At 39.1% G+C, this 65,988-nt stretch overlaps 3 protein-coding genes across 4 annotated transcripts in view; all 3 read right to left on the bottom strand.

Moving 5' to 3' along the window:
• arsh (arylsulfatase H) overlaps positions 1–8,161 on the bottom strand; it is a 10,793-nt gene extending 2,632 nt beyond the window's left edge. Inside the window, exons 1-10 of one of the 2 annotated variants that reach the window (XM_061723696.1) lie at positions 8,118–8,161; positions 7,359–7,526; positions 7,023–7,144; positions 6,804–6,926; positions 4,458–4,660; positions 3,537–3,757; positions 1,994–2,130; positions 1,658–1,795; positions 1,427–1,586; positions 490–611 (exon numbers count right to left, since the gene is read on the bottom strand). In XM_061723696.1, the coding sequence (XP_061579680.1) occupies positions 490–611; positions 1,427–1,586; positions 1,658–1,795; positions 1,994–2,130; positions 3,537–3,757; positions 4,458–4,660; positions 6,804–6,926; positions 7,023–7,144; positions 7,359–7,526; positions 8,118–8,122 (1,399 nt within the window). In that variant the 5' untranslated portion in view covers positions 8,123–8,161. Of the gene's footprint in view, positions 1–489; positions 612–1,426; positions 1,587–1,657; positions 1,796–1,993; positions 2,131–3,536; positions 3,758–4,457; positions 4,661–6,803; positions 6,927–7,022; positions 7,145–7,358; positions 7,527–7,998; positions 8,020–8,117 lie in introns of those variants that run through there. The other variant, XM_061723697.1, reaches the window with a different exon arrangement.
• Positions 8,162–13,684: 5,523 nt separating this feature from the next.
• si:ch211-39i22.1 (serine-aspartate repeat-containing protein I) lies at positions 13,685–38,030 on the bottom strand. Its single transcript, XM_061723698.1, has 12 exons — positions 37,767–38,030; positions 31,201–31,280; positions 29,212–29,728; positions 28,499–28,587; positions 28,262–28,355; positions 25,030–25,065; positions 22,951–23,040; positions 21,374–21,397; positions 20,866–20,883; positions 19,394–19,510; positions 16,748–16,807; positions 13,685–16,473 (listed from the first exon to the last, which is right to left on the bottom strand). The coding sequence occupies exons 1-12, from the start codon at positions 37,828–37,830 to the stop codon at positions 16,445–16,447; spliced, it is 1,218 nt and encodes a 405-aa protein (XP_061579682.1). The 5' UTR covers positions 37,831–38,030; the 3' UTR covers positions 13,685–16,444.
• Positions 38,031–39,548: 1,518 nt separating this feature from the next.
• snx4 (sorting nexin 4) lies at positions 39,549–54,765 on the bottom strand. Its single transcript, XM_061723699.1, has 14 exons — positions 54,636–54,765; positions 53,111–53,235; positions 50,285–50,426; positions 50,008–50,157; positions 48,677–48,724; positions 48,407–48,462; positions 48,104–48,176; positions 47,617–47,678; positions 45,383–45,448; positions 45,208–45,297; positions 42,574–42,673; positions 41,638–41,783; positions 41,132–41,246; positions 39,549–41,022 (listed from the first exon to the last, which is right to left on the bottom strand). Exons 1-14 carry the CDS (start codon positions 54,759–54,761, stop codon positions 40,975–40,977), a joined length of 1,347 nt encoding a protein of 448 aa, XP_061579683.1. The 5' UTR covers positions 54,762–54,765; the 3' UTR covers positions 39,549–40,974.
• Between the last annotated feature and the right edge of the window lie 11,223 nt (positions 54,766–65,988).

Raw genomic sequence — 65,988 nt, forward strand, 5'->3', positions numbered from 1 at the left:
GTTACTGTTTAGAGACTCTTAACGCAAAGACAGTGGTTCAAAGGTTTCAGCGTCAAAATTTGAGCATCTTTGTTGCTTCTGGACCTTCACTGCTTGGATCTTTTTTTTTGGTAAAAGTCTTAAGAGTTCAACAGATTTCTTGCTTACAGTTAAACATTAGGCAGAGGTTTGTCATTTTAAAGATTATAGGGAGCAAGTACAGAAAACAAAAGACCTCCCTAAGATTAAAACTATGGATATTCATCGTAAACCATAACACACATATACTGTTCAAAATCTGGCTCCTTTATACTGGACATTTAGTGCATTTCAGCTCTGTTTTGTTTACATTTCTTTTAATAAATGCTTAAATTTGTAGTTTGTTTTGAAATCTGTCCCATATGAATGCATATTACTTTATCTCCTGGAATTAGCTAATACTTCAAAAAAACTTGGAAAAAAAATCTCTATCTGCTTGGCAGTTAAATGCATCTATGTGTGTGAACTTACTGCCAGGTGGATGCCAGCGCACAGCATTGAGGTACATCCCACAGTAGTGGAACATGAATTCATGCTCAGATCGCCCAGTTTTGCCCTCCAACAGTGGCATGAGATTATGGCCGTCTAGTTGTCTGAGAAGCATAATGAGGTAAGAAAGGAAAAGGTCAGAGAGTCGCAAGAAGATGAGATCCGATCCACATATTATGAATACAAAGTTTCAGCAACAGAGACAAAGGATGATTATTAGATTATGAAATATGCAATGTAAGCTACTGTGACTGCGTTTACATGCAGTTAATACCCCTTTTAAAACCCGAATATTGGCAATAACCCGAATTTGCACGGCCATGTAAACACCAATAACCCCTTTGAATAACCCGAATTTGCTCATATTCGGGTTTTTCAAAAACCCGAATATGACCCCTGGGTTACTCCTTTTAAAACCTGATTATTCGGTCATGTAAACGCCTAACGAGATATCCCCATCAAAGGAGGAGACTAATCACTTCATAAATGTAATGAAGGATATGAACATTTTGGCATTTGTAGACGGTAGAAAGTACCGGGATAGACAGATTTACAAGAAGGTGAGCGAAAAGTTGCGTGAAGCAGCATTTGTTTTGGATTTGGATACAGGAAGAAGAAGCAGAAATGACGGGAATTGCGTCGTGATGTTCTCCGCGCGTCGCTGGTTTGATCGAGATATCCTGAATGATTAATTACCATGTATACAGGGATAACCCTGTTTGCTCACGCATGTAAACGGAATATTCCGAATGTTTCAGTAACCGGAATATTAGCAATAACCCGAATTTTGACTGCATGTAAACGTAGTGTGTTTAAAATTGAACAGCGAAAGCTTTTTTTTCTTTCTATGCTTCACAGCTAAGTACTGTAATCAATAATGAAAAACGTTGATCTTAGAAAGATTCAACAAAGAGTGTACCGGTCTGGCTCTGTGTCCTCGGCTAAATATTTCAAGGTGGGGTACAGATCCATGAGGCTGGTGGGTTCTTCCAGCACCCTTCCTGCTGCCAGTCTCCCAGGCCAGCGGAAAATTCCAGGTACCCTGATCCCGCCTTCCCAGCCTCCCATAGCCTTCCCACCTGGGTATGAGATGATGAATCACACAAACATCTGTAGTAAAGGAGTATAAGAACCGCATCAGATGACTTACCTTTATATATACCATTCCAGCCTCCTTTCTGGCCAATCCGAGGGTCGGCATCCTCCAGGTGTCCCCCATGGTCTGATGTGAAATACATCATGGTGTTGTCAGCGAGGCCGAGGGAATCCACGGTCTCTGTAACTTTACCTAGAAAAGGATGTGGGCTGATTAGCAACTGTGATCTGGAACTTAATTCTGTAAAGAATGGAGTATCATTCTGACATTTGTGGTTGCCACTGCTTATTACTCTCTATTTATTTATTAAACAACTGAACTTAAAGACTGGCCAAGTACAACTGAGGGCCGCCAACATCTAAATGTATTCATGTATCAAGCCCTACTGACCTATAATCCAGTCAACTTCCTCTAAGTTGTCACCATAGCGACCGTGGCGACTCTTGCCAGCGAAGGCTGGAGTCGTGAAGAGTGGCGTGTGGATGTGTGCCAAAGAGAAGAACAGGAGGAATGGATGATCAGCATTTCTAAAGAAGAGGAAATAAGTCACATTTTCTCACGAGGCCTAACTGTCTTTGTGAATACTTTCATCACACCATACATAATTGGTGAAATTTGCTCCCTCATTCAACCATAACCGGCAATAACAGGTAACGCCTGTTTGGTTTCATGTGGCTTTACCTGCTCAGCCATTCACAGGCCTAACAGGTGCTGCAGCACCGTATGACATAGTAAAACCTCTGTCTTTTTTATCCCCAGGTGCAGACAAGACAATCAAAACAATGTACTGCACAGAAGCTGTTGCAAAGTCATGTGATACCTACATGACATAAAAAGGTGATTATACCCTCTTATCACACATTAAAGCACCAATAATTTGCAAAATCAGTAAATGAAGCCGATGCATCTAATGAAGTAATGCAAATCTAGAAAATTCACAAAATCTAATAAAAACAGCCAATGCAAAGATGGCCAAAGTTGTGGAAGCTGTGAGGGTAGAAGGGTAGAGAGCCAGGGGGAACGAGCATTTAGGCTTTTCTTTTAGTCTCGCAACTTCTGCTTTTCTGTCTTTTAGCACCAGGTACCAAAACCCAGCCATCAACATCCGGGGACATGCAGGAGACATTCTTTTCATTTTGCAGAGTGAGGCTCCCCCTCATTCTGCTGTCATTGGTTACCTTCCTAAACCAATCAGAAACACTGCTACAGTCATGTGTCATGACAGAGGACCGGAGGATATTCAGGTGAGACGGGGCTGACACCATGTGACCGTCTAGATGCATGAACTGGTTGGATCTGGCCTTGGATATGAGAGGCTCAATTTGCATGATAATTCTGCTGACACAAAGTTGATCCTGGTATGCCTGCACTCATCGTTCATCTTTTTATTTACTCCTCAATCAGTCGCGTACCTCCAAAAATGACAACCAGACAGCTTAAAAACTTGATATATTATGGTTTAAGTCACTTTTCAACCTCTGAAAGTCTGTTAAAGCATACTATGGGGCTTTAAATGTTAATGGTATTCCCTTGCTAAGACGTATCATTAGTGTATCTGTTCACACCTGGCATTAACATGTGTCTCCATATGCATCTTGAATAATAACTTGTAATCAGATTTCACTTCCCCAACATATACAGAAGGCAAATAAACAAGAACTTGGAAATGAAAGAAAGAACACCTGTCCTGTATGGCTGAAGTTAAAAGAACAACATGGGGCAAATCACAACAATATCGCTCATTATGTATTGTTATGAGGTTCCTCCCTGAGGGGAATGAAATGAAGAAGTGATCATGATATCATCACGGTCCTACGTGAGGATACCAGGTCTAAACAGAGCTAAACACTGTTGGCATGTGAATAAATTCTACCCTGAAGAGACTGTAGGCTTGTTTTTTGGAGTTTTGTTTGTCAAAATGTTAAATTCATACCTCTTTATGAAATTTTGTGCTTCTCCCAGCAGTCTGTGGGGCAGCGTCTCCACTGTCATGGGCTGCTCGATCACTTCTTGGTTCCTCATGATGATGCAGTTCCAGGTTGGCAGAAGCATAAAGGGGAAATACCACACAGCAGCTGCTAGTATGCTGAGGAGGAAAAGAGGAACCAGGAGCCAGAGGCTGACTTCAAGAAGACCCATTACACGGACACACACCTGACAACACACAGCACAAACACACACATGCTTTTAGTCACAGGCAGCTCTTAATACATATAACATCTAACTTACGATCGGCACTTAGGTGCTGTTTAGACTTTACTGTGACCCTGAGTTACGCTCACATGATATTCTCTAATAACGCCACTGGATGGCATCATAAACTGATAAAAAATACATTTGATCTGGAAGTACTGGGATTTGGAAGTATGACTGGAAAACAGTCAAACCGGTTGTAGGTTTTTTATATTGTGCTCGTATATTTTTCCTCATTAGAATAAATGTTAGTTTCCTTTTTATTTTGTATGTTTGTTCTACCTGTGGCACAGCTGTTTTTTATTTAACCCACAAGAACATTTGCTCAACAAAGCTTCACTGAATTTCAGTTTCAGTATTGCGCTTCCCCTCAGGACAAAATGCTGAAAGGCGTGACTGATCTCCTTTCAAACTTGATTTGAAAACTTCTTGGTACATATCTAGGTGATTACCCATCAGTTGTTTTGCTTTAGGGTGAACGTCACAATAACTGTTGTTTTTCCTCCTAGCACTCTGGTCCCAAAAGCAAATCCCTCTGGTTTGTTTCATTTAAATGAACTTTTCTGTGACCGTACGCTTCAAACGGACATGTATTTTCTAAATGTATCTTCTTGTAATTATTTCTGCGAGGAAAATATAGATATGTGGTGGTAACACCTACTATTGTGAAAATCCCAATTAGAAGCAGCAGGGTGAGATTCCTTAGAGCTTCCTGAAGATCTTTCAGCACATCGGATCCTTCTCCTGAGACGCAGTCATTAAACAGCGTGAACGGAAGCCCATAAAAGTAGCTGAAACCATGCTGGTTGGGATGATGACAGTGATCTCCTCTGCTCTCACAGCTCACACCCAGGTGCCATTTACCTGCAGGCACACAAACAACAAAAAGATACACATATATATTTAGCGATATACAAGCAAAAACAAAGGCGTGAGTGCCACAAATGCTAAAGTTAAAATAGAAGTGAAACCATGGAATCAATTAGCTTTCTCCATTAATTTCGCCATAAAATGTGATCTGATTTTGATTTAAATCAAAACATGAAATAAAGCCCATAAGGCTCATTTATTATATGTAGCAGAATGTATTTGTGCTCGAACTGCAGACTATGTGTTCTGGCATTCATGGAAGTTGAATCTCCTCTTGCCTCCGATCGCACGTAGAGCTTCTGAGAATTATGGTTTTAAACATGAGAATAAATTGAAAAAATATAAAGCACTGATGGGCATTTCACATATTTAATGTTCAGATTGTGTGTGTGTGTGTTTTTTTCTTTAAAGGACTGATTGAATTCATCTGATATGCTCACCGATACCTGCAAGGGTTTACAAAGATGACTCAGGGTGTTTAAGTGTGTGATGACTCATACAATGTTATAACTTCTGGTGTCTTCATGTAACATCCATTAAACACTCACTGGTGGACTAAAGTAAGTAGATGTTTGAAGTTAAGGCGTTGGTCGAACCTCCTTTGGAAGCAAGGACTTTCAGGGGCTCTGGATGAGACCTCTGCAACTTTAAAGATTTTATGTAGCTCACTTCTTTTAACAGAACTGCTTCAGCTCAAGCACATTTGCAGGATTTCCAGTGTTAACGGCTGCTTTAAAGTCGGTCCAGATGATCCCCATGGGGTTTAGGTGTGGTCCCCTAACTGTGCCACTCCAGTCCACCACTCTTCACCTTTGGGGTGAAGCTTTGATGAAGGAAATTTGGAGCCTCTTTTGTGCCATTTGAGCTGAGTATTCTTCTCAAACAATTTAACTTTTGTTTCATTGGTCTAGAAAACATTTTCCTAATAAGGTTGCAGATTGCCAAGGTACTCTCCAGTGTCAGGCATGCAGCCATATTTTTTTTCTTTTAATGGAGATCTGCACCCTCCTAACTGATACTTGCCAGTTCCAGCTGGAAATGCGTTGTTATGATTGAGATCCAATCTGATTGGATCTGAAATCCTGAATGCCAAAAGTGATTCAGATATCAGAGGGAGGCTGTTCATGTCATTGCTGCTTTCAGATTGAATATTTGCAATAAAAGTGCAAAAACCTTAGAAAAAAGTAAACATCTACTGTACATTATCCAATATGAGGGAGAGAATTTGAATATTAGATATGATGTGGTTAATATTCATACTCGTCACTTGTAGGTCTTCATGACCTAATAGAGAGTTGGGTATTATCAGTTTGATGAGTAGATGAGATGTGTTTTACATCTGCAAGGCCATGGTAGGCGGCAGTCATATATTGCTGCATCTTTGGTATCTTTTCCAGAAACTCCAAACGCTTACGGCATAGAAAGCACATATCAGTTTCTCACAAGGTCGTTTTCCTGTGATTCTTCTCTTGCAATGCGTCAGACTGAGATCCTGATTAAATGCGATCCTGAGTCAAGTAATTATTTTCAGTCTTGCCTAGTTAGTCTAGACTGTAGAGGACATGTTTCTCACAACATCACAGCATCCAAGCCTTTACATAAGTTAAAGATGTAATTGTTTTGTCTGAACAGGATAAATCAAGCAGGATTACTGCAAAAGCAAAAATCTAAAGGTTTGAAATTGAATTATTGACTTTTTTTGAAAATGTGCTGTCATTCTGTTATCAGATCAGTGACATATGTCAGTGTCAGCCTTCAAAACCAATAGTGAGTTGGATCAGTTCCATATTTAGCTCTAGTAATGTCTTAAAGTCTGTAGCTGTTACTTTTGGGTTCTTTTTTACCTCACTGAGGACCTTTGCTTTTAAAATCATCTCAGCTGGGCTCCCACTTCTAGGAAGAGAAGCCCCAGAACTAAACTGCACTAGAATCCTGAGTTTTAAGGTTCTGCCAGTCTGGAAAGTGTTAAAATGCAACTGTACCTGCTGATGAACTCTCTGATCTTCTCTATATACGTTATTATAATCCACCAAGGAAAGTAAAGTACAAAAAAGACCTGCTTTTGATATTTTACGTATATGCAAAAGACTGTGAGTAAAGACTTAGGTGGCGCTCTGCAAAGCTGGTCATATCTCACCTATGAGACCAGTGGTGTATCCTTGCTGCTGCAGCCTCTTGGCAAAGGTCGTCTCACTGGGTGGAAGCCCCCCTGAACCTCCAAGGAACAGCAACACCTGGACACGACCTGTACTGCCCATTCCTAAGCAACACACATTAAAAAAAATAATCAAACCATGCTTCTCAAACAGCTGTGACTCTTCGGTACTGACCCAATAAGTATAAGAACATCTGTTACCTGAGCGAATAGCATAACGGCCCGTCATAAAAGCGGCTCGGCTCGGGGTGCAGAGAGGAGCAGCTGCAACGTGCTGGGTCAGCTTCACCCCCTCTGAAGCAAGCCTGTCGATGTTAGGAGTCCTGCAGAGGTGGAATAGCTGTATTATTTATGTACAACCATAGAAACGATGCACGAAAAGAAATAAAAACTAAATATTGTGATGGATTTGGAAAACCAATAAATAAAAATGACAATAACAAAGTTGGATAAGTAAGCTTACATTTATGATGTTTAAAATGCAATATAAAGCAAGAAATCACACACCAAAACAGGAGCACATACTGCAGGGCATACCTGATGGTATCATTACCATAGCAGCCGATATCACCTATACCCAGGTCATCCACCATCATCAGGACAAAGTTGGGCTTCTTCTCCACCTTTTTCTCCACCTTTTCCCCTGTGACATCCCTTCCTGCTGCCAGGACCAGGGAGAGAAGCAGAGGTGCCAGCAGGGAGGACCTGAACAGAAAGTCCAAAGTGATTTGTGCTCTTTTAGTTGTCTTAAATAATCAAGTTTTACAGTTAGAACCAACATATTCTTACCTCACAATCTCTCGTGTCCAGTTTTAAATTGTGAGTATATGCATATTTAAAATTGGGGTTCAAATTGTTAAGTGGAACGCATCCTTTTACTATAACCTTTGTTAAGCTTGTATGTGCAGTTTTAATGACATATGTGACTTTTCTGATTCATGAAAACCACTGATAACGATAATAGTTATCTTTACACTTCTATTACAGACCCATCATAACATTTCATATCCAAATCAACTTTTAAGTGGTTTAAAGACAGAGTTTAAAATGTTAATATATCGTGCTTATAAATGTAATGAATAAGTAACCGTGTTGATCCTATTGCTGCTGCCTTTCGTAACGTTTATGTTTGTTTCAGGAGAGCAAAAGCGCGGATATGAAATGGGCATATCTTTACCTCTTAATATGAGGGAATTGATTTTATTCATTGATTTTCACCACAATTGCTGTAGCAGAAAATCACTTTAAGGTCGTTTTTCTTTTCTCAAACAGACACATCTTGGAATTTGAACTCACCTCATGCTTGTGAGTGCCACTCTGTCCTGCACAAGCCCCGCCTCCTCCTGGCTCTACCGGAATTACTGCACAATGTGCGCGCAGCGTCATTTACCTTAAAGTATGTTGTAAAAGCGCCACCAAAGGTTTCATACTGAAAGTACAACAACTAAACTCACAGGTTTCATCCATTAAGTGGGCATATTCTTTTGGTATCCCAGCTCACATGAAGATAAAGATGAAAAATAAATCTGCAACCGCTTCAGCACTGTTTACCACGGAGAGCAATAAAGTGACATCAAAACTTAAAAGGGACCTATTATGGCATCTAATACCTATTTTAAACAGGCCTTGAATGTCTTAAAAACAAGCTTTTGATTGTTTTTGCTAAATAAATTAGAAATTCAGCCTCTGAGCCATGTCTTTATCTTCCCATTCTCTAACCTCATTATCTATGCGGGATTCTGAGTGGGCGGGGAGGCTATGATAGTGACTAAGTTTACATGCAGTCAAAATTCGGGTTATTGCTAATATTCCGGTTACTAAAACATTCAGAATATTCCGTTTACATGGTGATTAATCATTGGGGATATCTGGATCAAACCAGCGACGCGCGGAGAACATCATGACGCAATTCCCGTCATTCCGCTTCTTCTTCCTGTATCCAAATTCAAAACAAATGCTGCTTCGCGCAACTTTTCGCTCACCTTCTTGTAAATCTCGCTATCCCGGTACTTTCTACCATACAAATGCCAAAATATTCATATCCTTCATTACATTTATAAAATGATTAATCTCCTCCTCACTCCAAAAGTGTGGCTTGGTCTTGCGTTTCTCATGTTTAGAAGTACGTCTTGGACTCAAAAGACCAAGATTCCTTGCGAACAGAGCATACGCAGAAAACAAATTCATGTTCCATTTGATCGGGATATTCCATTAGGCGTTTACATGACCGAATATTCGGGTTTTAAAAGGAGTAACCCAGGGGTCATATTCAGGTTTTTAATAACCCTAATATGAGCAAATTCGGGTTATTCAAAGGCGTTATTGGTGTTTACATGGCCGTGCAAATTTGGGTTATTGCCAATATTCGGGTTTTAAAAGGGTTATTGACTGCATGTAAACGCAGTCATTTAGGCACTGTGCTGATTGGCTGCCTGAATGACGCGATACACCGCTACGAAAAAATGGCAGAAGCTCCGGCCGGCGGAGTTAGTTGTGGGCGTGGTTTCACGCATCGGAGGCCAACCGATGTAAATCGCATTTTCGTTATGTAACGACGGGAGCAGAATCTGAACAGCTCGTAGAAGCCACATCACACTGGACGGCTCATCCGGGCGGCTGTACAGACACTGCAGAATTGGGTTGCTTTCCTCCTTCTCTGAGTTGGCAGGATGAGGGGAGACCACTTTATATATGTTAAAGCAAGAAAAAACGTGTTTTTCATAATAAGTCCCCTTTAATGAAAATGATAACAATAGGTAGAATAGTTTGCCACCTGCTAATGGGAATGCTTATTTGATCCCCAGCCTCTTCACATGCCACCTGGAAGGTCACTGAAGCCATATTGCCCTAAATGCTATCCCTAAACTGGGATAAAAGGGGAAAGATGTGCCAGGAAAGGCATCCATTGTAAAAACAAATTGCCAAATCAATAAGATGACCATGATGATCTGTTGTGGGGATTATATGTCACGGCATTAGTTAATCAGGACACAAAAAAGGGTCAGTGTAACCTGTTACAGTAAAAAAATATGTAGTCCTGTTACTGGTCATTTGATAAAAACAGGGATTACTGGGTGGTTATTTTTTTTTTTAAATCAAACGGCATATACTACAATGCAGCTGAAGCACAAGCACTGTGACACTTCACAGCACTTTATGGCACAACACCAATACAAACAAACACATGAGAGGACCCAGTGTTGTCATGGATACCATAGTTCTGACCGGTTGTGGGGAGAAAATCGCCTTTGCTGGCTGGAAAATGATGACAAAGTCCTCATTTAGTTTTTAAATCAGAAAAGGCGAACATCATCTCGGTAAAATGCAAACTATGCCTTCCAGCGGTAAAAGTGCGGCAAACATCCAGGGACTAAACGTTCCTACTCAAAGAAGCATGTGCAGGTATGAAGACACACCACCGACTTCACTTACACGTGAACCCAGTATGCGGAAGTTTGGTCAGCTTGCTGACTTGTGAGTAAGCTGTCAGCTGCTACTTGTGCTGCCACTGTTCTCTTGGGGTTTCAAATGTTCTCAGTTCTACTATAAGAGCATTTTGTGTATACTGTGTAAAATATTTGTAAATACACTGAGCAGATCACACATTTTCTCTCTTGGCTTTATTTGCCTGTTTGCAATTGAAGTAATCCAAAAGTAACTAAAAGTAATCTGGTACATTGATTTTTAATTTTTATTGTAGTGCTTAGAGTAAGTTACTGATTACATTTTTGAACAGGTACCCTGTAACTTGTAATTGCACATTTTTAAAGCAACACTCCCAACCCTGCTCATTGGGAAAAGCTGAAAGATGCTGAATTAATCTCAAATCAACCACAGTTATGTCACAAACCTGTAGGATCTCCCAAATCCCAGGCTCTGAGACGGATGCAGGGGTTTTTGTGTCACATGCACAGAATTAAACAAGTTACTTCAAAACTAAAACTGTCATGATAAATTGAATTGAGCTTTACAAACTATTCGTTACTCCTTTAGGGCAGTATTATACAAAGGTGTGGCTACCTACCCTCGGTATGCCGGTATGAGTCAGTTTTGTTTGTGGCTACCAATGATTTAATTTTCAATTCTTTTTTTTTTTGATCGATACTGAAAGGCATTTCTGTCTGACTCACTTAATATCAAATACGTTGTATTAGTCATTACCAGGTGTCCACTAGCAGTCTGAGCTGGTTGGCAGGTATGAAGTAAATATTTGCACATGTACAGACAACAACTGTGTTTGTTTTTTGTGGGAAAACTTAACTTGGTTCCCACACTCAATTTGTGAGGAGCTAATCAGGTGTACTTTTATAGACATGTCACAATCAATCATTCACAGAGCTCGAGCTTGTTTCCGCCAAGAAATACCTGAAATGCCGAGCAATTCGTTTCATGTCTAACTGTGTTTTTTGTTTTGTTTTGCTTTGTTTTTATTTCATCTAAGGTCAATGAACTTTATGAAAGATTTCAGGCCATTCTAAACGCACCACTAGGTAGAACACATCATACTGGCTTCATATAGCCTTGAAGTCATAGGCTACTAAAATCTGAAAGTGGCGCTCCGGTTTCCTCCCATAATTCAAAACATTCATGTGTGTGTGACAGGAAGGGGATCCAGTGTAAAACTGGGCCTGATCAATGCGAGGACTTTAAGAGTGGTTAAGCTGAAATGGTTGATGATGAGTCTCCTTTAATTCCAAAATAGTTGTCGGTTAAGCTGAGACTGATGAAAATAGTTACATTTGGACAATGAAACTGTTTTCTTTTTTTATTTGGCTGTTTACCAAAACAAAGCAAGTCACAGTTAAGTAATTCATTAATGTTTTACATCTAAATTTGAAGAAATTCGAGATTTGAGAAATTTGAGAAGACTTTATCTCTTTGTGACATTTCCAAGTATCAGCACATAGAGAGTAAAAAGAAAAAAAGTAAAAAGATGGATACTGGTTGAACAGGACAATTCATTTTTATCACTTTTAGTTGAACATTTATCTAAACTTTATCTATCTGATAAAGTTCCAACCAATCAAGAGCAGTACCAGAGAAGTCAATCTGTGATTGGTGTGTCGTATCTGTTGATAAGAATGAATTGGTCGGCTGTGTCAAAGATTGCACTTCAAGGTGTTCGTATCCACATTCACTCTGAGGTCACAATCTCAACTGGTCCTGGGGGGGTAAAAACAAGTTTTAATGTTTTTAAAGTTAAAAGTAGTAAATGACAAATTGATCAGGAGCAAGACTGGGTTTTTCTCACAGTAATCCTTAAAGTGTTGACAATAACATCAATCTGAAGGGCTTACATTTTAATGAATATAATATGTTCGTGTAAAAAAAAGAAGCCGCAAGAATGTTTCTTTTAAAGGACATGGGAAAATTAGTTAAAGGAAAGTTGTGTTTTTTTAGTTGAAAATCACTGAAGCATCTCAGCTTCAATAAGGGAGAAAAAAAAGTCTCCAGAGTTCCATTAAGCACAAACAAGGAAACTGTTGATCTTATGGTGAAGTAAAATAGATCTGACAGTTTATGTTTTACACTTTGGAGACACACTTGGAACAGCTTGAGACACTGCTCAACTTTATGAAAACAAAGATAGTTAAACAGTAAAAACTTCTAGCGTTGCTTTGAATGAACTGAATTGTATATATACACATATACAGTATTTGATACTTGGTCTATTTTTCCCCCCATTCTAGTTCTCTGAAAATCTTCCACTTTTCAACATACATCATGATGAATAACCATGACAACTGGAAAGTTGTTTACATGTAGGAGAGGCTGAGCCGAAGTGAAAGCCCAGCATAATCTCCCATATGTCAAATCCAGATGGGTTGAAAAGGAGATGCCAAGGAAGTGGAACAGTAGTAAAAAAGGGAGGAGGACGTTTAAACTATTTCTTTTCTTAACTCTCATGGAGATTGTGAGAGACAAGCACATACAGTAACTGGAGGGGTTTGGACTGCTGATGAATATAAATTGTGTTGGGAGTGTCATGTGTTTCACATGGCTGCAGGAACATCATTTTGGTGCAGAAAAGAACTAGACAGAGCAATGGCTGAAAAGAACAGAGAGTGATGGTGTAGTCCCGGGCATGTTACTAGGGAATCTCAACATCTGCGTATCAAACTCTGTCCACGTCGTCTACTGAGAGTTCACCTGTGTCACCTCCCAATGCTGCAAGCTGTTGCCAGGCTAGTAGATACAACACCCCAGTACTTTAATGATGGTCTCTGGAGAATCACTATGGACTCAATTGGCTATACATTTATTTTGTTTATTCTGTTTCTATCTCAGAACTCACAATATGGAGTCAAGAGTTGATGGTAGACAGACATAATGCTGCTGAACTTCTGCAAAATGGATCAAAGTTGACTGGAGGCTGTTTACAAGCAAATTAACTCTCATTGGATTTGGAATGGGGGGGAAAAAAACAAACACCAAAGAGACATAAATAAATAGAAACCAAATACAACTTCAGGAAAGCCCTGGCGAAACATCACAAAGGAGGAAACCCATTGTTGTAATGATGTTCATAGGTTCCAGACTTCCGGCCCTCATGTCTTGTAGAGCATTCCTGACAAGCGCTAGTAGTTAATTTATAGTGGGTTATAATCCATCCAATGATAAATGAGCTTCTATTATAGCATTATAATGATAACAATTGCAATATTTTCCAAGAAACCTATGTTTGTTTGTTTTTTACACATTTCCGTTTTTATATCAATGCGTCTAATCGTCAAATCTCCCTTGGGACCTTTCAGGTTTGCACGAAAGTGAACAAAAGTAAATAAATGATTAATTGACGGTGAATATAAGAAACAAAAAGGAGAATAAATTACGCTACAAAAACATCAGACAGAAACAACAGCTCCCACTGAAACAGTTTAATTGACTTTGTCAAACATTATTTACACAACTCCAGAAGAGCACAAGTGCCAGATCAATGAAGAAGACAGTTCCTACACAAAATAAAAACATGGCAGTTTAAATTAACAAGAAGAATCTTACACTTGTCTGAATGCGATCAAGATGTATACAGGATAGAAAAGTGCTTCTCCCATTGAAAATGTTTTTTTTTTATTCTGCTTTAAAAAAAAAAAAAAACACCTCTGCTTGTCTCACCCTTTCTTTCCGATCCTGACATTGTTCTTTATTTTTTCCTCTCAGGAATATTTAAGAGATTCTTAGTAATAAGGCAGGACTGGTACGCGCCATCATTGATGCTCTCTTGCATGATCTGGAAAGTGCACTTCAGGACCCAAGGTTTACATTCTGGTTTAGACACTGTGCTCCAATAGTTTGCCTGTGACAAAATGTAGAGTGGATTATAATGCTCCAAACAGAAGCAATGCTTATTATGTTTACAGGATGTTAAAATTGTTGCATCCCCCCCTTTTTACATCAAATAAGTTTTGGCAAGTTTTCTGAGCGAACCCAGCAGTACATCAGTGCCTTGGCTGAATCCCGCGGCACATAATGGAGCTGGCGAAGGGGCGAGTGCTGCATTCAGAGGAGGATTTACTATTTTTGAAGGCATTAGTGGCAATCTCAAAAAGCTTGTACTGCTACTTAGTGGGCATATTGTGCAATATTATTTTATTCCAGACATACTATCCACTTGTACCAGCATCTCAAGAGAAACTCATCTATCGTCTTATCACAAATTACAGGTTAAAATAGCAAGTGGCAGAGATATTAGACGCTGCATCCAGCCCACAGTTCATAATCTAGAATCATTCGATATGTGACATCACAGACTACTAATATTTCTCAGCTTGAGGCTAGGCTGTCAGCAACAGTCTCTGTCCCGTATTGCAGCTACTAACACACTACATGAACTGCAGCACTATGCAACCTGTATAGCCACATTTAAAAGTTTAAAGGGAGCAGGGAAGATACAAAACTTCAAGACAATAAAGAGACATTCAGAAGTTAAATTGTGCTACACAGGCAGGAAAAAGAAGGCAGTAGCGCAGCTGCTTCTGAGGCATTTCACAATAGTGATCACAAAATACCACAGCGTACAAGTTGACTCATCTGACCATCAGTGTCGGCTCATAGGCACCACCGCCAAATATAAAGAATTATATAGAAAATCACAGGTGAATGGCGTCTGTATAAGAATGGTACAAAATCACAGACAGTGACCGGCTCGCTCAAATGAAAAAGACACAGTTTCATAGCAAAACTCAAGGCATACTGTAAAGAGTTTGGACTACATGTTCAGTTCTGAAAGCAGTGGATATGAAATTGGCCTGCTGTGAACATAATGCAGAGCATCTGCAAAGACCGTGCGACGTATGTCTGGAGCTATTTCACGTGTATTTAATGGGAAGTACAAACAACATACATTCATTATTTTCCACTACTAGTTTGCCTGTTTTCACATTTATGTCCTAACTGCTGGATCTTCCCTGTGCGTCTGCAGATGTGACCACGCCAGGCTGTGTCAGTGAAAGGCACTACAGAGAAAAAAAAATGACTGCATCACAACTAGACTGACACGGAGCACGTTAGAATCACGGCTAAAAACGTTACGGTGAGACCTCCACATTTTGTTCACATCAGGTGACAACGATCCACTCGCTTACAGCACTAAAACAATGTAACAGGGAAGTTTGTTGTATGGTGAATGAACGAAAGGTCAATGAGGAATTTCCTCAACGTGTGATTCATCCAACTAACTGAGCAGAAGTAGTAGTCACTTCACAGAATTTAAATCCAAGCCCCTTCACCGAAGAACACACAGACCAAAATGAAACAAAACGACAGGTACGAACATACAGTGACATCATTGATCCTCCAAGTCCACACCGGACCATCTAAGAGCATCCCCAAAGCGCCAGAGGGAAAAATCCTGGAAATCTCGGGACGCTCTTAAAGACTCCTCGTATCCTACATTTGTATTATTACACATAACGGCGTTTATAATCATAAGATGAATGCGTTTACTGAAGTGACTGGTTGACAGTGGATGTTCAAATGATTTTCAGATGGTTGGCTCATTGACTGGCAGAACCCAACCCTCCCCACCGCCCCTCCCACCCCAACCGTAACCCCCAGAAAACAAAAAAAACTAACAAAAAAAACATCCATCTGTAATAATTCAGTACAAGTTAAACATCAACAAGATCACTAGCTATTACGGGTTTAGATTCACACTGAATTACTAGAACAGGATAGTAGCCGTACAGTTAAAAAAAAAAAAAAAAGTTTATATTTAAGCCATTTTCTTATTATAATTAATGTAAAATTTTAATTCTTGGCAACTATGAAAAAAAAAGGATCTTGACCAATCATTTTAATAAATTCCTTAGTCATAACATTCATGAACCCCTCAAGTTTGCATACATTGACTTGATCTTTACCTCCTTTTCCCCCCATATGTATGCTCACGCAGGAATAAACTTACTTATTCCTGCACTTATGTGCACTCACAGAAAGAAACAAAACAAACAAAACACACACGCAGGTTTATATAGACCAACATACACGCACACAATCAGACAAACACGCAGCCCCTCTCGGGGGCCTCACAGTAATTCAGCTCCACCGGGCAGAGCCTAACAGGGAGATTGCCACTTTGCTTGACTGTCGTTGGTCCAGGCAGGCGGGGGAACGCTGCTGGTCTAAGATGAGTTCAGTAAGGTGTTAAGAGCTGTACAAATAAAAGAAAACAGACACAGTTAGACACAGTTCTTGTCAGCATGCATGTGTATATATATATATATATATATATATATATATATATATATATATATATATATATATATATATATATATATATATATATATATATATATATATACACTGTTACCCATAAAGTGTACTGATTCCCATGAAATAAAGTGAGGAAAAAAGAGAGGAATGTTTCCGAAAACAAAATGATTCCAACTTTATGGGCAGCAGTGTACTGTATGTCTTCGTCATACCTTGGGGATCTGACTGAGCCTCGGCTGCATCTGCTTTGCGTGCAGCTTCTGGATCTGCGTCTAATTGCAAAGATTGACAAATGTTATTTAGAGTAAAAACAGAAGTAAAGAAGACAAGGGAACACACTACCAGATAGAATTACACGTCCATTTTATCGCTTTGTAGTGGCTCCTCTAGACAGCCAAACGAAAAACTGATATCTTTTATTTCTGTAATCAGGAAACTGTCTGGAGTCACGAACTATAAATGGAGCACCTGAGGGACAATTCTGGGGATTTCGATTCCTCTCATCTCTAACTGCGTTCTATCACCACCATGAAAATTGGTTTAATTTCTGTCTGATCGAACGCTGCAAAAGGTCTTCATATCTGCGCCATCTTAACCTTCTATTTGTTGTTCCTGGCCACATGGCATCATTAATTTAAAACCTCCACTCATTCTTTAAGACATACTGAGTTCCTCATAACGTTGCATCTTTAATCAGAAGCATATTATTTTGAAGTGAAACCAGGCCTGCTTGTTTTCAAGCTCCGAAATTGCACCGCTTGCATGCAAATATGCTCTTCCTCCCCCAAAAAACTGTTTTCTGTACTTCACTGTTGCGTGTACAAATGTTCCTCCCTCCCATTTGAGCCTTTTATTTTTGTGCTATGGCTTCTTCTGTGTGCTTGTGCAACTTCTGCTCCACAATTTTTGCACTGGGGTTGCTGTGAACTAACCTCATCTAAAATCCCAGCCTCCCAACCAAAAAGGTTGCCTGATATAATCCCGAGACCAATGTTTCCATGTTTGTGTCTTTGTTTTACTTCACAGCGCCGACTCAAGACTGTGACTGAGACTGTCTTCAGCAGATTACTTACCAACACAGATTACAGAAATCAGTAAAAGTATATATATCACAAATATCATCATAATATTGCTGTTTAGATCCTATGTAAAGCCCTCATGACCCAAACTTAAACTTCAGATTTGCATTTCAGACCATCAGGGTTCAACAGGCTCGACAGGCTCAACAGGCTACAGTAATTACAGGTATTAGATTTTGCCTCATTTTTTTGTTTCTAATATGTAAAAAAGAAAAAACTTTTTCTGAAAAAAGTACTGCGAGGTAAACATAAAGTTCCTTTCCACATTAAAAGGAGATATATTATAACCTTTTATCCAAAGTTGACACTGTTTCCGGAGGTTTGAACAAAATATCTGCTACATGTTTTAGTCAAATTAGCACAACGATAAAGTACAAAAGCATTGCTTTGAAGTTTGTCTATCGATACACTGCTTAGAGCAACTGGTGTTCAGGAGGCGGAGTCCAGCACTCCACATGACCTCACCCCTTTTAAAGTCAGCATCACGGGTTTAGGATATCAGTTTCCGAGGTGTGGCAAATGCAGAATCATGTGACTTTTGGTGGATATTATGATGGTGAGCCCTCATTTGGGTTTGCAAATCAGAATTGGACTGGGAAGTTTTATACAGGAGTTTCTAAGTCAGAAGTCAGCTCAAAAGCGGCAATGTCAGTGTCATATCTTGCACTCTGTTTGTTAGGATTTTTGACAAAGCTTGTTTCAAGATACTCTGGCTGTTTGGAAATGAAGACAGTCATAATGTTCTTGGGCTGAATGAGGAGGAAAAAACAACCAAAATCATCACAAGTTGAGCAAGAGCCGAAAACAATAGGGAACTTCTTTTGTCGAGTGAAATGTGCAGATAATTACTGGGCTTGGCAGTCTTCGTTATTGTAACACTTATTTTCATTCCACAACAAGGCAGACATGTATCCACAATGACTTTTGTCTTTTCCATAGCAGAGCGAAGCTAAAGGAGCAACAACAGCACATAAACACAAGCATGGAGTACCCCAAAGTGTGGACGGTTATATTTGCCTCCTTTAATCTGGAGCAACGTGCAGTAACAGGTAGACGAGAGTTTATGAAGCATGAGTGCAGAACGTTTGCAGGACCATGTTAAAGCCCTGAGCATTGGAGGGGGTATTTGCACACAAACAGTGACTTTTTGGATGAGGGTACAATTTCTGAGCGTGAAAAGAAGGAATCCTGCTTTCAGCTCAAAAACTACGCTCTTCCTAAAAGTCAGTAGCATAGTCCATAACTTCCCCGAAAAAACAGTAAATCTAAATAAGGTATCCATAAAACACTTAAGCATATTAGCTGGATGTAAATATTCTCAATATGAAAACTGAATTTGGCTTTTGATCTACTCCACTAAAGCTGATTGGCTTGTTATCCATGTTGACAGTAAATGAAAACTTTGCTGAATTGGCAGCTTTGGATGGAGCAAGAATGTAAACTCAGTGCAACTGACGACGATCCGAGGGGAAATAAAGCAGAGTCTGTGGTTTCAAAGTGGGATAACTGACCTTCAGAACTTGTATTTTTCCAGATTAGAGGACACCCACGTGAACCCCGCCCACGCTGCACTCGTGCAGCAAAGTGCTAAAGATGCTGGCAGTTTTGGGGTTGGGATCTGACCCCTGTGAAACCCTTTAAAGCTCGGATGCTGACTAACTCTCATCCATCTGTTCTCGCGGCTATCTGAGTTTCCACTGAAACATTAAACCTTGGTTGAAAACCGTCTTTCTCTGACATGTTAGGTAATCAGTTGGAAAACAAGTCTTATATATTTACCCTGTCTGTTTTTGAAGCACAGTTTCTTCTTCTGATAGGCAAAGTATCCGGTGACTGCTCCCACTGCAGACACAATTATCCCTGACAGGATTCCCGCTAAAGAGCCAGATCCCCCTTCTGTGGAGAAACAAAAGACGATGAGTTATACCAGATGATGGTCATATTGTGCCATTTGAACTGTAAACCGCTTAGTCTGAACACGCTCTACAATATTAAGTTGAGTGTTTTTCAGTCCAGCCTGTCACAGTGACTAATGCGCATGTTCGATGTCACCGTGGTGGCCTGTTTTTCACTTCAAAGAACATAAATTAAATCAGCAATGAAGCCCAATGATGTGATATAACGTGTTCATTAAATGAGTCTGAAGAAGTGCGCGTGTGCATGAGCGCCCCACCATTTTCCAATGTCTTTTCATTCGTCAACACTATAATTTTCTTAAAAGCGCACATAGCGAGCATTCATAAAAAGTCTTTCTGCACCTGATAAGCTTGTTACTATGACAACACCAGTCTGAATAGTTTCCATGCCAATTAAAAGACCCAGTGCAAATTCAATGTAGATTATTGCTCATCTTGCTTGATACTATTTATAAAAACACATTCTATATACACATACGTGACCTTTTTTGAATGCTATACTTGTGAATGGTATTTCTCCTTCCTTATGCAACCGCAAATCAGCACATGAGACATAAGTATCAGACGTAAGGAAGGCAAGGAGATTGTGATACACTTTCACGCAACATTCAAAGTCTGACACAGGTTTCCGACTTAAAAACAAGCTCTTTTTTGTTCTTGTGGTGGCTTCAGTCAAGGCAGAGCAATAACGGCAAATATTTGTTGCAGCGAGAATAGAGAGGGAGATGGGGATGGGGGGGCAGAAGGGTGATGTTGGAGGTATTGAAGAGAAGTCGCTGTGGGAGACTGGAAGGCTCAAAGACCACAGCGAAACTGTGCAGGTGAGGAAAAAAACGAGGAAGAGCCCTCAGTCTCGGAGGTGTGGTGAAGTAATAAAAAGGAATGAGTCAGTGAAATGAAGTGGAGTGAAACCAGAGAGTGAGTCAGTAAACGGAAGCAAAGATGGGTGCAATTGTCGGCATGTGGGAACATGCGTGTATTGGCAGATGAAAGCCAAGTTAGTCTTATCTTTTATAACCGTTTAAATCTAAGTTAAAGCTTTTTTAAGCTGAGATTAAGCCAGTAAGGCGAATCGTCCATTCGTTTAAACTCTGTCACTTCCGCGTCCCTCACCTGAAGTGATTCATGTGATCGGGCAAAGACACATATTGGAAGAGCTGAGTTTTAAAAACAAGTTTTAAAAATGCCGTTCAAGAAGTTCAGACCAGCATGGACCTTTTTGTGTGACCCAAAACAAAGGCCAAATGCTTATGCTGCATGTGTGGTTGGGCGCAGGGCGAAGGTGGCCGGGTGTTTGAGACAGAACAAAGCACAGAGGGAAGACAAATGGCTCACCTTTGGCCTTAGGTTTGTCTGTAAATTGAGAACAGAAAACAAACATTTAGTATGCAACATTAAATCGCAGCATTCATAAACGGATAACAGCATTTCTGACATTTCATTTGCGCAGTAACACAGTTAAACACACTGAGCGTGAGGTCATTTACAAACAGACGTCTCACACAGAAGCATGTGTTTCCCCGGTAGGCACAAAGAAGCAGCGTTTACCTCCAGCAGATGTAGCGTGACTACACCAGAGAAGCCATAGTAAACAGGATATGCTTCAAACAGTAGAGATGAGGCATTTTCCACTGACTCTTATATCCTGTTTTTATCTCAAAGGCATCCTAGTAATTAATATCCTGTGTGTTTCAGAGCTACATGAGCCCGTCTGACGTGGCTGTGAAGCTTTGTACAAGGCAAGGCCAGTTTATTTATACAGCACAATTCAACAACAAGGTGATTCAAAGTGCTTTACACAGACATTAAAACATCATAGGAAATGAAAAAAGGTGATCCTTACCACCTTCTGATTTATCAGGACTTCCTAAAAGAAAGAGAGAAGAGAGGGTGAGATTAGTTGCCCTGCGGTTATGCCTTTAGGGCGTAACACAAATTTTGTAACATCTATTCCAGCAAACACACGTGTGCACAAATGTGAAGCTCGTGTAGTTCTCTTTGTAAGGAAATTCATCGGTATAACGTCATACCTAGTACGCGCCCAAACCAGACCTTTAACGAGCACCATTGAATCTAATGATACGTCTAAAACAGGGACATAACCCTCCAAATGCATTTTATACGCATATAAAAAAAAAACTAAATACCACCTGCCCTTATGATCCTCTCAAATAAAACTAGACAAGTACACACACCCACAGCTAATATCGCTTATGTTTACGTGCAGAGGCGTCTCAAATACACAGCGATATCAAAGACTTGAGCGCTGGGTGGCAGTCGTTCTGATCTTGGATCTGATCCATATGCAAACAAGCCTACTGTGTCTGCTCCTCCATTATCTCCATCTGCACTGCATGCCTGTATGCGTCTGTGACGTCACGGAAGCTGTCAACCTGCTTCAACATGAGCAAGCTGCTGAGGAGGAGAACTTTCATGAGAAAATGATGACTTGGGAAGCGTTTGAGGAGAGTCAGCTTTCAAGAGAGCCGTGCAGATTAAACGCTGCAAACCTGTTCTCCGTGCTACGCTCTAGAAACGTCAGTAAAACTGTGATGTATCGTCATGTTATCAGCATCTGTATATTAACACAGAATTCTCACAGTAAAGAGACGCCACAAGATTATCTTAAAACATATTTTAGAAGATAATTTTGAAGTGGTTGGAGGAATAAATGGTTGGCTTTAAAGTAAGAACCTCATTCAGAACATGGATTGTATGAAGATGGTTGAGTCATGGTTCGTGCCATTTGCTGTGTTGATGTTAAAAACAGGATTTTTATGACTTTATGACGTCAACTCCAGCCAAAAAATAAAAAGAGCCTCACAGTTGTAATTTAATTGTTTTGGGACTTTGGGGATAGAGTTAATGGACAGCAGATGGATCTTACAATGATATAAGTAATAATCAGTTGTACTGAATTCTCACTCAAATTAGCTTCAAAAGTTTTTGTCATGAAACTAAAATTTGTGGAAAATGTAACGCATGTCTTAATTAAAATTTTAGCCGTTCTTGCATTTCTAGAAGTAATTGTTGAACTATATTTTCTTTTAAAGACAAAACTTTGAAAGGCAGATTTGTGTTGGGCTTGGTCAGAATTTACTAAAAAGACCCAGAGCCAAAGCTGTTTAGGTGATATCTTAGCACAGTACGCAGATTTCTGTGGGTTCCCTTCAAATATTGCACTTAAATATGGCACAAGGAGTTTTAAAAAAAAAGAATCAAAGACTGGTTTAATGTACATTACAGTAACTTATAGTTATTCCTTAGTGTTCAGACCGCAGGACTGAAGGATTCCAATTTGATGGAAAAGTAAACTGAAAGCGCTCTTTACTTACTCCTTATGTACAGCTCTGTTTACCCTGCACCTTTTATGTTTGTGTTACAAGTAACAAAAACAAAACTGCCAGAATTATTACTTACCAGAGTTAGCACTGCGGCTACTTGGTGCTTTCTTCTCTTGGGTCTCCTCGGCGCTCCCAGACAACGCATCTTCCAAGTTGAACCCCAGATCTGAATATCAATAAGTTGAAAAATATCACTGACAATGCAAACATAAAGAAAACAAACCTTTACATTTTCTAAAAAGAAAAAAAAACAACATATTAGCTCTCTAATGCAGGACACGGTTGTGTTTTCTTGTTTATCTATTTAATGGTAACTTGAAGCGAAATTCTTTCCACTTGGTTTCCTCATGGATGCCCACAGAGGAGTTCTCAATAATGACTCTGAAACACTAGCAGCGAGGGTGGAACAGCGATCCTGGGAACCAGTGCGTTCTCGCATTAAAGAATATTATCTTGCAGGAATAATCCTTTACGTAACTAAATATTGACTGAGGGGAAAACCCAAGTGGCTTATGAAACATACAAGTCATTGGGTGTGAACAGCCAGCCAAAACAGTTTTTGGCCGGATAAGGTGATGGATGATTAGTGGAGTAATTAATGGCTGATGGAGCCTCAGAGGCATGATTATCCAGTGGCCTATTCCCTCTCTTGTAAAATCCTTAAAGCAGATAATATAATACTGATGCATACTGATGACTGGATAGATACCAATAGATTTGATTTTACCATGCCATCTTTTCCTGCCCTTCTTCTCTCTTGTTTTTGCTCTGACCTCAAACTCCAACTCTTTTTTTTCTTCACAATTCCCATATATATATATATATATATATATATATATATATATATATATATATATATATATATATATATATATATATATATATATAGTTCATATATCTATATTCATATTCAGTTCATATATATATATATATATATATATATATATATATATATAGTTCATATATCTATATTCATATTCAGTTCATATATATATATATATATATATATATATATATATATAGTTCACACATGGATTGAACCCTCCATGGTGCACTGCCATAAAGTAAAACAACAAGAAAAAAGAGAGAGAAGTGTTGTTCTTTGAAGAGAGGTATAACATTAAAAAAAAAACTACTTTGAAACACTGATATAAATATTCTTCCAGTTTAAGAAGGAAGCGTAAAAGAGGACTTATCAGTATTTAACTCGTCCTGAACTCAGTCTCACACACTCACCTCTGCCACAACTGGACTATATTTTAGTTTGCATTTTACGTGATATTTGTTTAAAAACCTTATATTTCATGTTTATTTTAATATTATGAATGTGCTTTTATTTTGAATGGAAGTGTGGTTGATTTTTATGTTTATGTTTTGATCTGCTGGACGGTTTAATTTCCCTTAGGGAATGAATAAAGTTCTATCTATCTATCTATCTATCTAGTATGACATGCAGGTGACACCTCAGTTGTGATAGATTACTTAGGGAGGCATCTGAAATAACATCACACACAATTTAGGAGGCAGAAGTGTGTGAGCCAAACTCCAACCTAATTAGGTTCTCAGAGGAATTGCATTTTTGTTAGAATGAAAGCATGTCTGATCCCCATAAACGTGATAATAAAGAAGGGAGTTGCAAGAATATCATACATGGCGACGAAGGAAGGCACATTTTTTTGAAGAATAACATAAAATACAACAATAACAGATGATGTCAGAGGGAATTTCATTGACATTTCTGAGATCAAAGAGGAGAGAGTGGAGATCTAATATTTTTTTTAATATTAAGGGATAAACTTAAATTGGCCTTGCACCAGAGACCAAACACTGTATTTGAAATTCTTCAAATCTGTTTGACTTTCGAGGCAGACGCGCAGTGGGAGACTCAGCCGGAGTTTAAAACCCCTACAGACACAAGAAACCTCAGCGGTTTCCTCTGTTCTTGGGATTTTAGTGACATTTTAAAATGCTGTTATGGAGAAACTAATAACTAAAAGCATAAAATCTTTACGTGAATGTATTGTTACTTTATGTGCTGAAAGATTGCGGTTTGCTTTTTATTTTTCGTGTCCCTGAGTACTTAGTTTCTATGAAACTCCAAAGAGTTGGAGAGCTGTAAATGAGTAGAGAATAATTTATAAAAATAACTTTTTACCTGGATTAATGTGAGGAGGAGCAACGTTCCCTTGAACTGTGGGGAGAAAGAAAGAACAGAATCATGCTTTTGATGCAAACATTTCAGATCCACCCAGTAAAATAAATAATGGTGGTGACACTATTATCAACAGTGGTGCAGCTGTGCCGCACCGATCCGCCACTTTGATGTTTCAGTGACTTACTGTTACAAAAGCAGAAGTTGTTTTGTTTTTATTTTTTTTACCGCTTGAAGGGCTACAGCTCACACAGCAATACCTAAATCATTAAAATACTCACTCATTCCACCGCTTTTAGAAGCGTCTACAATGCAATAATAACATATTATTGATTATATTCTATACATATGGACATCGTTAATCTGACATCTGCACTACTTAGTTTAAATGATGACTAGTTGCATAAGGCTGCCAAATGTGAAAGGTTACTAAAGGTTTCTTCTTATAAAAGGCTGAAGAAGTCAGTCTAATTTAACTGTCAAATTTGAACAAAGTGTTTCTTTCCACCCAACATTATTTCAGCCAATCAGGAAGAACTTGGGCTGGACCTCAGGATTTGAAGTTAGTTTGCTCGGATTTCAATGAAGAACCAACATAAAGGTGTAAATGGCACCGTGGTTTTTTTCTGACTAAACGAGTGGCGATGAAAGGTGTTTGCTTTCCTTATCTACAAAATGATTAAAAACAATCTGAAATCCACAAAAATTAGAGTTTATCAACCCCATGGCTTGATATACAGAACAACATGGCAAGTCCTCCGCAGGGCCATTTTCTAGATCAGACCTGAAGTTACGGGTATTGGGAAATAAGTTTGTTAGGTGGACACATGCTCTTGTGTTTTGTTCTGAATATTGTACCTATCCTTTTTCTTTTTATTGACAACTGAACTGGAAAATTGTGCTTAGAGCTCAGTGCCAAAGAGCCCTGGTCGGAGCTGTGCGTCCACCCATATCGAGCAATCACAAGACAAGTGCTCTCTGCCAAACATGCATGTGCATTATGGCCTACGGCGATGGCAAAACAGCCATGAAAAATCACTTACTAAGTTGTAAATACAATTAACAACTTAGTAAGTAGCTGCAATGTAGCGGCTGGCTGCTAGCACAGTTAACCAATGCCGCTGCATTCGCCACGTAAACAGATGTCGTTAACAGGCAAAAACACTGCACATGACAAACTTCTTTTAGATTGAAAATGTGCAGGGTAATAGCTACTGCTAACATTTTTTATGAGCACTCTGCAGTTTAATTTCAAAAGGAGAAGAGGGATGTTATGGACTGTATCGTGTAGTGACCTGGGATGGACTGGGAACATGTCCAGAGCTCATCCCAGCTGCCAACAGGCTGAGATACAGAATGCTGAAGCAAACTCTGTTGACTTATCTTTTTAAGAAAGACTAAGTAAATACATTTCCATGTGCTATAATGTTGGATCAGTGTTAGAATAAACCGGAATTGATTAATGGATTTGGGTGTGTAACTGCAGGGCCACAAAGGGGAGGTGCATGTCGTTTTGGCAGTTGGATGACAGAAGCAACGGCTTTCTTTGGAATAGATTACTTCCTTTTCAACTGACGTGTTCCAGAAACAAACACGGTGTACCGTTTCACATTTTATAGGGAGTGTATTCACACGCACACTAAAATGGTAAAATCCCCTGCAAAATAAGTGCATAAAGTTTTACCTACAGCTTTTCAAGTCTAATTAGGGCCCGAGCACTTACAGTGCGAAGGCCCTATTCATTGTATCTGTAGAAATTTTTATTCTTTATTCTTTATCCTTTCTTCTGACGAAAGGAGGGCCTTTTTGCCCCCCTAAACGTACCCCAAAAGTCATTAATGGGCGTGGCAAAATGGCTCAACAGCGCCCCCTAGAAAACTTCGTGCCTCAAGCCCCACAATATGGTTTGACGTACATGCGCAAAAATAGGTACACACCTGTATCATGTCGCAACTTAAAGAAAAGTCTCTTGGCGCCATGGCCGAAACCGAACAGGAAGTCGGCCATTTTGAATTAATCGTGTAATTTTGGCGCAATTTATGCCATTCCTTCGGCAGTTAATACGGCCCGAACTGTAACGTGCACCCAGGTGTGTTATACATCAAAATGTGTGTCTCCATCCTGCGACGACGTGCAATACTTTTCTCTTTCAAAAGCGTTACCGTGGCGACGCTAGACGCCAAAAAGCGCGCCCCCCCCTTCATCTGATTGGTCCATATTTGATAGTTCCCCAAAAGTCACCAAATTTTGCACGCAAGCCAGGCCTGGTGATAAATTTGATATTTCGTGGTTTGCATTAATGGGCGTGACAAGACGGCTCAACAGCGCCCTCTAGAAAACCTTTCTCTGCCATAACTTTTGAATGGTTTGACATAGAGAGTCGTGGGTGGTGTCATCTTTATCGGTTTTGAGTACTTGACCATAATTGGTGCAAATAAGCCCCGCCCCTTCTTCTGATTGGTCGATATGTCATAGTTCCTATTTTCTGCCATAACTTTTGAATGGTTTGACATAGAAAGTCGTGGGTGGTGTCATTTCTGATATGCTTATGGGGGGCGGTGGCCATGAGTGCGAGGGCCCGTTCATCGCTGCTTGCAGCTTTAATTTATGTTTGTTTTTCTACCCCCTACCTTTTATACAGCTGGATTCTTGTGAGAGTCATTAAAAAAAATAAAAAATAAAAAACAAAACAATATAATGTGCCAGGCTTCACAACCACTTGTGGAGAAACAAAAGTTAAGAACAAGAAGTGCCTCACGCTGTGGCTACCAGACAGGTTTTAGCCGTCAACCTTTGTTCACTGAGCTAGTTACTCTTCGTTCATCTGACTGAATTTTGCGGCAGACAGACCAGACATCTGGTAGTCTGAGTATTTTTTTGAAGGTCCCTGCTGTTTTCAAAACAATTTTGATGAAGGACTTTCCAGATTGTTCTGCCAAACAAATCATGATGCGCGCTATGACTTTCTGTTTAATTCCATCTAAACAGAAAGATTCATCTAAAGTTTGTACCTGCTGTCACTATGCAATGATTTAAAAGCGATGTAGATCATGGCAGAACACCAGATCGTGTGATACAGTTCAATTCACCGGCACTGAAACCTGTATTTTCTACAATGATCACAAAGTCGTTGCCAACAGGATCCAGGACTTGTAGGAGAGCAGATTTGCTTTTTCGTCATTTTATTCCCTGAATGTGTACACATACAGGAGTGGACAAACATCTCTGTACTTACTTGTAGGCTCGATGGGTGAACCGGCAGTGGGTGCGTCATCATTATTGTCAACACCGGCATCTGCTGCCGGAGTGATTTGGCCATCTGCTCCATTCTATTACATTTTTATCACCAATGTGATAAAAAGGATGAGAATGGACAAAAATGATTAGTTTAGTCATTCAACTTAGCATCTCTTGAATAAATGCTGTAATTTACACAACAAGATTTGAGTAGGAGTTAAAAACTGATACTAACATCATCTTCGACAGGTGGTGCATCAGTGCTCCCTGGAGTTTCCACCTCTTCATTTTCTGTCGCTGGATCTTGAGCAGCTGGATCAGCGACTGGCCACGGATAGAGGGGGGAAGGCGGACAAGGGTTACATAACTCACTTTGTTAAAATATTGTCGATATTATGCACCGTATTGCCGTGTGTATAAAAAATAACTGGGCTATAACTGGGTGACAACCTCAGCTTTTCCTGTTAGAAGCCACTGTAGAAATACAAGAGCATGTCGTTCCTTGAAAGAACAGTGGGAGCTTCCTCCAGAAGGGATCCAATTTGAATAGATTTCCATCTTAAAATTGTCTAATTTTACTGCTAAATTAAACATAGTAACGTCCTAATACAAAAACCTTGGGCTTCAAAGTCACTCATTGAACGAAGGCAATGTCAAAGAAGGATCTGTCCAGGTCCCTTTTCATATTCTGGGGTTATAACATATAACATACATCATTTTATTTATTTTGACCACGTTTTGTTCCTAAGAATACAATAATCATTGCCTTTTAATGAATTGCTGTTGAGATTATGGTTAAAAAAATGTGCACGCTGTTCTAATCTCAATCAGTTGACTGAGTTGTTTTACAGCTACCTCAATAATCAAGTAGAGAGGAAAAAAACAGGGTATAATAAATGGTGTGTATGTTCGTAAATATTGACATTACATATGAATTTCTAATATCACCTGGTGTTATTACTGTAGAGCCCTCAGCGTCGCTGTCTACTGGAGGAATAACTGCTTCAGCATCGTCGTCTGCAGGAGCTACGTCTACTTCGGGTTGTCCTGCAGGAGTCCCTGCCTCTGCATCTTCGTCTTTGGTGGTTTCCACTTCTGCATCTGCAGCAACCTCTGCTTCTACTGTTTCTTCGGTGGATGGGTTTGGGTCAACAGCTACTGCAGGGGTGTCTTCGGCAGTTTCTTCCTTGGACGACGCTGGTTCAACAGCTTCCACAGGAGCATCTCCGTCTGCGGTTTCTTCCTCGGATGCGGGATCTGCTGCTGCGGGATCTGCTTCTGCGGGATCTGCTGCTGCGGGATCTGCTGCTGCGGGATCTGCTGCTGCGGGATCTGCTGCTGCGGGATCTGCTGCTGCGGGATCTGCTGCTTCTGTATCTCCTTCGGTTGTTTCTGGTTCTGCGTCACCGCCTACTTGATCTTGCTCAGTTACTTCAGCTTCAGTTTCTGCTTGCTCAGGTTCTTCCTGTGTTTAGCAAAAGATTTTCATCTTATGAAATCACGTTCATGTACTGGTCGATCACATTATCGAGCCAAACATAGACAGAGGTTCTGAAAATATATGGCTCTGTAGCTGCACTTTCGCTACACAGCCTGAATTGTTAGCTGGAGCATGAAGTGAGAAAAAAAATGCAAGACAAAAGCATGAAAGTTATCATATCAAATTCTTTTGTGATAAATAATGGAATGTTTTATAAAATGGATCGAAAACAAATTTGAACTTTATTTGCACATGTGCAAAGAAAATGGGCTTAACTCTCTTCACTGACCAATTTCATCTTAGTAAAAAGGTATAATGAAAAGAAAACTCCAATTTGATGTCAGCAACACCATAACATTGGTAGAGAGGCAAAGAAAGGTAAAAGAGATTATATGATATATATATAAGACTATATCTGGAACATATTCAGTAAAAAAAATGGCAGGTGAGTGTGTCAAGATTAGCTATAAAATGAGCATTCACCGAAGGCTTAGTAATATCAAGCAAGGATGGGTTGTTGCTCACCACTTTGTCTCAAACTCCATCATTAATCACTACAGACTAAAAATACTTCTCTATGCACTTTTGAAATACGGTCTGTCGCAATATCATGAAACTAATCAGGGAGTCTGGAGAAATCTCAGTGCGTAAAGCACAAGACAGGCGTTGGACTTGTTTCGCCTTTAAGCCTTCAGACAACACCGCCTGGGAAATCGTCGTAATAAAAAAAAATCTACTAATTCACATGGGCTTGGGAGTACCTAAGAAAAGTCAATACACTCTGCTGCTGCATCCAGAAATGTCATCTGAAACTGTACTATGGAAGGCAGAAGCCTCACATTAACTCAGAAACAGTTCTGTGCACATTTCTCAGACACTTAGGGCTCTTTAGTCAGATGAATGCATGTTTGAGTTTGTTAGACGTTTGTTTATGGCAAGGGTTGCTGAGAAAAACAAGGGTTAGACTCTTATCAGTGAAAAACGTGATAACCAGCGTCTGTTGAGGCATGAGGGTGCATTCATGTATGATGCTATCTTTAATGCAGAGGTGCAAGTGGAAAATTTGGAAACACTGTTTTTTGGTGTTTTTTTTAAACACTTACTACATTGGTAGTGCATACTGATTTAGACAAAACGTACAACTCAACATGCAGGATGCACGGACTACCTAAACGATATGCTCTGACCATTGTATCCCACAATGCAGTACACCTCCACAGCAAACCAGTGCAACACGTTCTAAAGAGCATTCCAAAGAGCTAAAGGCAAATATCAATGTCTGTGATTATCGATTGCCATCAAATTCTGCATCTACAATTTCTAAATACAATGGAGTTGGTCAGTGAAGACAGTGGAATTCTTTTTCCTTTTAATCTGTTTCTCTAAAACAATTGTACAAATTACATATCATTTTTTTTAACATTCCCAAAAATGAGCTTCGTATTTCCCTTCCTCACCGCGGGATCTGGAACGGTCTCCTCCTCAGCGTCGGCTTCCACCGCCGGGACTTCGTCGTCTGATGGTGGGGCTGCATCATCTATATAAAGTTGTGTGAAGAAAGAAGGAAACAGAAGGATGTCAGAGTGGTGCACTCACTACTGGGACAAGTTGTGTTCAATAACAAAAAAAAAAGATGGAACATGCATGCTCTATTAAAAACATGTTGATAACAAGACCTTCAATTGAAACTGACGCTGATATTTCACCACAAAACAAAGATGTGACAATCTCCTATCCATCTCAGTATCATCTGACAGTCATGGCCGGTATTCTGTGCCCTCCATTTTTCACAAAGTATTTTACATATCCTATTCATACTGAACAAGTAAAGCTCCGTGCTGATAAGCGTTGCCATTGGAAACATTTTAAACGTAATTGTCAACATTGACACTCAGACTCAGAGCCACACCCTGCCCTGACTGGTGCCTGATGTTAACACTCAAGCCACAACTGGATGACAGACCCATCCATCATGTCTGACCTGCGTCAGCATTCGATGAAGTCTCCACCTCAGCGCAGGGGGTTGCAGCTCCGTACTAATGAGAAAATGACGGAGACGTGCTCTTTTGTCATTTTCTGCATGATATGTGCCCAGTGTGTGCAGCTGCATGCGTGTGCTTCGATCGCTGCTGTGACATTCCCTTGTTTCATGTGAGGAGCTGAAACAGCAGTCTACGCTCTAACTGGATCCTTCTTGCGCTCAGCTGATTTCGGCAGCATCCTTGTGCCGGTGCGTCTGAGCTCTGCCGAAATATCGAGTATAGGCTTCTCATAATTATGGCACGAGTGTAGTTGCTTCTTCCTCTCAGCAAAACGATGATAAGATGGGAGAAAAATTTTCCCGAAGATAGGGCAAATACCTCCAAAATGTAGGAGTTCAATACCTTTAATACCTTTTTAGTAAGCCTACACAAAAAAAAAGTAAAAACATTTTTCCACATTTGGTATCTTCATTCCTGAGAGAAAATTTCAAAAGCTCTCTAGACTTGCCAAGTGAGATTATATCAGAGTCAGTAATGCCTTAAGGGAGAGCAGCTTGAACAATATCTAAAGTATTTCTGTCACACCATAAATCCTTTGGCAGCGGGAGTTACTGGAGACACCCTGGATCACTTCATGCACACAAATACACACTGATGACGATAAAGAAAAAGAGAAAAGAAAAGAAAACATACACATTCACGCAAATACATGGAACACACACACAGTTGTGCAGCTGAACGGTTCCTGAGCTAATTGAAGCAAGAAGTCTTCATCTCTAACACTTTCTCCCTTTTCCCCCTGAAAGTCCCTGCGCCAACTCAGCATCCAAGCTAAACATTAATCAGAGCGCTTTATGATTCCAATTAGGCACATGAGTGTATGGGTGTGGCCGCGTGGCTCACTTTCATCAGACCTTTTGAAATCCCTGACTTTATCGATGATGTATTGAAGGCCGTATTTCGTAAATGAGTGTCCTACAGTGTTTGGAAGATTTAGGACTGAAACGACTATAATAATAATTCTAAAAAAAATAACAAGAAACCGATCTTATCCTCCAACAGTGTGAAAGTTCACATTAATCTGGAAGAATCCAGAATTTTTATTAGTCAGAACAGGATTTCTGGTTGGCATGTTTGCCTATGTGTGACTGTGCAAGTTTCTGATTTCACTTCACAGCAAATGTGGAAATGAGAAGGCACATTTTCTCACACGATTGTGCTTCCATGCATGTGTGTGTGAGGTATGTGGATCTCATGAACCACCTCAAGCTTAACCAGTGAGAGAAACTACCCATGCATGAAAACTCTCTCTTCCAGTTGCTCTGCAGAACATTCTGTTCCCATTTGATCAATTTGCCACTTCCTCATTTAGTTACCTTTACCAGCTCCAAACACGCACGCACGCTCACAGCAACTCATCGAGCTGCTGCTTCTTCTTCTCCTCCTCCTCCTCCTCCTCTTCCACCTCCTCCTCCTCCTCCTCCTCTTCCTCCTCTTCCACCTCCTCCTCCTCCTCCTCCTCCTCCTCCTCCTTCTCCTCCTCACTCAGTTTCAACCACATGTTCTCGAACATATGAAGTTCATGTTCGCGTTCACTCTCACACTTTGAGTAAGGGGTGTCCTGTTTTGTGTTAGCACAGCAATAAAAGCGCCTCTCCCTCTTTTCCTTCCCTTCTTTTCGGTCTTTACGTCTGTTTCCCAGCTTTCCTCTCGCTCTTTCTCCCGCACAGACTCTAAACTCCGTCTGTTTCCCTGCCACCACTTTCCCCCGGGGCTGCTGACTCATCTGTGTCTCTGACATGACTGCATGCTATTGTGTGATACTACATAACTCGACACTGATAAACTGGAAAAAGCTCCCCAGAGGAAAAAAAAAACTAAGTCAAACCGGTTCACACATATGGGGAAGAATCACACTGTCAGTTACATTGTGTGCTTACTCAAACAGTTGGATCAAATATACACAAATCCCTCTGCGTTTAACAGGTAGAAAAGCATCTGATAGAGAGCACAGCTGCCAACGAGCTCATGTTAGCATATCTGCCTATCAGCTCGCTGATTTACATGTCCTACATCATGTGTTTGGACTTATTTTTAACTTGCTACTGCTGCAACTTCCAGAGATCAAATGAATGATAATATAAGAAGTTATTGATAATCCTACACAGATTTTTGTGCCATTAGAGGGTGGGGTCTTCCCGATTTACCTACAGCTACAGCTATATGTTCCCACATTTCCCACGTCCATTGATGCTGATCCATGTCGTTCTCCAACGTTCTTATTGATGAAAGGGTTATTTTATTTATTTTATTTATATAGCGTCTAATATAACAGATGTTGTCTCTTACGACGGTTACGATTAAGGTTAAAGCATGAGGTTTAGTTTAGGGTTAGGTTATCAGGGCTGTGGGATCATAGCCACCCTCGCTAGAGGCCTCTAACTGTTACACAGTCAGAGTAAGTTAATCGATTTGGCCTACGGAGTGAAGGTAAATCATGAAAAGGTTTGTTCTTCTTTCTGACAGGTCGTTTTTCTTTTCTTTTAGATTAAGATAACTTACAGTACATCTTAACATCAAATGCGCCAAGAGGTTTGAAACAGGAAACACTTGTTTTTTTTTTGTTTTATATATTTTGCCTAGATGCAATGTAAATGACTACATGTTATAACAGATCTTAACCAAATAATCAGTCAGTTTACAAAACGTTTTTATCTGGAACGGGGATCTGGGAACAGGGAAATGTTCCTGTGCCTCAAATCTAAAGATTTCTTTTTGGCCGGACCCCTGAGCGTCATCGCCCTTTCCCTCTCCAATACGCAGCAATGACCCTCTTTCTTACTGCCCCATTGGTTTTCTTGTAAGTGTGGTTAAGAAAAAGCCTTTGATTACAGCTCATAGCATTAATACACTTACATAGTGTCAGAAACTGTCTTTCCATCACTTCTACCGAAGATGTTAAGAGGATGAGAGAGTCTTGTAAAGTTTTCTCCTGTACAATGCAAAGATTCTCTCTGTGGTTAAGGCCAATTCAAGAGTGAAAATCTTATCTCATGACGTCTAAACCGATCTTTTATAATGTGAATGGGATGAATCCATATCATATTATTAATGGTAAATACTAGTTAACTAGCCATCATACTAGGCATGTGATGGCTTCTCTTCCTATCTTGATGTGCCATCACACATGGAACAGAGTAAACCTGAACTCAACAGACCACATGCCATTTACCCATCACTTCAGAGCCCAATTTTCATGCCCACTGGAGATATTCTAAATGTATTAGATTTGACCAAAAATCTAGGTATACTCCAATTACAATTGTAAAAGATTTCTTCTCAAATGACTAAATTGCTACCATGACGATGCACCACCGTCCCTCCAGGCTTTAATAATGCAGTTTCAGCAGCCTGCTCGGTTACGTTGTTTACTCCATGCAGACCAATAATTTGACCCTTCTGAAACAGTAACATCTGTTCCACAACAACAGGATGTCTCTTCCAACATGGTTGTTTAAGCAGCAAGAAGCTGCTCACTCCTTCAGTTAAGAGTTAAATAACTTCTTGGCAGCTCAAACATATTAATCACGGTAGTACTTTTCCAGTCAGGGCCTCTTACCTATTTTCTAAGTTAAATCCATGTGGGAACATTTTATTGGCTAGCAACATTATACACAGTACAAATGTATACCAATTTTTTTAAATTAAGGTTGTTTTTGTATGAGTCACACATATTATATTGATGTAAAAAAGCAAAAGCGGCAGATAAATCAACCCATAGCACCTGGAATTAGTAGGTGTAACAAAAAAAGCTGAACTTTTGGCATGTCATCAATGCCAAAAATGAACAGAACTTTCTGGTTCCTCCTATGAGCTCACTTATATGTATCTGAATGAATGGGTGTATAAGCATATATGTGTCGGTAAAAGCCCCACCTTTCCCTGTAATAGTACACCAGCAAATCTTTGTGGATGTGCGTGTTTGGTTATACAAAAGCACCTCGACGTCATTGTTCTGTTAAGTATGCTTCTTTTGTGTGTTGGTGGGACACAGAGCTCTGTGTTTACTCTAATCATGTACACCTCAAACATGTGCCCCTATGGAAGAGTGTGTGTGTGTGTGTGTGTGTGTGTGCATCGTGTGTGTGGAAGTGGGTTTCACTTATCCACATAAAAAAATAAAAGATTTACAGGTTGGCAGTTGGAGGTGTAAACACGGACAAGTCCACACACACAAGTGTGTACGCATATACACAAAGTACACACGCACATCACACGGTTCTCTTTTTTCTTTTCATTTGCCTCCAGGACACACACACACACACACACACACACACACACACACACACACACACACACACACACACAAACATACACATTAATGAAACTCTCCCCATACTCCCCAATGTTCTGTACATAAAAGTTGGAGCCTACCCCACCTACTCCCACTCTATCAGCCCCCCCCTCTCTCCCACTCTCTTACTCACACACACACACACACACACACACACACACACACACACACACACACACACACACACACACACACACACACACACACACACACACACACACACACACACACACACACACACACACACACACACACACACACACACACACACACACACACAAGCTTATGCATGTTCAAATGCTGAGGGCCCTAGGGGAGAGTAAAGCGCTGAAACTAGTTGAGGGCTGGGTGTTTTCTACAGCTGGGCCTGGATCTGGTTACCGACACTCCCTATCCCTCACTTTTATAACTTTTAACACGCAAGGTAAACGATGTGCTCATAGGCAACTGACTAAGCGCCACATCTTTTACAGTGAGAACCGCTTGCACAAGTCTGCAAATCACACCCATTTGGAATCCTTCGGTCTCAATGGACCAAAGTCCAGTAACTTCAAAATGAAGTTACAGTATAACAATACAGTAAGAAAAAGAAAGTGTGGGGATTATGGCAATAAAAAAGTTATTCAATAATTGACAAAAAACTGCATTGCATTGCATATGTGTATGTTTCAGGATGCTTCCTCTCTTGTGGCTTATCTGGTATTAAAAAAAAAGTTTAAAAAAATGAAGCAGAAAAGGAAGATTACCAACTTACATCCAACAGTGCTAACTCTCAACGGAATATGTTTGCATAATGATAGTGCGGCCTCTTTCTTTTATATCTCTCTGTTTTCCCTCTCAACAGTTCTCCTTTATCTCTGTCCAACATATCCCCTAATTTCCCTCCTTTTTCCCCCAGCTTGTATTTCTCCTCTGCGCTTCCCATCTCTCCATGCAAGTTTTATTGCACATTTGAACAATGTGAAATCGTTGCATGCGCTGCAGGCAAGGGCAGAGGCCCATGGGGCAGCTGAAGAGGAAGGAAGGGGGAGAGACGGGAGTTAAAAAATGAGCTCTGAGAGATGCAGAAGAGAAAAAAAAAAGCAAAGGAGACGGGGATGAATCAGTCAGTCAGTCAGATAAACAAATGAGGAATTATGTGTCACAAAGAAAAGAAGGGAGATAATTACTGAGTTCACCACACCCTATGGACCAAATCCCTAAAAACGTGAGCACTTTGTAGTGCATGAAACACCTTTGATGATGATGATGTCTGGGTTTCAGATGGGGGGACGCGTTGTGGTAGAGATGAAGAGCTTTTAACTCATCCAATCAGGGATGATTAAAACAAGCAGAATGCAGCTGGAGGTGGACTACATGGAAATGGTTTCAGGCAGATGGGCAAATGAGACTGATGACTGCACTCAGACAGACAGGAAAAAAGAGATATAGTGAGAGGATGGAGAGGTGCAGAGAAAAAAAGACGAATGGGAGACACATTCATAGATAGATAGATAGATAGATAGATAGATAGATAGATAGATAGATAGATAGATAGATAGATAGATAGATAGATAGATAGATAGATAGATAGATAGATAGATAGATAGATAGATAGATAGATAGGTGGCATGCATGAAGACAAAAAAAGCACATTTCCATACATTTGAACGTTATAGGCAGAATTAGAAAATGGTCATTAATATACCTTGTGCCTTGGCGTGCGAGGCCAGCAGGCTTCCTAATAGCAGAATCCACAGGTATGACATCATGGGAACGTATTGTTCTTGCTGTGGATAAAAGCGAGTGTCTTTTTCCCTTTTGTCCTCCTTCAACAAGGACAGTTATTCGGCCGGGTGGGTTCTCAGGTGGATGTGGAGGGCGTGTTGTCAGTGCCGGATCAATCCCTGTGCGCTCCAAGGTGCCCTGATGCTCTGGCTGAGTGCGCGCCGCCGCCGATCTGTCGTCTCCTTTTGTCTGGATTGGAAGAGAGAAGATTCAGGTTTTTTTTTTTTTTTTTTTTTTTTTTTTTTTATTAAGGTGGGCGGATCTCTTGTCCCAACTATAGGCAGACTGGGTTGGCTAGTTTGCTGCGAGCGCATTGATTGCTTGGTTGATTCACACTTGATCAACAGCAGCCAGTCTTTGTAAGTCACTGTTGGGAGACATTTGAATTTTATGCTCAGTAATATCAACCATGTCAAATTCTACAGGGAATCCGCAAAGGATCCCATTTGAAACCCGTTTTGTGATTTAATCATTAAGTCATCATTTTAATTTGAGGCTATACTCAAGCGCCTAGGCAACTTAAAATGTATTAATATTAGGGATTCGGGATTGTTAACACTGACATACCTGAAGTAGACCATAGTACACTTGTAAAAAAAATAAATCAAAATTGTTTGGGTGATGTGGCTTCCCTTCAGCCTCACAAGCCTGTATTATACATGGATTTATGAGAACTTCAAGTTTCAGAGGAGAGTGGAGAATTACTGGCCTTTTACATTTGTGGACCTGGTTTGTTTTAATGTCAAATTAATATGATGTTTCTATTCATGAAAACCACATTACCTCATGCTCAGCCTCTCAGTAAATATATATATATATATTTTTTTTCCCCAGACTGTTTTTTGAGGTCTTTGTCAAACTGAAACGTGTATAGACCTACCTCGGCCGGCAGGTGGCGCCAACAACTCGTATTTTCAAAGTTGGCACCTGCAACTAATTTCCGCTGTAAGAGGCGTTCAAGTTCCAGTAAACTTGAAACGTCAGGGCTGGATACATTCATACGATCCAGTTTCGCAGGTTTAGTTCACATTCTCTGCGACAAATTGTGTGTTATATTTTTTAACTTTTTTCTGAATGCTAGAGCTCACCCTTCTTTGAATATTCAGTACTTTTCACATCCCAAGATACCATACCCTGTATATCGATCTTTAAATCGGCAATAAAGTTCAGTTAAAATATTTTGTACTGAAAAAGGAAAGTGTGCATGAATCTAGCTTTTCATAACTGGATCATAGATATTAGTTTTAACCTTTTAAGGCCAAAAACACTTTATTACAATCAATCACCCATTTATGGTTGTCATGCTCAACACATCTTGCTGTTGTACTCTTTATAGTTTATCCATGTAGATCTTCATAATGGAGGAATAATGTTGTGTTGCAGCACCATGGAGTGAATACACAATACAAACGCATGATTTTCTTCTTACCAGACGTTTTGTGGAAAAAGGCAAAATAAGAGAAAAAGCTGGGCTCTGGCCGGCATTAGTGTTTAATTTAAATTAATACTGAGATATATATATTCAGAGTTTTTAAGTTAAGGGTTTTTGAACCTCTATCCATGAACACAAAATGATGAAAAATAAAAGGTAATAAAATAAAGTGAAACCAGCAGCCACATTTCATCATGTTTTTTCAAGCTTGAACTCATCTGCACAAAAGCAATATTTGGTGTAAAAAAAAAAAAAAAAAAAAATGCAGCATCATGATTCAAAAGGAAATTTATTAGAGTTCAGCACAATAATAACATTTGACACATTTTCTACAAAACACAAACACAAAGGCTCTTTGAGATCATTTAGTAAAATGTCAAATCTGGAAGGAAAGAAGAAAAAAAACATGTAGGATTTGCTGATCTCAGCACAACATTCAGATGTCAGATCTATTTGGCGTCGGATTTTCCCTCAGATTGATACGAAGGATGCCAAATGTTGTTGTGTTGTGTTCGTCTATTGCATAAAATGTGAAATAGTGGGAATCAAATGTTGAAGTTTCCACATTTTGGTCACAACTTTCCATAAAGCTGTTAGAAAAAGTGATGAGGCACATTCACAATGGGTGGAGAAGGTTGGCGAGTTATCTTTTTTTGGCTGTTCTTGTACAAAAACGAATTCTTATCAAAGCCGTACATCCTGATGGCAAAGTAAAGTCTTAACCATTGATCTGCATGTGTGTGGCTTCTAACAACATTGGATGTTCTTTGTGGAACAAAGAGGTATGCAAATATGTAAACAGGTAAAGAAAGTAAAGTCAATATCAATTATCTTACACACTTCAAGTTTAAGAGCCCTGTGTTGTACTCCTGTGATCTATACCTTCAAAGCATTTGGTCATCAGAATCTTGGTCAATTTTCAATCAATCAAGACAACTTCAGAAAAAAAAAAAGACTGAAGTAAATGTGAAAGGGTTGCTTAATGTGACTGAGCTTATTCTCTGAGGCAGACAGCACGTAAACTCTCTCACTTCTGCTTATTAAGTTAAAAACACTGTTCTTCTATTTTTAGGAGGTTCAAGGGAGTCAAACAAAATCTTCGAGCTTCAAGATGCCAATGCAGATTTTAAATTCAGCGAAGAGACAACGTAATCCAAACATAACCCGATACAAACCATAAAACACGTGACATGAATGTGCAGCGTCAGGTGCAAGATTTTAAGAAGCAAATTGTTGTGAAGTATTTCTATTCAAGATGAAAAAAAACTAAGTGAAAGACGCTGAAGTTGAAACGGTGCATTGCTTGTACTCGAGTTTCTGCTTGAGCACGCCCTCAACTGTGCAACTCGGGACAAAAGCTTCAACTTTGAACCATCTGCTGGATGGAGCTCAGATCAACTGAAAGGTAGTGCTCGCGTTAAGACACTTGAATTTAAAAGATGTTAAATTCATTTAAGAATGCTTTTAAGTAGTCTTACTGTTTCCAAATAAATGTGTGTGTGTGTGTGTGTGTGAGAGAGAGAGTGAGTGAGAAAGAAAAGACAGAGGAAAACTGATAGAATTATTTGTAAAATTGCAGGCAAAGTAGACGCAGTATTCGGCCGCTGACTCATCCCCACGACACTGCAGCTGGTCCCAGTCTGAACAATCTGAGAGACTCCTGGTTTGGTGCAAAGTGACTGGAGAGAGAAGTGGCTCACATTTTGTTGAAGCACTCCTTGGCATTGGACCACACCTGAATTCCCTGGAACATTAAACACGAGGAAGAGCATGTGAGTTATACTAACCATCCAAAGTATGAGGTTTTATATAAAGAGATAAGAGCCAGAACTTGAATAGAAGCAAAGGCATACCTTCTTACACATGCTGATCTGCATGATGGCATAGCTGATTAGTGCTTCACGTAAATCTTTATCTTTCTGCTCCTTAAAACGTTCTATGTCGTCCCATGCTGTTCGGATGAACTCCCTAAAGACACACAAACACATATTTTGACGTGGAACAGATAAGACAGGAGAGCAAACAGACTGCACGCTGGAAGACAAAACCAAAATCAAAGCTTCACTTGGCAAACTCCTTATTTATTCATGTCCTACTTTCTTTTTTTTTTTTGCATATTACAGATGTGGCTTTTGCTTGAATAATATCTATCACGTTGCTTGACTTGAAGACTGCACCTGACTGACTAAGAACTTACTTAAATGTGAATACATTAAGTTATGTTTCTCTTTTTTGAATTAGTTGGTTGAAACTGTTAATTTGTCAGATTATGTAGTGTATTTTCATTTCGAAGTACAGAGAGTGAGGGGCTTTAAAGGACAGACAAAGTGGACGGTTGATGATCTGGTGTTGGACGTACCGGGACTCGGCGTTCTTCTCCTTGAGCGCTTCCTCTCCCTCCAGGATACTCTCTTCCAGGGCTGCTATCCTGCTCTCCCTCTGTTCAGGACTCTCTTGGCCAAACAATTTACTGGTCATTCCCTTCAGAGAAAATATTCGTACCGTCTAAACTCAAACACAGACACACAGGAAAAAAAAAAAAAGACATTAAATTATGACTTGATCAACTCAAATGGGAAAACAAGTTTTCTTATATTGATCGGAATACTACACTGCATGTCTGCAATGCTCAGTCTTTACATTAAACTTAAAATGGTGGTGTGTGACATTTGTGTTTTTGGCTAAATGATGCATTCAGTCAGAACAACAAAGGCATTATTTTCGGAAGCTTGTGCCGAGTAATGTTGGTTTGTCATCGCACCCAGTAAAGCTCAGCAAGCTCAAACATCAACCTCGTTAAAGAAATAAAAAGTCGATAGATGTAAGTCCAGGCAAAGAAGGCAAATTGGAGAGGAAAAAAAAAAAAACAGTTGACACTGTGTGGTTTTGAACTCCTTGAACTGTGTGACATAACTTTGTGGTTGAAACAAAACCTCGAGGGCAAAGGTGCATCTTGGAAACAAGTTTCTGTTCAGTTTGGAAATTTGGATGCGTTTGTTTTTCCTTGCAGTATATATATTAATAAACAGAGACACCTTTGTATCTGGCGACTTATACAACAGTATGTGCACTGAGGGATCTTCTGGGCTGCCAGCAACAAAACGACATGCTGGACATTTTACAAAGGTAAAAAAAATAATATTTTTTGATCTGGATATGAGACCTTAATATTGTAATTTATTTCATATATATATATATATATATATATACATACATACATACATACATACATACATACATACACACACATATATATAATAATATAAATAAAAAAAGCTGTGTGAGGGTGTGTTACCCCAGTTGCCAACTCTTCTTTCTGTTGTTTCTTATAAGTGAGGTCCTGCGACGCCGTCTCCAACTCATACTGGATCAATTCATGTTTCCTGCACACTGACCTTCATACACGGACAAAGTGACAAACATACAAACAAAAAGACAATTAAAAAGACATTATTAAATCATGTGTAAAAGTTGGTATCCCCTCTTTCAATCCTACGATTTTACTAAATAAAAATCTTCTGATTGCAGTGGGTCTGAGAATTACATAAATGCAACCTCGGCTGAACAAACTTCAGTTTTTTTTTACCCTACAACATCATTTATTTGACAAAAATTAAGCCAGTCCTCCAAGGAGTCAACATCTCAGCAGTTTTACTCCAAGGTCAGACTGGGCGATGTTAGCAAAACTGCACCTGAACAAACCACAAGCCTTCTGGAACAACAACCTCTAGGCTGATAAGACCAAAGTGGAGATGTTTGTCTTCAATGCTCAGCGCCGTTTGCAGAAAATCAGAGCATTTCAGCATCAACGTCTCATACCCACCGACCGTCAAGCAAACCAGTGGATAGGTGATCATTTGGGATCGTTTTGCAATACTGTAGTCATCAAGTGGATCATGACCTCCTTTGTATTCCAGAGTACTTTAGAGGCAAATGTGAAGCCATCTGTATTGCAGCTAAATCTTGGCTGAATCTGGGCCATGCAAAAGCACAATAACTCAAATCACACCAGCAAATCAACAACAGAGTGGCAGAAAAATGAAAGCATTGGTTTTGAATGGTGAGTCAAAGTTTGGTCCTACACCCGAGTGCAGTTTCGTGGACCTTGAGAGAACCTTAAGATAAGTGAATGCCTAAAAACCTCAACCGGCTGAAGCACAGAATCAATGTTGTTCGGAAGAATGGACCAAAATTCCTTCACAGTGAAGTAAGAGTCTGATTAATTCATAAAAAACAACTGCTTCAACTTTTTTGCTGGAAAGGTTGAACGTTCAAAGGAGTAAATCATGGAGGTAATTACGACCGACCATATGACCCCCCACTTTCTGGCTTCATTTGAGTTAAATGAGTAATGGTACAATGGAGAAAAAAAAAGAAGTTATATTTTGTTGTACTGACCTTATACCAAGACTGAACCGCACCAATATCTTATATAGGTTTCTTTTTAAACATAATTAGATTTGTCTGTGATGACACACAACACTTTTACAACATATTAGAATGAGCGCTGCATATAAGGAGTAAACATAACATGCCTGCAAGCACCCGTAGATGAAGTAATATTTATTACAAATGTGAAAACAAAGTAAACCCTGTTTAACTTCTTAAGGTTTTATAAATCCCAGCATAAACAAATATACAAAGAAACATACATGTGGTCATAACCAGAGCTGAAAATTAGGTCACTATAAATTCAAATTAACAACCCATTGAACATTATGCCTTGTGATTATTTATTAACAAACATTAAACCAGATGTGGAAGTAGCGTGTGGAAGTAGCGGCTGGGTGCAATAAATCAAATGTACTTGATTAAATAATCATCAGCAAGTGTGGCCAATTCTACCAGAGCAAACGCTTGGACGGTTTGATGTCATGGAGCAGTTAGGCGTGTTAACATAATGCCATGGACGAATGATAGTAGAACTCAGAACTAAAAGACATCTATTTTCATCCTCATCATCTGGTAATGTTTAAAATCGAAATTGTATGGAAATGGCTTTAGAGTCCATAATTTTACCGTGAAAAAGATTATTTACAAGTAAGAAACATTCAAGACTGCCGTCAGTCTTCCCAGGGATGTACATCAGACCATGCACTGCTCAGAAAGGTTCACGATCTTCCCATTGCACTAAGACTGAATGAAAAGTGCAAAGGTTTGGCCAAAATACACAGTGGCACATTCGGCAGAAATCAGACCCAAGATATCAGCACAAAGACTTCATTCCCAACTGTCAAGCACAGTGGTGAAGGAGTTATGATTTGTGTTTGATTTACAGTGGAAAGGCTGTGAGGACCTGCCAGTCACAAGTTCAACAGTAACCATTAACTCCTACGTACACCAAAGTATTCTCTCAGGCAAATTAGAGGTCATTTGTCTGAAAGCTGAAACCTGGACAAACCATCAGGACAGTAGTCCCAAATACACAAGCACATCTACCCCCCTACAGAGGGGCTTGTGTCCCAAATACACTAGAAAATCTACAATGTCAAATCTAAAAATGAAAGGAATCAATATGTTGTAAAAGTCCAATCAAATAAGCTCAATCCAGTTTAAATAAGCGTGGATTGAAACGCCTTGACGGAGTGAGTGGGGTTAGAGTATTACCGGTTGCATCTTAAATTATTGCGCAAGTCCAAGGGTTAAAAAGGCTGCTGAGATGTGCTTTTTATTTTGCTTATGGTGACAGTTAGGAACTTGGGTCAGCGGGGTTCTGGTCTGTTTGTGGATTTATGTTTTCCATTTAGCTTTTTTCCAGATGTGGGTATTCTAAAGCAAACTGTTTATGGCGATATTAAACATTCTCTGCTCAGAAATATACAAAAAAATGTTTTACTCCCTTGCTTCAGAGCAAACATTCATGTGTTTCTGTGCAGTGGCAAGACCACAGAATCTGGCATTTGATGACTTTTCCCTTTTAGCCGTTTACCTCACAGCCTCAGTGTAGAAGAGATATTCTTTCAGTTGGTCTGCATAATGTTCTTCTTCTTCCAGAATGTCATCTATTGAGGCAGCATACCTAGACACATGAACCCCAAATCATACTTATTAGGCAGCTGAGGCGAAGTACAACACTAAGGGAATATCTGTAGTCTGGTACTTACGTGTCCATGTGGTGGCCGGCACTCTGCAGTCCATCTCCCATCTCTTTTTCTATAACGCTCCATTCACTGGAAATGTCAACATTGAGGCATTTGTTAAACTTGACTTAAAAAGTAATCTCTTCTCAGACAGTACAACCTAAAAGTTAGTTTTTTGACAATATTTCAGATACATTATGGTGAATTATCTTATTTATAATCAATGATTTTTATTTTGTTTTAGTACTAAATCTTGTCTCATCTTGTGAAAGGGCTTTTTTTTTCTTTTTTGATACAGGTCTGAGTGTTGTTTTTTTAAACATAGCTTAATGACTTATTGATAAAGAGATAGCTACTTCTCTTCAAAACCCGAGGGAAGTTTTGAGTAAAACACAAGGATTTTTAGATTTACTTTTTTTTTTTTTTTTTTATTACATCAGAAGAGATTTCTTTCTCTGTAGAGACCCCACACGTAAAGATAAAACATTTCTTTGTAGTATTTATCGCACTGTTTGTGATAAATTGATGAACTCCAATAATCTCAGTACAGCACACCACATATGCAACGATTCTGTGCTGCAACTCGTCAAGATTCTCGGCCTCCTAGCCAGAAATCTTGAGTGATCAAATGCAATTTAAGACAAACGAAACATAGCAACAGCCATAGCAACCAGAAAACACAACACCACGGAAGAAGATAGACAAGACGAAGAAATGATGGTGGTCTTGGGACTGTTGTGTTCGGAAAAATCCTGAAATAAAAAAAGACCACGGAAAAAATCCTGAAAATGGCATTAACACGGACCGAATAGTCCACTGAGCGAGCTCGAGGTGAGTTGTTGTCACGTTCACTAGCTCGCTTGCTCTCGATTGACTACATTCTGTTCCACGTCACAACATTTTCGGGTTCCCCCACACACACATTAAGACTTTTTGTTGGAACGTTGAACAAGTTCAATACTTGCGATTGTCAGCCCAAACCTGTTTCTGAGCCGATTATCGGGACAAATTCAGTCTTAACGCACCTCAGACCACAGGATAATCTGATAAGATTTAAAATAATCAGGAGTTGGTCGGGAAGGGAAAAATCAGGACAAAAACAGCCCAATAATCTTTATGTGTGTACCCTGCTTAAGACAGTCTCTACGTGCACTAAAAACTTTTGAAATGCAGCCGCTTGTTAGTCCCTAACTTAGAAAGTCTTAAAAGCACTTACAAGGTTTGTCCCACACCACAAATGCAGGCTGTTATGCCACAACATTTGTCTGTAGCTGCTGAGGCCTGGCTTTAAAGTCGCTGGCAGGTGAGTTCAACTCTCTGCTGATTTCCAAAGCGTTCAGGTGAGTAATGGCTTAAGATATGGCCAGTCTTTCATTTCTTGTTTTGTTTTTCAACCACCAATTCAAACCCCTCCAGTTGACTTTACAGAAGCAGATGTTTTCTTGCACTGTCTGTATTTCACAGGTGGTCTTTTTGCAGTCACCATCTCCACACATTACATAGTCTGAGACCATACCTTTATCGCTGCACGGCAGATGTTTGACAACTCTGCAGCATTTATCACCATTATATTAAAGTTAGCCTCCACTCTTCATTTATTTCCTCAATCAACCTGCTGTTCAGTCACTTTCTTTGGGACCCTCACTGTCATTCTCAATTTCTCAACCCCCCTGAAACTGTTATGTAATGCTGAAAGCGCCACTTGTAATCTGCACATTCAGGTTTCCTGGCACTGCACCACCAGCTGGTGGGAATTAAAGTCTTGGTGTTTGAAAATCTCCAAAGCAAATACAGGACAACCTTACCTTTTCAGATGTATACAAATGGCAAAAAAAAAAAAACAACAAAAGCACATCCTAATATCAGATCATTTTTGCTTTCTTGTTTTGTTTTTTTAAATAAAGCATTAAGAAAGAGACATAAAAAATAAATAAAAGGGTTAAGACAAAAGCTGGTATCTTCATGCAAAATGGATCTTACGCAAGTCCATCATGATAACGATACAATGATCTGGGTAATTCATGTAATCTGCAACCATGCAGATCAATTCTAGATGGATACAGTAAATTATATATATATATATATATATATATATATATATATATATATATATATATATATATATATATATATATATATATTTACACATACATACATACACACACATTTAAATGACTTATGTTGTTTGTTTAAGTTTTTAAACATGGAGTAATGCTATCACCTAATAATTGTGAAAAATGATACTACAAGAGTCTTACCTGAAAACTCGGCCGTAGTTACCATGGACCTTGTAAACACCATAAAGTCTGTCAGCAACTCGCTGTAAAAATAGCAATTAAAACAGCCAATAAGTATTTTGTTGTTTTTTTGACGCCAGGTTCCCTTGTTTTCAGTTCCTCATTTAATATACTTCATGTGAACTGAAGCATGTTTGTATTACTGTTAAAAGCCTTCGAGTGTTTCCCCATATTAATACTCGTGGGTGATGGTGAGCCTTTATGCCTTTGTTACGGAAAGCCAAAAGAATATATGAATAAGCTGGTGAATAAAAAAAACTAGGCAAACTAAAGGATTCATTGTCCTTTTTTATTTTTCACAGTTGATAAGGGCGTGGAAGTCAATGGACTTTTTAAAAGTAGCCTTAGCCAATTTGGTTAACAAATAAAACATGAACAAAAACAAAGCCTGTGTCAAATTTATATGGCACGCATGAATAAGTGTGTGTTTGCATATACCGAAACTTACCGCTCTCACCCTGAGTAGCTGAGAGATGACGGTGTTCAACTCATCACTGTAGTTTTTCAGTGCTATGAAACGCCTGAAGAACAAAACATTTCTATGTTATTTTCTGAACCAGTTTTCTGACACTAGTTTTCATTTTCAGCATGTGTTAACTAAGATGAGTAATTTTCAAACATCCGGTTACAAAATAGCCACAAAGTATTATCATATAATGACTTGTGTTAGTCTTCATGATTATTTTTGATTCACATTTATAGTTTTAAATTTGTGTGGGACATTTAAAAAAGAACCGGTGTTTGAACCTACTGGTCAGGGTTTTTGACTCTGAATGTGGCATTCAAAGACTTAAGTCTGGAATCCACCTGGTAAAAACAGAACATAAATTTTATTGTGGTATTCTGGAAAATCAGTGAAAATATACTTTTATACAATTAAGAGCTGATTAGATCAAGCGATGCTGAAACAGCTTTTGTTGTCAACAGAAGTCGCATTCAAGAAACTGAGGGTGAGGAATTTAAAAGACTTTTGTAAGACAGACAGTCATCTGTGAAAGTAATCATGCACAACTAACTGTACCTTGTCTTGGAAACCTGTCTCCAAAACGGCTTCCCTCCAGCCTTTCTCCTGAGGACATTTATTGGACACAAGACAGACAAGGACATCAACCAGAATGTGGCAACATGAAGTCTTCAAGAAGACTATTATACTACAACTAAACACAGGGAGACTAAACTAACTCAGTCTTTTCTGACAGGATATGATGAAAAAGCTCATTTAAATTTGGCAAAATTTAACTACGAGCGCAATAAATTCTATATCCACATTAACAGATAAAGAGTTACGGTAGTTAGTTTAGGTGCATGTAAGGGTTCTGCAGCAGAAACTACTGGGTTTCTAATGGCACTTTTCCACTAGTACCTACTCAGCCCGGCTCCGCTCGCCTCCACTCGGTTTGGCACTTTCCCACTAGGGATCTACCCGTGCTGAGTAGATACTTTTTCTGTTTCTACTCTGCCGAGGTTCTAAGCGGGCTGAATCGGGCTGTATCTGACGTCTGCATGCCACCGATTGGTCAGGGGGTTGGGAGTCAGACGTCTGAGTCAGGATGTGACATCAGCAAAAGAGCGACTCTGACGACGGCTTCTTGTTAATTTTATTCGACCAGCAATGGCATCGCAAATGTCTGTTTCGTGATCCAACTCTGAGGCGCAGATGTTCATAAACCTGGTGGCTGAGGAGAATATTAAAAAGGGATCTAGACGGGCAATAAGGAACAAAAAGATCTACCAGGAGCTCTATCATTTCATATCTGCTCGCGGCTACCAGACTTTTCAGCAGCGCTGAGACGAACTAAAAAAAATTAAAAAGAGTCGCCGCTTGAAGATTCTCTCACTCTCATTTTTTTCAACTTGATTTCGAACACAAGTCACAGACCCAGCAGCCCATATATCGTCTCCCCTATGTTCTACATCTTTGGAGTTGTTGTCTTCTTCGTTTAGACCACACAATGAAATACGTCACAGCAGCTTCACTCCTACTTCTGCTCCAGGTGCTGAATTGTTATGGGAAAAAAAACCAGTCCGAGTTGAATCGAGCCAAGCTGAGATGAGTAGAGCCGAGTAGGTACAAGTGGAAAAGTGCCATAAATGTCTAGGATTACTGGGTGGTTACTGCAGGGAGCTTAAGAAATACAGTTCACAATCTATACTGACATGGCATAGTACTATACAGTACCTTTATATGGGAATCTTTGCTTTACATTTCTTTCTCTTTATCTGAATCCGAGAGCAGCATTTGGGATAATATTAGTTTCAAAATCTTAGTTACACTACAGTTAAATTGTGCATGTTTAATGTATTGTAACTGACTCCAAAGTGACATTAAAAGCTAGACGTTAAGTTACTAACCTCTGTGAGAAAGAGAAGGAAGATTTTGTCATTGGAAAGGACAGGATGTGAGGCAACACGCAACAGGAAGTTTTCTAGACCAACTCTCCGTCGTTCAACAAAATCTGGGTCGAGGTTGTCCGCTGAAAGCTTATGCCAAACAAACTCAGCCTAGAAAAAACAAGGCATCATCATCATTTACTGAACGGTAGAAGCAAAAAGCAAACAGTTATATTCATCAACGTGCATGAAATGAATTTTGTTTATGACTAAGTTTCGTCACTTCTGCGTCTCTCACCCTTTTCTCTGGCAGTGGGGGGATGATGAAATAGGGGTAGGTGACCAGGAGGTAAGTTCTGAGCAGCTCAAACTCACTATAGCGTCTCCACAAAGTGTCAGGTGCAGCTGGCGTACCTCCTTCGGGCACAGATTCAACTGGCCTTCACACAGAAGAATAGGAATAAACATGATTTTTCCACATTTTTAAGAAACCCTAAGCCATTTGCAATATTGATCTTGCTTCAAGCAACTTGTGCCACAAGAAAAGAGGAAAATGTAGACAGGATTCTTTCCTTAAAAGTATTACCGGGTGAGTATACATTCACAAAAAATAACGGGTATAAAATCAGTCAGTGTTTGCAGTCACAGCTTTTTACAATACATGTACAGATATATTGTTTGCAAACTGTTGTTGACTCTAAAGACTCAACTCAATCAGCCCATCAATTAGTATGGAGAAGCTGAGATGCAATGTTTTTTTATTTTCACAAGAACTGGTATTTGTTTTGTTTCATTTTAATTGTAGCAATGAGATGCAGTAAATTTCCTTTGATACTTTCCTTTGACTTGACGGGCTCATGGTAGGTTACAAGGGTAGGTTCAGTATAAGCAACGCTTCAACCTACACCCTGTCAGTTTGTCTTTGTTTTGCTGCTCTTTCGTTGTTTGATAACTGAATACATTAAACTGAACTGCAAGTCATAGTCATAGAGTCTTAATATATACCAGAAATATATGGGCTGACAATATTATGAATGATCCACTATATTTTGGCACATACCAAATCTTTGCATATAGTTATATTAAGTTGTCAAAATAACAATACTATGTTAATTCAATACACCAATTTAGAATGGAAATGCCGGCCTAATTTATTTTAACCAGGTTAACTTTTGTTTGTATGACATGTGACTGTTTTTCCTGACTGATATACTTTCTGTTTCATACATTATCAAATAATGTAAGTGTAAAAAGAAATGCAATAATTAGGACAGATCAAGACTGAGCAATAAAATGCATTAAATACTAACAGCAACAGGAGAACAAAAGAATGATGCCAACATAAATTTAAAAACATGTCATTCTCTTTTGGTTTTTAAGAAAATGGTTTGTAAAGCTATAAGCTATAAGCTTATAAGTGTGATTGACTATCTGTTAATGTTTCTTTGCTTTTCTGTTGTTTCTTTGCCTTTTGTTGTTTCTTCACTTTTCTATTGTCTCCTTGGTTTTCTGGAGGTTGGTAGCCAAAAAAAATAAAGTTGGTAATATAGGATAGGCTTTTATAAGCAGTTTGCTTCTGCCTATGCCTTTTCAGTCATTGTTCAACGCATGATTATTGGTTTTGTGTGAAATGTCAATGCTGTGCACAATGTTTTTTTGGTGTTTTGTGTTATCATGATTGAATAAACTTCATTCAGAAAGACTTTAAACTGACGGACCTGATATCCTTCAATGACTTTGGTTCGATCTTGAAGGACCTAGAGCGTGAAAGCATTGGACAGTGTCTCTGTACCTGATTGTAGTTATGTCTTCCTCAACATCTGCACTTTATATGATTGATGTGATTACCTACTGTTAACTGGCTGTGACCTCCTATGCATCTGCACTTTATAAGACGTGGTTTTATCATTTTATTGCTACGTTGTTCCTCTGTTATTGTTTTGTATTCTGTCTTTTAACCTTGTGATTTTATTTGTTTTGACGTGCGCTGCTGCCTTTTGGCCAGGTCACCCTTGTGAAAGAGATCCTTGATCTCAATGGGCTACTACCTGGTTCAATAAAGGTTAAATAAAAAAATAATAAAAAATTCAATCATTCATTCATTCATTCATTAGCATCTATAGATCTAAGTGGTCCTACTACTCAAACACCCCCAGCTGATCTGCAAGCTTGCAGCAGTGCTGTATTAAAGGGAAAGTTCGTTTTTTTACAACCTGGACCTCATTTCTGGCATTTTTTAAGGTCGTATACTCACCCAGGCAAGTTTGGTGTCATTTGGAGTCCTTCGGAAGATATTTGGGGGTTTTTTGCGAGCCGCTTCTCCGTATAACGGTAGTGAACGGGGCACAGCGGGACACAGACGATGCAGCGTCTAAATAACACATGATTGCCGCGAAACTCGTTCATTTCTTTTATGAATCACTAGATCTGTTTCCAGGACCTGTTGTCTACATCCGGGGCTGTGTGTGTAACAAATAAATCAGTTTGTAAACAAGACCTCTGCATCGCAGACACAGCTCCGTGTACAGCTGGAGTTCGCTACTGTTAGTTTACTGTTAGTTATTTGAAACATGTCTGAATATTTGTCAAATTCTGAGGTTGTGGACGACGACTTTGAATATGATGGACGTCCTTACCGTTTTGAGCCAGAGTATACGGCTGAAGAGCTCACTGAACGGAGGACAGAGTGCGCGCACAGAGATGACGTCATGCAGGTCAGAGGTCTTGTTTACAAACTGATTTATTTGTTACACACACAGCCCCGGATGAAGACAACAGGTCCTGGAAGCAGATCTAGTGATTCATAAAATAAATGAAGAGTTTTGCGGCAATCATGTGTTATTTAGACGCTGCATCGTCTGTGTCCCGCTGTGCCCCATTCACTACCGTTATATGGAGAAGCGACTCGCAAAAAAAACCCCTAATATCTTCCGAAGGACTCCAAATGACACCAAACTTTTCTGGGTGAGTATACGACCATAAAAAATGCCAGAAATAAGGTCCAGGTTGTAAAAAAACGAACTTTCCCTTTAAGATGCATGCATGTACTGCTACTGCAGTATCAGAAAACTGCATATGCAATAAAGTGATTGCATGTCAGCTGAGACTCCAGTTTACCACTTACCGCACTTCTATGAGGTAGACGGTGTAGGTTTCCTGCATGTTAACCGTGTTCTTCCCGGTCCTCTTCTCTGCTTCTGCCACACTTATCTCCATTTTTCTCAACAGAGCTGTGCCTCTTTCCACCATCTACATACCAGAAGAAGAAGAAATGAAGAAATGAAGAAAAAATGATTAAGAGCATTAGGATTCTGTGTAAACAAGACATGGAAAAACTTATTCATGCATTCATTTTCAGTAGGTTGGATTATTGCAATGGCATCTTTACAGGCCTTAACAAGAAATCTATCAGGCAGCTGCAGCTGATCCAGAACGCTGCCGCCAGAGTCCTTACAAACACCTGGAAACTGGACCACATTACACCGGTCATGAAATCACTACACTGGCTTCCAGTGAGTCAAAGGATAGAGTTTAAAATCTTACTGCTGGTCTACAAAGACCTGAATGGTCTTGGACCAAAATACATGGTTGATCTGTTAGTTCCTATGAAGCTCCCAGACCCCTGAGGTTCATCTGGATCTGGTTTGTTGTCTGTCCCAAGAACCAGAACCAAGCAAGGTGAGGCAGCGTTCAGTTATTCTGCTCCTCACCGGTGGAACAAACTTCCTGTAGACCTGAGGTCTGCTCCAACTGTCAGCTCCTTTAAATCAGGGTTAAAAACATTACTGTTTACTCAAGCGTACCCCTAAATTAAACGTATCTGCTGTATTCTACTGCCCTTACTTTTAACAACTTGTGCTCTTTATTATTTTACTTCTTTTCTTATCATCTTATTCAATCTTATTTGTTATTTACTGTCTAATTATGTACTGTCTAATTATGTCTTGCCGCTTTTAATGTCAATGTAAAGCACTTTGAATTACCTTGTGTTGAATTGTGCTATATAAATAAATTTGCCTTGCCTTGCCTTAGGGGAAATGAAAAACTATTGGTCTTGTGTAAATGTTAAAGGTGCAGAGCGTGATCAAAGGCGTGTCACGTCACGAGAAACACATTTACAAAGTACAAACAAATGTGTTGCAGTACAACCCAGAATTACGTATTTTTTTGCTTTAAGATGCTCCATTAATCACGGCTGAAGATAAAACGCAAAGATGTGGATGACACTTGGTGAAAGTAAACGCAGGAAAAGCAGCAACATTCTTTACAAAGTTTGGGAAACCGCGAGCGAAGGCTTATTTTGTAACTCTTGACTTTTAAGTGCAGAGGTGGTGGTTGAAAATATCACTAAAGCAAATTAACACTCCATAAAAATGCAACCACTTATATACTTTTTCTTAATGGAGAAAAAAAATTGTGGAAAGTCTCCATTGCTAAAGGCTGATTTATGGTTCCGCGTTACTCCAACGCAGAGCCTACGGCGTAGGGTACGCGGCGACGCGCACACTACGCCGTCGATTTAACGCGGAACCATAATTCAGGCTTGACACTTATCTAGCTAACTCACGCCGCAGTCGGAATGCATTATCGACAGGAAACGATGGATTTAAACGTCAAAAACGTATGTTATAAAGAACTTGAAGAACGACCGTGTTTATGAGGTTGTTCTCCGATTCCGCTGAAGTGATGTCGGTGTTGCCAATCACGGCGACGTCTTCGCTGCTGCCACAGGCCGCCATGTTGGTCAGCTGAGCGAGGGCTGCAGCTCTGCGCATGCGCCGCTCATCACCAGGCAAGGCAAGTTTATTGTGTAGCTGCAGCACAGTTCAACACAAGGTAATTCACAGTGCTTTACATCAACATTAAAAGCAGCAAGACACAGTTAAACAGTAAATAAGAAATAAGATGAAATAAAATGATGAATGAATTTGAATGAATTTATTTCGAACATGTATATTAAAAATAAAAATAAACAGTAACATCTTCATATGCACATAGGTTCGAAAAAGGAGTAGGAAGAAGTATACACTTTTTCCTAGTTTCTACCCCTTTATAACTCTATGAATTTTCATTATTGTTATTATTATATCTACACAATATCCATATAAATATAGTCAATATAAATACTACATAAACATGCCTATTACTACATAATTATCCATAAGTATATAGAAAATATAAATATTACATAAATATTATATCAATATATAGAAAATACAAATATCATATAAATGTATATAAATATATACTATATAAACTACATACATATCCCGATAAATATATATATGCTACATACATAATAAATATATAACATATATTACATAATTATAACTATCCCTCTCAACATATAATATATACTACATAAATATCCACATAAATATCTAAACATATCTTAAGGAAGTATAATATACCATTTTTCCCTATTGCTTATCACACTCCTCGCTAACCCATTTCCTCTTCCATATACCTAATAAATAATTTTTTGTATCTCTTTTTAAACAGATTTATGTTAGTACTTTGTTTCATTTCCTGCTCCAATGATAAGAACAGAAGTAAAATTAAAAAAAGCTCAAGTTGTTAACAAGCAAGGGCAGTAGAGTACAGCAGGTAAGTATTTAATTTAGGAGTACACTTCAGTAAACAGTAATGTTTTTAGGCCTGATTTAAAGGATCTACAGTTGGAGCAGACCTCAGGTCTACAGGAAGTTTGTTCCACCGGTGAGGAGCAGAATAACTGAACGCTGCCTCACCTTGCTTGGTTCTTGTTCTTGGGACACACAACAAACCAGATCCAGATGAACCTCAGGGGTCTGGGAGCTTCATAGGAACTAACAGATCAAGCATGTATTTTGGTCCAAGACCATTCAGGTCTTTGTAGACCAGCAGTAAGATTTTAAACTATCCTTTGACTCACTGGAAGCCAGTGTAGTGATTTCATGACCGGTGTAATGTGGTCCAGTTTCCTGGTGTTTGTAAGGACTCTGGCTTTACTCAAACTACACTGCACAACTTTTTCCTTTATCTTTTTCCTTTTAAAGAAAAAAATACACATATAGAAAATAACGTAACATTATAAGAATTACATCAAATCCAGAAACATTCTGATTATTCAACTTTTTCAAAGAAATAATGATTAACTATGATTTCTTTTTAAAAAGATACTCCAAAAAAGATCTTACATCTGTGCTGAAATTGTTCATGTGATATACTTGTCTTTTTTAAAGCAAATAGTTCACTAGAGGAGATCCGTAACCAGAGTTACTATATAGGTGTGTGAGCATGAATGGTTTATCTTTCAAGATGATAATAATAAATAAAGAAAAGATGCAACTTTCAAGCAGTTCAATTGATGGTTTTCAAGCTTTTCAACACATCTTGTTGAACCCACTGCCCTGCATCTGCAGTTGCATCCTGGACATGTTTCTGTGGCAAGGCTGACATCTGCTGGTGTGATTAGGGTAGTGATTATATCTACCGGTATCTTGTCTCCAAAGTAAGACTCACAAAGCAGTAACTGTACTCACCCTTTAAAATATTTGACATGCTAATATCAAAGTCAGCAATACAGATAATGACTTTTCTTACTGTGAGGATATCATGTCATTTCCTGTAATGGCCTGAGTTTTGAACAGTAAACGCAACACTTGCAGTCCTGTTTTTTATTGTGTTTCCAAAACATGATCCGGTCCAGCTTTTAAAGGCACAGGCCAATTTACCCTCTCTCATCTCTTTCTGTTTTTATTACCACAAAGGTCTCTCCCCTTGCCTCAACCAAAAATTTTCAATGTACTTTAAAGTGTAGAAACTCAGCAACAATACTTAACACAAACCAAAAGAAATCTAATTGGTGTCCTCGCACTCTTTCCTGGTGTGCTTTAGAATAGGTCTGAAGTTGACTTTTGAGGCTCTCTTAGACCTTTCGCTTTATTTTTTTCCTGACCTTTAAGCCTCATTTAAGTCCCATTGTACGCAGACTGTGGTGTTCAAAACTTTTATTTGTTTCAAAGGCACGCCTCGAGACCAGAGGTTACAGAGCATTCAAGGTCAAAGCCCCGTAACTGTAAAAGGAGCTGCCTCAGGAAAGCAGGTCAGCAGTGTCAATAACCTCCTCAAAATCTGCCTTTTAAACACACTTTTATCGGAGAGAATTTGATTTTAATTTGGATTTTTATTGGTTGACTGGAACTATATTTTGTAATGTTTCATCATTTGCTTTCATTTACTACCCTCGCACGATTTCCCAATATTCTCATCTGCTGCTTCTTTCGAGCACGTTGTAGCAGATGTTCAGAAAAGTTATTATTATGTATTATCCTTTCATCCCGTTCTTAATTTTTGTGGATAGGTTGTGGACCCAGATCTGTTTGAGTGGAATGCGGTAGGCCTCAAGCTAGTAAACAGCACAGAAACACGGCCCTCTAGTTCCTGTGGTCACACTGTTGTGCAGTGTTTAATGTTTAAAGAGAAGGGTGGGGCAGCATTTAGTAAGGAAGCATTTTATATAATACCAGTGGCTATGGAATTGGGTGTTTGGCTATTGTGGGATGTGGAGGGGAGATGAAAAAGAGAAAGGGATGTAGTGAAAATGTCTGAAAGGCAACAGTAGCTATAAAGTGGAAATGAATAAACAGTGTCATTATCTGTGTATTGATGCAGCAGGTATAGAGGGATGGAAGGGGTGACGGTGGGATGTGGTTTCAGGCTGCAGCGTGTCCGGAAACCCAAACCTTGTGCTGTGACCAGTCGCTGTCTCAGCAACAGCATAGCTACCATTCTTTCCTGCCACTGACCTCAAACCAGGCACCACCACTTCCTGTCCGCATACATTGGCATTCACACACAAATACTGGCACATAAACCTCCAGTCCTATTTGGCTGACTATAATTGACTATTTGACAACTTTTTACAACTGTCTGACCAACGTTCTTAAACCCCAGCTACAATAAGCAATGCATTGTGTGCGTGTGTGTGTTTTTGTGTGCATAATGTGCACGTGTTTCTTCCTGGCATATATTTTTAGAAGTCCTGAGCAAGCTTTTCACTAACTATAATTTAGATGTGTGTATTATACACTGATATGGGATTTTCATACCCAAATTCCTGGCAAGAATAGCAGCTGTCTTTGATTAACCAATTGATCAACGAGTCAAAGGAAACTAAATAAATAAATAAATAGATAAATTGGTGTCTTTCAACAAATTAGTTTAATGGTTATTTGTATTTTTGGTACCTTTTTATTTATTTATTTATTTCAAAATTTTGACATAAAATTTTCCCTTTGATGCTTTATATATATATATATATATATATATATATATATATATATATATATATATATATATATATATATATATATATATATATATATATATATATATATATATATATATATATATGTATATATATATATATACACCGCTGGTCCAGCACCCAAATCCAGAGAAGTGGAAGTTGCTAGATGGATGGATGTCCTTATTAAATACAACCAAGGTTACTCACACTTTCTTTGCACAATGACAGAGAAAGTTATTGCTCTTGATCTGGTTTACTTTTCGAACAGCAGATGGAAGCAAAAATCCAGCAAAGCAACCTGCGGTACATGAGTGTCAGAATTACACCCAGCATTCACTGAATGAAATGAGTTTGAAGGACTGCATGACTGACTCACTAAGCCCTGCCACCTCATGGCAGGAGAGTTCTTGGTTTAAACCTCAGGTGGAGCCTTTCCATGGGCAGTTTGCATGTTTATACTTTAGTTTTCTGGGGGCCTATCATCATTCCTGCAGATTTAAAGGCATGAATGTTGCATTAGCTGAAAATTCTTGAACTGACTGTTCAGAATAATCATATCGGTGGGGGAGTGCATGTTTTCAGTTCATTTGTTAACCCTATGTTTTAATGATGACCTGTCCAGGGTCTACCTTGATGTCGTCCAGGATAGGTTCCAGTTTAGGCTAAACCATAAAGTTTATTACTTTAATTTATGCAACAGAAAAAAAAACAATCCAAAACTATTGTCATATTTAATCCTTTATTATTCCACAGCTTTGGTACAATAAAAGATCATGAAGTCACACTAGCACCAAGCTATCAAACAGTTGGTACCTATTTTTGGGTTGCATGCCTCATCTTAACTAGTTTAAACATGCCCTTGGTCACTGTCGCCAAACAACGCAATGTTTGGCTCATTTGAAAAAAAATCTGTCCTCCCAGTACTTTTTTTACTTTGTCTGTGTGGTTAGCTGCATACTTCAGTGAAGTTAGAAGGTGTCAATTTTGGAGCAGGGGCTCCTCTTTCGGATGGGAGCACTTCAGTTCAGAATGATGTAAACCTTCCTCCACTGTAGACAGTAATGCCTGTGCTCTGGCAGCTTTCAGTTTATGGAAGAGCAATAAAGTACAGCAAGAAAACACAAACGTAGGGAATTTTTTATTTTTTTTGTCATCAACTTCAATTAATTGCCAGTATACGGAACATCCACTTTTGGATTTTAGGTTTGCAATAAATGCTAATAAAAAAGTGGGATGGTAAAACTTTCATTACTTTTTAATGTTATCATTCTTTCTCGCAACATTCTGGTTTAGGTTCCTAAACTGAGGAAATAAGACCATGAAAAATGTCAGTCGATTTCACTTCAGTAGTACAGTATTTCCCATTCTTCCTCTCAACACATTCTTGGTGGACAGATTGGGACTGAAGGGAGACTTGTCTTGTACCTGTACTAACATCTTCCTGTTCCTGTTCATGTCTTTGCAGTTTATTCAGGATGTGGATTTGTAAATTTATGGATGTCCCATGAAAAGAACTGGTCTTTAAGGCAACACACGTTGCTTTAAAATTATAATGGAATTTCCTGCATTAATGCTGCCATCACACAAATGTAAATAATCCTTGACAAGGTACTATTAGAAGCTCATACCATTGAAGATCTTCCCTTTTTGAGTTGTTGCTGATAATAGTGTGGATGGTCCTTATCCTTTGGCAGCCATTTCTTCCATAAAACATCTGGAATACTGATTCCTCTGACCACAATACACATGTATTTATGTGTTGCCCATCCCAGAAGCCTCAGAGCCCAGAGAAGTCAGTGATGCCTCTGGACAAAGTTAACGTAAGGGTTCTTCTTTGTACGGTTTATTTTTAAATGGCATTTGTGAAGACAGTTCTGTATTGTAGTAGAGTGTTTCTCAAATAGATGTCACCTAAGGGTGAGGGTACGTAGCAATACTCCTGGGGCTGCGTCAGACTGAAGAAAAAGAAATGTAAGAGAAAAATATTTGTCATCAAAACTATAATAAATAAATGATTGATTGATAAACAGTTTATTAAAAGAGAAATTTATCTTTTATAAAAAAAGTTTTATATTCCGTATTTAATATCAGTATCCTAAAATTCATCAATTTCTACCATATTCCTTGATCCCCGTCATATGTGCCAAGTATAACCTGTCAATCACCCGCCACAAACAAAACTAACAATGGAGTCGTTGAAGGTTGCAGGATAGAAAAAAATGATGCCAAAATATGGGGGAACAAGTCGCAAAGAAGGAGGAATTACAGCAGGCAAAATACCACAATATTTCAAGAAATAGGTTTTAATGTAATTTACATCCACAGACTTTAACCCGCCGAAGGCTTTGTCTTATTTCTGTGGGGAAAAATTAGCAAATGGTACTGTAGCAAGAAATAAAACAAGCACATCTCCAGTGGCATCTTACCACAAAACACTGATGTCATGTTGGTAAGACCCCTGAGTTCTTAAGGAGACAGCCTCCAGAATGCAGGTCATCACAATACTCTATGGGAAAAGCTTCCACGATATCAGCCCGGAGGCCTCTTATGCTGTGTCCATTCACTATCGCTGAAGATCTGCTACTTCCAGTTGCTGTTGTCCCAGACTGAGATCGTGCAGAACGCAGCAGACAAACTATTGTCAAATTACTCTGTTTCAAGCAGAAGATAAAACAGGAACGGACATCGTGAATCAAATTGTGGGAAAACTTAATGACTCCTTTGCCTTCCAGCTGGATGAATGGTTTCATTTTCATTCTGTTGTTTTGTTTTGAATGTATGAGATTTGACATCAAACCAATGGCACATTTTTGTCTGTTCTCGAGGGCAATAACACTGAAAAAGGTTTGAGAAACACGCATGTAATATGTGATAAAGGTTGTTTGTTGTGACGGTTTCTATGTTAGTCCTGCCCATCCAAACCTTTCCCCCCTGATATTAAGGATTTCCCTCCAGACCCTGAACAAAACAAATACACCTATTTAGAGGTTTGTGGAAGCGAAGCCAATGGTCAACCATCTATTATTTATACCTTCTTTATCCTATTCAGGGGGACTGGGATCTTCTGAAAATGAGAGAGGGCACTTTTGATTGGGGGGAAAAAAAGTTTAGCTTTTCTTTAAATGCCTAGAATGATCAGTCATTCTAAACATAGACTTTCACATAAAGTTTCATGTGTTAGGTACTTTAACTTCTTTTTGATTAAAAGTTACGTGAGATATTTGTTTTCCTTTAAACTAAATATCTATTTTAAAGGAAGTTGCATTTCCTGCATTTATGTTTATGTTCGTACATACAAACCATTCAGGAAGATCATAAAGAGGAGGTCCTTGTGGTCAGTAGAAATGAACACATGTTTTTCTCTATGTCATAGTCTCCATCTTTCCTTCATTTTCCTCCCCTCCATCCTGCTATTCTTGCCTTTGACAGTGGTGGAAAACTGCAGTGTGTCCAGGGAGCCTATATTTGTGTGGGTGAGTCTGTATCACATACACATGTGTATGAAATCCCATGATGCAATGTAGTTGGCCATGCTTATAATTAAGGTATGCCCTTGTGTTTTTAAAATAATTCTGTATAAATAACCTCTATACATTGCGTAATTATTGATTTCTTTCAGCATTTGCCTTATTGCAAGAGTATGAAATTTGAATTGGATGTTAGATAACTTTTCAACTTTAGTCAAAATGTTGTAGATCATATGTTTTAGGCTTTACACAATCGTGAAATACCAAAACATTGTTTTGAAATCATAATTTTCTAAGTTTCCTACACATAATAAATAATTCCCTCTGTTGTCTGCTCTCCCATTTGCTGCCATGGGAAATTAAGATGTGTCAGTCAAGTCAAGCTCCTTGACTGCATGACTGTCGCTGGCTTGCAACGATGTCACACATACATTTACTGTTGATGTGCACTTAAGATCTAACACACACATGTAAGCAAGCATGCAGAGTGTGAGCAATGCAGTGTAATAAGTAGCGTGGCAGAAATGCGGTCAGCTTTGCCCCATGTCCAATCATTGAGAAACCACATGAAGGGTTCTTGGTATTAAAGGACAAGGCTTGGTTGGCTGGGAGGGAATCTGTCATGCAACAAGAAAACTGTGTTTTGCGCCATTTTTCCCCCTTTCATGTCTTTTCTAGCCTTTTTTTTTTTTAAATTCCCCCATCTAAGCCGCTTTTCCTTCCACTTCCTTGCCCTTCCTCTTCTAAATGTTTTCCTCCTCTTTATTTATTTCATTCTGGGTCACATTAGACTCAGTTATAATATTCTCCATCTTAAAATGCTGAGACCACAGGAATGTTCCGTCAGAGAGGTGGGCAGACCCAGGGGGGGCGGGACAGACCAACATAACCAATTAAGGAGGAGATTGAGGTAAGACGGACAGCTTCTAAATGGTGTAATAACAACCTTCTAAAATGTAATTACAATGCAATAGCAATAGACACTTATAATGAAAGGATGTATATGCCAAAGTGATTTCCTAATTATGGCCTTGGCATAATGGGTGACTGTTAACATGGCGTGGAGATTATAGAGAGGTGTTTGAATGTAGAAATTCAACCACATGGACTTGTAACAATAATGAAGAGTGTTATGGCCAATCGGAATAATCTGCCAATGATCAGAGCTCCAGATTAGAAATTATCGAAAAAAATGTATTGATGAGGTGGTGCGACTTTAAGTAGGTGATGTAATTACCGGTAGATACGTTATGAGAGCATCTCATTGTTTTAACATTCAATCAAAGATATATAATATGTTTGATAATATTTCAAACAATAATGTTTCTGACTGTTGATCACACTGAATTTTTTTTTTGTAGCACAGGACCAGTACATCCATCAGTCCGTCCATCCATCATCCCTCGTCCATCCATCCATCCATCCATCCATCCATCCATCCATCCATCCATCCATCCATCCATCCATCCATCCATCCATCCATCCATCCATCCATCCATCCATCCATCCATCCATCCATCCATCCATCCATCCATGTCTAACAAGAGGAGTGGATGGTGGTGTCCATTATTACAGAGCATCCCAGAATAGAGTCTCGTTTTATTACAAGTCCCTCTGGTCGCCGTGGCTACCCAAATTACAGGCCAGCCTTCTCACACATAAAAAAGGTTGCGCTGCCGAAAACCAGCCACCTCAATAAAGGATGGATTAGAAAATCCTTTGCTTTTTTTCCCTTCCTTTCCTTTTTGAAAGGTTTTCAGTACATTTTTTTCCCCCTCTGGTGTTTTGTTTTATGTTGGGGTGCAGCGGTCTTCTTCAGTGGTTCTGCTCCCCGACCCTGCGGCGGGAAAATACGCTCACTTGTGGGTTCCTGGGAAGGCAGCGGTGGACAAAACATCTGCTGGGAGCAAGCTGCATGTAAGTGTGTGTGAGAATGCATGCATGTGTCTATATGTGAGCATATGTGCATGTTGGAACACTGGCTTGGCATCCTGTTTATAATCTGTTTGAGTGATAGCAAAACAGCAAGAGGTAGCAAGAAAATAGTCAGTTTGCCTTCAGCTCTTAAGATGCACAATAAAAATCAACATGCAAAGTTTAGCTGTTGACCAACAAGTTATTGAAACTGCGGAAAGATACCTTATGTTACCACTTCATAGACTTTTTAAGATCTTAAAACCTAAGCCAACTTATATCAGGTGTATAAAACCAATCTGAGTGTTACACATGATCCCTTTATTGATTAACCCTGACTCAGGCGAGGCATGACCACAATTTTAGTAAGAGCTGAACTTCCAGTGCTTGACAGTCAGCGACAGAAGTGGTTTAGTTGATTATTCTCATGGCAACTACAACAGTCATACCAGTACATCAGTCAAATGCTGTGTAAATGTGCGTGCTTTAGTTTCTGTGAATGTAGAACATACCGCAGGCTTTGTTTGAGCCTAACTATAACTTACTTTGACTGTCAAGTGAGAGATTGTATATCACAATTAAAGGAAGAATGGAAATGAGATGTATTTAAAGACACCCCTTCAATGAAAAACAAGTGCTCACTCTTTTACAAGCAGATTTACCAGTAGCTATTTATTGATTTCACAAAAGATGCAAATGGAACCTGTAATAACTTGAATCTTCTTGTATCAGTGATTTAGAAATATAATTTGTCTTAAAGCGTTTCCAGCGGAAATAATAATCCTTGTAGGTTCCTGTGTTGTTACAAAGTACAGATCAATGAACACTTTATTTCGGACCTAGATTACTATCTGGACAACAAGCTCATGTGATGTATATATATATATATTAAACAACAGTGCATATAAGCAACAATATTATGCTTCTCCATGTTAAAAGCTTGTGGTTATAGTCTGAGCGGGAGTAACAGGAATAAGTTAAAGCCTGTCTCTTTTATGAAACACAGCAGATAACTGACTGAAAGATAAATGTCATCTGACTTTTAAACCAGAGGAAAAATGTGAGCATTTGATATAAGTACAGTAAACAATATAAGGATTTCTTATCATGTGGCAGCCTGCCGGAAACAGGGCTGTGCCCATCCTGAGTTCCTACTCATCGTTAAGAAGCCAGGGCTTTACTGGAAGTGTGAATGTGGTGTACGATGAAAGGATGGGATGAGGTGCATGAGTGTGTGTGTATATGTGTGTGTGGGTGTGTGTACACGTGTGGATGTCTGTTTGTGAATGTGTCGGCAGTGCATGCTATTATTATGTTGCTGTGGTTGTAATGATGTAAGATACTTGCAAGGGAGTAAACAAGAGCAGCACGCTATCTATAAACAACATTTGAAAACATCATGTTTCTGTTGGTTTCAAATAATTGGAAAACAGTCACAGCCAAGAAAAGACAAGACAATAAAAGATGTAGATTTCTGGCATGTTTGTCACTGATAAAACAAAGATCCGAGATCAGAAAAAGGTGTTATGATATGGAACATGCAATACGTGGGATATGGAATAAAATGTACTAGACAAAAAGGGTGTAAGACTTTGGAAAACATAGTTTCCAAATTAGATTTGTGTCTATGCCATTTATGCAATGGTATTTATGTGTAGTCCTTTGGTCATATAATGATATATAATGGAGGGTATAGTTATATGAACATTTCTTTCAATATTAATATGAGGAATATCCTTTTTTCCAAATTATAATGAATTTCTCACAGACGTTTTGACAAACTAAATATCAATAAACTCACCTGTTTGAAATAACACCATTAAGAAAAAAGAAGAAGACAAAAAGAATGAACAAATTACTAGAATTACACTGTCCCCACAAGATCTTTATTTACGAATATGTAGCAGCATAGAAATGTAGGAATGGACGTTTTATGAAAAGGAAAAAAAGAAAGCTGACCAGACAAATCATGGAATATCTTCAGTTATGTGTGCGTTCAGTGAAAGTTATGTCGGAGACTTTACTATTATTAAAACCCACATCAACTGTATGTCCTATAATATGTCAAACAGACTGCAATGAAATTGTACACAGACATTTATGGTCTGCAGAGGCTGAAGCCTTTCTCCCAGTAACATCAAAACATTTTGTCATTTTATAGGGCATGCAAATCAATTTTTTCACATCCAGTGAACACTGAAAATCTAAACACACAATGGTTGTTTTAGTTATTACTAAATATGACAAATCTATTCAAGTAATCAAAGTCAATTAAAATGCCTCCATGTGTTCCTGGGGTTTAAACTGCTTTTGTAGTTGTTATTTAAC

This window comes from Cololabis saira, chromosome 6, assembly GCF_033807715.1.
Source record: "Cololabis saira isolate AMF1-May2022 chromosome 6, fColSai1.1, whole genome shotgun sequence".
NCBI classification, from domain to species: Eukaryota; Metazoa; Chordata; class Actinopteri; order Beloniformes; family Belonidae; genus Cololabis; species Cololabis saira.

What these genes read in the sequence shown, in the direction of transcription:
- si:ch211-39i22.1 (XM_061723698.1), bottom strand. Translation starts at nt 37,830, where the DNA reads ATGATGTCATACCTGTGGATTCTGCTATTAGGAAGCCTGCTGGCCTCG. An exon ending in CTCGCACGCCAAGGCACAAG is followed by an intron (nt 31,281 to 37,766) that starts GTATATTAATGA and finishes AACTTTATATAG; the next exon opens with ATGATGCAGCCCCACCATCA. An exon ending in CACCACCTGTCGAAGATGAT is followed by an intron (nt 28,356 to 28,498) that starts GTTAGTATCAGT and finishes AAAATGTAATAG; the next exon opens with AATGGAGCAGATGGCCAAAT.
- snx4 (XM_061723699.1), bottom strand. Translation starts at nt 54,761, where the DNA reads ATGCGCAGAGCTGCAGCCCTCGCTCAGCTGACCAACATGGCGGCCTGT. An exon ending in AAGAAGAGTTGGCAACTGGG is followed by an intron (nt 41,784 to 42,573) that starts GTAACACACCCT and finishes GTTTGAGTTTAG; the next exon opens with ACGGTACGAATATTTTCTCT. An exon ending in AGATCAGCATGTGTAAGAAG is followed by an intron (nt 41,023 to 41,131) that starts GTATGCCTTTGC and finishes TTAATGTTCCAG; the next exon opens with GGAATTCAGGTGTGGTCCAA.